This window comes from Salmo trutta, chromosome 5 (assembly GCF_901001165.1).
Source record: "Salmo trutta chromosome 5, fSalTru1.1, whole genome shotgun sequence".
In the NCBI taxonomy this organism is placed as follows: domain Eukaryota; kingdom Metazoa; phylum Chordata; class Actinopteri; order Salmoniformes; family Salmonidae; genus Salmo; species Salmo trutta.
In genome coordinates this window covers 34,088,915-34,161,003 of record NC_042961.1, presented here as the reverse complement: position 1 = coordinate 34,161,003, position 72,089 = coordinate 34,088,915, and the positions used below count along the sequence as shown (strand labels likewise).

The window sequence follows — 72,089 nt, the reverse complement described above, 5'->3', positions numbered from 1 at the left end:
GAAGATCATCAAAGGTAAGTTAATATTTATCATACTATTTCTGAGTTTTATTGACTCCAAAATGGCGGGTTTCTGTTTGGCTTGTTGTTGATGGCTGAGCTCTGCACTCAGAATATTGAAGAATGTGCTTTCGCCGTGAAGCTTTTTTGAAATCTGACATAGCGGTTGCCTTAAGGAGAAGTGTATCTATAATTCTGTGCATAACACCTGTATATTTTGTCAAAGTTTATGATAAGTATTTCTGTAAAATGATGTGGCTCTTTGCAAAATCACTGGTTTTGGAGGCAAAACATTACTGAATATTACACGCCAATGTAATTTTTTTTTTTTTTAATATAATTGTCAACTTTATCGAACAAAACATGCATGTATTGTGTAACATGAAGTCCTATGAGTGCCATCTGATGAAGATCATCAAAGGTTAGTGATTAATTTTAGCTGTATTTCTGTTTTTTTAGTGACGCCTCTCCTTGCTTGGAAAATGGCTGTGTGGGTTTGCTTCTTTAGGTGCTGTCCTAACATAATCTAATGCTATGCTTTCGCCGTAAAGCCTTTTTGAAATCGGAAACTGTGGTTGGATTAAGGAGAATCTTATCTTTAAAATGGTGTATAATACTTGTATGTGTGAGAAATTTGAATTATGAGATTTTTGTTGTTTTGACATTTGGCGCGCTGCTATTTCACTGGCTGTTGTCAAATCGATCCCGCTAACGGGATTCGCGTGTTATTAATAAGGGGTCACTAAGAGGTTAACCTGTTAGGGCTAGGGGGCAGTATTTACACGGCCGGATAAAAAACGTACCCGATTTAATCTGGTTACTACTCCTGCCCAGTAACTAGCATATGCATATAATTATTGGCTTTGTATAGAAAACGCACTAAAGTTTCTAAAACTGTTTGAATGGTGTCTGTGAGTATAACAGAACTCATATGGCAGGCAAAAACCTGAGAAGATTCCATACAGGAAGTGACCTGTCTGACAAGTTGTTGTTCATCTTGGCTCTTTTTATTGAAGACTGAGGATCTTTGCTATAACATGACACTTCCTACGGCTCCCATAGGCTCTCAGAACCCGGGAAAAAGCTAAATGATATCGAGGCAGCCCCAGGCTGAAACACATTAGCGCGTTTGAATAGTGGCCGATCAGACGGCCATTAGACTAAGGCTCGTGCATGAGTCGATCGCATGCTTTTACTTTCTCTCTCGTTGAATGTAAACAGGCTTTGCCGGTCGGAATATTATCGCTTTTTTACGAGAAAAATGGCATAAAAATTGATTTTAAACAGCGGTTGACATGCTTCGAAGTACGGTAATGGAATATTTAGACATATTTTGTCACGAAATGCGCCGTGCTCGTAACCCTTATTTACCCTTTCGGATAGTGTCTTGAACGCACGAACAAACGCCGCTATTTGGATATAACAATGGATTATTTGGGACCAAACCAACATTTGTTATTGAAGTAGAAGTCCTGGGAGTGCATTCTGATGAAGACAGCAAAGGTAATAACATTTTTCTTATAGTAAATCTGACTTTGGTGAATGCTAAACTTGCTGGGTGTCTAAATAGCTAGCCCTGTGATGCCGGGCTATCTACTTAGAATATTGCAAAATGTGCTTTCACCGAAAAGCTATTTTAAAATCGGACATATCGAGTGCATAAAGGAGTTCTGTATCTATAAATCTTTAAATAATTGTTATGTTTTTTGTGAACGTTTATCGTGAGTAATTTAGTAAATTCACCGGAAGTGTTCGGTGGGAATGCTAGTCACATGCTAGTCACATGCTAATGTAAAAAGCTGTTTTTTTATATAAATATGAACTTGATTGAACAAAACATGCATGTATTGTATAACATAATGTCCTAGGTGTGTCATCTGATGAAGATCATCAAAGGTTAGTGCTGCATTTAGCTGTGGTTTGGGTTTATGTGACATTATACGCTAGCTTGAAAAATGGGTGTCTGATTATTTCTGGCTGGGTACTCTGCTGACATAATTTAATGTTTTGTTTTCGTTGTAAAGCCTTTTTGAAATCGGACAGTGTGGTTAGATTAACGAGAGTCTTGTCTTTAAAATGGTGTAAAATAGTCATATGTTTGAGAAATTGAAGTAATAGCATTTCTAAGGTATTTGAATAACGCGCCACGGGATTCCACTGGCTGTTACGTAGGTGGGACGATTCCCACCTACCCTAGAGAGGATAACTGTATATGCATGGGCTTGGTCTCATGAGTAGGTGTTGACGTAGGCCGTTACATCACTAGGGGTTGACTGCAAGTATATTAAAGCAACTTTGACCTTTTTTATTTTACAGAACTTACTCTGAAACATACGTGCTGTGTTTCCGTTGTCAACTTCTGTCTGCAATTGCATTAATAAAGGTTTGATTGATTTACTTAACCAGACAGGTCCTACAGGCCCTAGTTTTGTCGCACCTGGACTACTGCTCAGCTGTGTGGTCATTTGCGGCAAAGAGGGACATACTGTCGGTAAATTGCAGATGGTCCAGAACAAAGCACAAATAATACAGTGTCCCTGCAATAGACCTCACTTAGATGTACACGGAGGGCCAGTGTCAGTAACTTGCATGTAAATCTCTCCTGGCTCAAAGTTTAAGAGAAATTGACTGCATCACTATTGATCTTTGTGTGTGGTATTGATGTGTTAAAGGTACCGAACTGTCTATTCAAGCAGATGGCTCACAGTTTGGACACTCATTGGTACAACACAAGACAGAGGTCTCTTCACAGTCCCCAGATCCAGAACACACTCTGCGAAATGCATCGTATTAAATACATCCATCACTACATGGAACTCTCTGCCACTCCAGGTAACTCAGCCTAGCTATAAAACCAGATAAAAAACTGATAAAATAACACATTACTGCACAAACGGAACTGTGATGAGACACAGCCATTTTATATATATTGTATTGTAATTTGCACTGTATTGTGTATTAGACCTAGATATTGTGTGTATGTACTGGCTATGTGGGACATTTTACATGTATGTATTTCCATCCTAGACTAATAATGTTCTGTATTACGTCATGTTTCATGTGGACCCCAAGAAGAGTACCTGCTGCTTTTGCAGCGGCTAATGGGGATCCTAATAAATACCAAGTGCTATAAATTCAAGACATGATTTGCATCTCTGGCAGATAGCCCCCACTCATGACCGTTAGGGAAAGGGGGATACCAAGTCAGTTGTCCAACAATGTAACCAAACTTCTCTGAATCAGAGAGGTGCGGGGGGCTGCCTTTATCAACATCTACATCTTCAGTGCCCGGGGAACAGTTGGTTAATGGAAGATTTTTTACCTTGTCAGGTTGGGGATTCGATCCAGCAACCTACTGGCCCAACGCTCTAACCACTAGGCTACCTGCCACTCATCTGGAGGTGCTGGGAACTGCCTGAAGGCATGAGGGGCCAGGGAAGTTACCATCAAACCTGTCTTTGATAGAAGTTAAGATTGAAGAATGGCAGATTTTGGATAACAAAATTCCACAGGCAGTAAAGAACAGTTTAATTGTTTGTGAAATACTGAATAATAGACAATAGACCTCATTAGCTAACTTACATGTAGTTTACATATTTTTTCAGACCAATGCGTTTGAAACATTTTCTAGTTTTTTGTTTCCTCATCTGTTCATGCACCAGATTGGAATGCAAAGTTTGTTTGCAACTACGTAACGTTACTGCTTTCCTTCATTTGGGTGTAGTTTTACTTTTGTAACCTCAACAAGGACAATAATGCAAGCTAGCTAGCCTAGCTAGTTCACATTCCTTGGTTAGCTAGCTAACAACATGAACTTGGCCATTGCTAGCTAGCTAAACTTACTTTTCAGTAAGTTCTTCAACTCATGTGTAATACCATGTGCAATTCAAATGTAACTCAATGTTATTTTTTGGTGCATATAGGAGCCATTTGTAAGAACCCTGCGACACGGGATGCCACGGATTAGGGCATCCGATTCAAGTCACCTGTTACCTGAAAGGTGCCTTGGATTGTGAATGCAGGAGAAGGAGACTCACAGCGGAGAGGGCTCTGCAGTGAGTGTCAACATCAAGTCTCGGAACACCTGTCTCAAAGCCAGCCTCTACTCCCAAACCACAAGACTATTCCAACAGCTGATTTACTGCCCCCTACCACACAATTACCATTTATTAATATTCTGTACACACTGAAATGACTTTAGTCTAACAGATCAATTAAATAGTTATGTCACCTTACTGCACTACTACTGTATATATTTTCATGTAATTATATGCTGCTACTGCACTGTACCTTATTCAACTCACTATGCACATGGGCAAACAATGTCCATACTCTTTCCCTATTTGCACATTTTTTTAAATCCTTATTTTCTTAACTGCATGCCTCTTGTACTTGATTTAGTTCATTTAGTCATTTTATATTTTTTGTAACTTATATATTTACATTGTAACTTATTTGATTGCTTTTTTATGTAATTTATTTGATTACTATGTAACTTGTGTCATTACTGCACTGTGTGAGAAGCCTGCAAGTACATGGACGATAAAATTAGATTCGACTGGATTTGATATGTCATGACCAGTGGATCCAGTTGACCAGGTCTGACCCTGGTTATCAGACATACTGTATTTTGCACACACATAATCAATTACAGTACTTTTCCACAAACCTTTTTCAAATGGACATGGCTTATATAATAAAAATAAGTGGTGATAAGTTGCCGCTGGTTTGATGCTGAAAAAGCGCCATGCCGGGAGAAGGGCGGCTGGGCTGTGTGAGGAAAACAGTAAGTGAACGTAGGAGCACGGCTTATTGCGGGCACTGTGAGTGAGGCCAATGTGGGAAAAAAACTGTCAGCACAGTACTCTGGCGGGACACATGCATGATGTTTGCTCATTGCTAACTGGGTTAGCATCTACATTCAAATTATTTTTGAGTATATTGCAGTTGATTGGTGACACTAACCAAGTTTCCATCCAACCTTTTTAAAAATGCCATGACAGGCCTGATGGAAACCAAAAACTTGTTGGGAAACTTTCCAAATGTTGAGAAAACAAAATATGCTAGACAAGGAACTTTTTCCGTCTGTAAAATGTATTATGCAAGAAATGTCGTTCGAAGCACTTTTATGTACAAATATTGATAAAGCCTAATAACCATCATATCGAAGTAGCTTACACTTGGAATCATGTGTTGACATGTTGTGTGGTCCTCAAGGGTCTTATTCGGGTGACATGATCATTGATACTTGGCTGCCGTTTGCAGAGCTACCAACTCTCACCCATTGGCTGTGAGACATGCATTTGACCCTCTTCTAACACTCACATGCCACCCCTTTTATATCTCACACATTGGAGAGTACTGCTTTTATTTTTCTAATTAGTCCATTGTATAGTGCATTAAGTTTTCAACTGTGCTCCAAATCATTTTGAAATCGGAGGATCTGCGACCGTAATTTAACATCACGCTGGAACCTCTATCATTGTCCTGTTTTGTAGCAGCACTGTGAACCGCAGATCAAGGGGATTGGATGCGCGTTTTAAAGAAACGCCCCTCAAGATTAGAGTGGAGCTGAATGGAGAGAGAGAACATTTTCTCCTCAGTTTATAAAACTGTAAAAAGAGCAGCAAGGTAGTGCTGTTTTGTGTACAATGTTCCTAAATCAAATTTTATTGGTTACATACACATGGTTAGCAGATGTTAACGCGAGTGTAGGGACCCAGCTAGCAATGAGGAGTCGGCCCAGAACCCCCTCTTCTGGGGGTCCAGAACTAATTGAATCAAGGGGTCGGACTTGGCCCGGAATCAAAATGAATGACTGCCCAGAATCGGCCCAAGTACATCGCGCCGTTTCCGTCTACCAGAATTCAGCCGACTTTGCCAGCATCTTACCAGAATCTTACCAGCGGCCCGATGCAAATTTAAATATATGTATACGAAATTAGCCGATTTAGTAATTTTAAATATTGCTATTATACATTTTATACATACAAATTATACCCATCCACAAAAAAAACATTTTGTATCGGAGGAAACACCATACACCTGGTGACCGTGTCAGCGTCCATGCGCCTAGCACGACACAGGAGTCGCTACAGCGCAATGGGACAAGGACATCCCGGCCGGCCAAACCCTCCCCTAACTCGGACAACGCTGGGCCAATTGTTCATCGCCTCATGGGTCTCCCAGTCGCGGCCGGCACAGGTCTTGAACCAGCATCTGTAAAAACACAGTTTGTACTGCAATGCAGTGTCTTAGACTGCTGCGCCACTCGAGAAGTTCCACCCTCTAAGTTTTTAATGCTTATCAATTGCCTTGCACAAAGTATCAAAATACTAAAATACTGCACAGGACTCTTAATTAAAGAATATCATTTAAATGTTAATGAGGTAAAATATGGAAAAATAAATGAATAATGAAATGTTAATTATATAAAGCCAGTGTAATCATCTGCGAAAGAGTAGCCCCAATCGGCCCGAGTCGCAAGTAATACATTTAGGCCAGATAACTCACATCGGAATCGGCCCGAGCTCAATCCCCGCATCCTAGCCATAAGTAATACTGCCGAAGGCGGCCCAGACTCGGGCCACAAGTAATCTAACAATTCCACAACAACCACCGTATACACACAAATGTAAAGGGATGCAATAGGAATATGTACATATAAATATATAGATGAGCGGCATAGGAAAGATGCAATAGATGGTATAAAATACAGTATATACACATATGAGATGAGTAATGTAAGATATGTAAACATTATTAAAGTTGCATTATTTAAAGTGACTAGTGATCAATTTATTAAAGTGGCCAATGATTTGAGTCTGTATGTAGGCAGCAGCCTCACTGTGTTAGTGATGGTTGTTTAACAGTCTGATGACCTTGAAAAATAAGCTGTTTTTCAGTCTCTCTGTCCCAGCTTTGATGCACCTGTACTGACCTCACCTTCTGGATGGTAGCGGGGTGAACAGGCAGTGGCTTGGGTGGTTGTTGTCCTTGATGATCTTTTTGGCCTTCCTGTGATATCGGGTGCTGTAGGTGTCCTGGAGGGTACAACCTGACAGGATGCTCTCAATTGTGCATCTGTAAAAGTTTGTGAGGGTTTTAGGTTTTTCTGTTGCGCCTTCTTCACCACACTGTCTGTGTGGGTGGACCATTTCAGTTTGTCTGTGATGTGTACGCCGAGGAACTTAAAAAAAGTTCCACCTTCACTACTGTCCCGTCGATGTGGATAGGGGGGTGCTCCTTCTGCTGTTTCCTGAAGTCCGGAATCATCTCCTTTGTTTTGTTGACGTTGATTGAGAGGTTGTTTTCCTGACACCACACTCCGAGGGCCCTCACTTCCTCCCTGTAGGCGGTCTCGTCATTGTTGGTAATCAAGGCCACTACTGTTGTGTCGTCTGCAAACTAGATGAACAGGGAGTACAAGAGTGGCTGAGCACGACCCTTGTGGGGCGATAGCACTTCATGATGACAGAAGTGCGTGCTACAGGGCGATAGTCATTTAGTTCAGTTACCTTTCCCTTCTTGGGTATAGGAACAATGGTGGCCATCTTGAAGCATGTGGGGACAGCAGACTGGGATAGGGAGCGATTACGGAATATGTCCGTAAACACACCAGCCAGCTGGTCAGCCAGCTGGTCTGCGCATGCTCTGAGGACGCGGCTAGGGATGCCTTCTGGGCCAGCAGCCTTGCAAGTGTTAACACGTTTAAATGTCTGACTCACGTCGGCCACGGAGAAGGAGAGGGGGGCCCGCAGTCCTTGGTAGAGGGCCGCATCGGTGGCACTGTATTATCCTCAAAAGATTGCTGTTACTCCGTCCCTATTTCAGAATGCAGCCTTTTGACAGCAAGCAATAATGTAAATTTAACCCACACTTGTATTAGTCCCCTCATGTGGACATTGTCACAGCCTAAAAGCCAACGACAAGGTAGCAGACATTTTATAAATATATTTGTGAATCAAAAATGCAGTGTTTTGATTCATCCTGAAAGTTGCCATATTGTTCAATCCAATTAATATTAGAAGGTTAGAAAAGTGTACAATAGTTGAACAGTAGTCCTATAAATCTACTCTAATATTCCTCACTAATCATGGAACTGTGATGACAACGGTCGAGTCGTCATGAACCATGCTCCAGGTTTAAACTGCTACATATGGTCTGCGTTCCATAATGATTCAAATAGGCTATATGTCCCAAATTAATGCACAACTTGTAATACATTAGCCTAATATCATCCACTAATGACGCTCATTAACAACCAGGCAAACACGGAGGAAATTAAGTTAAACTAATTATGCAATGGAATGATTCAAAATGCAAGGAAATTAAGACTAAAGTCAGTGACAGTTATGAACGTATGTGGGTATAACTGATGGTTGCTACCAATAGTGGCTAATATTTAACATGATACAAATTGTAAGAAATACATTGAAAAGTCCGGACATATAATTAAAACATTCTAGAAATCATAAATGATCTCGGGAAGGTTTGGCGCTATACTGTCATTATAATTAAAACATTCTAGAACTCATAAATGAACTCGTTAGGTTTGGCGCTATACTGTCATTTGTAAATGGCTACAGAAATCTATAGCTTGGGTCTCCAAATTTCATCCCAAATTATAAGGCCAGCATTTCATACACTTCACTGTGGAAAAGGTGTTACAGTATGTTAATATGCTTCAGTTTTCTGCCATATGACTGGTTTCACATTTGTCTCCAGTGATCATAAGGTAAAATATATCTGAAACAATTGTAATTTATATTTACAATCCTCTTATCCAAACGACTGAATCATTTACTCAGCTCTTATCAATAGCTCTTATCAATTTGTACATTTCAGTGCATGGAGAAAGGTGTTTTTAAGTAGATTTTCCACTTGGAACCAACAGGTTGCTCGACCTTATTCATCGTTTCATTGCGTGTAAAGGTGTTGGAATTATGAGGGAATTATGTCAAGGTCAGAATACGTTGTATCTGTACACACATCTCCGAAACACCTTAATTTCTTTGATCTCCACCCCCAATATATAGCGGATAAATAGCATGCTATTCTCATGCTTAAGTTCAAGGTCAGAATATGCATAGAGAGAAAAGTGCATAAAAATGGATTTACTTTCCATTTATGTGCGTTTTCTCTGGTCGGAATCGGCCCCTATAACATTCAGGCAACCATTATAATATATTTACAATCCAAAAATGATATGAAATGCACTCATAACTTATGACATAGGCAAAGTATTTAGACTAAGATGCATCTGGGCTTGATAGCAAGCTAGCTAAGCTAACTGCAGGCTAACTAGGCAAAGCATTGCATCATGGGAGACAAAATGCACCCTGGGAATTGTAGAATGCTGTAGATGAGGGCAATGCAGAAGCTTCAAAATAACAATAACTAGAAATCATGCAGTATGACTAACAAAAACGACAGAACATCACAATGTGTATAAAATCTTACAGTAGTGCATATATACCAACAGCATAATAAATGTTGATAAAGGGGCGGAATTGTCCTTTATCTATGATAAATGTATTTGAATGAAATACTCTGGGGCCTTGTTTGAGGGCTCATTTAAAACTAATAGTCCCCCAAATGTGTAAAAACTCATTACAATATTCAAATTCTCTGTTGAAATACTATACATTTCAGATGTAAAAAAAATATGAATAATTTAATGTCAGAACTCCTTTAAACTGATATTTCCATGATGGTGCATTGTCCAAGCGTCATCTGATAGAACACCCTATGTGGTGGAGCCCAACGTGGGTGGAGAGGTGGGAGAGAGTCCTGTGCCCTGTGTGAGTGTGTTTGTGGGCGGCTAAGGTGAGAGAAAGGGAGAGAACCAGATATGTGTGTGGGGCTACCGTAAGTGAAAGGGAGACAGCGAGGTGTGTGTGTGGGACTATGGTGAACCTCAGAGAGAGTGTGAGGTTTGTGTATGGGGCTGTGGTGATGATGAAATGTGTCTGTGGGACTTTGCTGAATTTGAGGTTGAGAGAAAGGATTAGGTGTGTGGGGACAAGGTTTGTGTGTGGGGCTATGGTGAGCACGAGGTGTATGTATGGGGCTGTGGTGAGCATGAGGCGTGTGCGTGGGGCTGTGATGAGAGTGAGGTGAGTGAGGATGAGACATGCGTGTGGGGCTATGATGTAGATGAGGTGTGTGTGTGGGGCTATGCTGTAGATGAGGTTTGTGTGTGGGGCTGTGTTGAGCCAGAGTGTGTGAGTGGGGGTGATAGCATGGGGAGGGAGCTGGAGCATGATGTCAGCAGAAGTACTCGTTGGGCTGTCCCTCTATCTTAGCCGTGGCCTCTGAGTCCAGACTGGAGCGGGCCGACAGCAGTCGGTTGGAATCCTCAGGGTTGAGTCTGGTCAGGTACTCACCATCCAACCCTTTAGCCTTGGTCCCGGGGGACAGCGTCTCAAAAGTCACGTACGAATCCTGGATGTCCTTGGACTTCTTGCCCCACATCTTCTGGATGCGCCTCTTGAGTGCGCCACAGCACACGATGACAGTGAGCGGCACGGCGATGACGCACGCCACCGTGATCACGATGACGTTGATGAGCTTCTGGGTGCCGGCTGCGCTGGCCGCCTCATCAGTTGAGAAGATGACGCACTGCTCCTTCTTGGGGATCAGGCCCCGGACGCAAACACAAGCAATGTACTTGGTCTTGGGCACCAGGCCCTCGATGAAGACGCGATTCTGGCCCGCCGCCACATTGATCTTGCGCATGTCCCGCTCGCCGAAGACAGCGTAGAGCACGCTGAAGGCTGTGGTGTTCTTGGCCTTGGGCGCCCGCCAGTTCAGGGTGATGGTGTTCTCTGTGTCGCCCAACACCTTGACAGAGCGAACTATCCGGTCCGGGTCATACTGGGCCTGGGCCAGGTTGCTCAGGTTGGTTTTCTCCAGCTCCAGGAGTCCATCTGGACTAGGCAAAGTGGTTGGTCCAGGGGTGGCTTTATCTGCCACACTCCCCACACCCTCAGGCGCAGGGCTGGAGTCCAACACAACAAGTGGGGGTGGAGGGCTGGTGGTGGGAACCCCTATTCTAGCCACCAGTTTCTCCTGGTATGCTGCTTTCCCTATCCCATTGGGTTTCTTGACTTTGTTTTTTTTTACGGCAGCAGCAACCACGCTGGTTAGGTTGTTGTTGTTGTCGGGTTTCGGGGGTGCTTCGGAGATAACTAGGGAGATGACAGCCTCGGCGTTGCCGGCGTAGTTATTGGCCTTGCAGACATACTTCCCTGAGTCACGGTAGGACACAGCCGGGACACTGAGGATTGACCAGATGATGCCTTCCTTGGAGTTCTCCTGCTGGACTGTAGCGCCAGAGAAGTGACATGGACACACTATTAGTCAGAGTATAACATTTAAATAAAATAATACAAAAAGTCATACAAAGAGAGAGATTCCCATTGAAGGTGTTTTTTAGTCCAGGAACATCCTTAATCAGCGTCCAGAAAAATGCCATCCAATATCGAAAAAATCCAATAATTTACCATTTTTTTCTGTAATGAATCCCGTCCTTTACATTAAAAGTAAAGTATCCAGTATTGGATGGAAAATTAGCTGTGTTGCTTTCACAGTGCATTCTCCCCACAAATGTCCTGGGGCTGACACCAAGGATATAGCTCTAGCTCTCTGTTTAATTACCAACATATTAACGCTACAGGGCAAACTGAATGAAAGTTTCTTAACCACCCGCGTCGCACGCGTGCAAACTCACACACACGTGTACAGACTCAGAGAGAGAGAAGGCTCTATTAAATCGGTATCGTAGACGATTAACGTTACATCGTGATTTCAATTTAAAGACAATGTTCCTGTGTTAGTGGAGATAAACTCTGCATATGTCAGCTCAATCAGAAATCACGCAATCTGTAACGCTTCAGTGATATAGATTGAATAGAGCCCAGAGAAAAAGAAGCGCAAACACACACACACACACGTACACAAATCTCTTGCTGACTTACCTGTCCCGTTCAGGGCTTTCCCATCCGCCCTCCGCCAGGCCAGATCCGGACTGGGAATGCCGATGGTCCCGCAGCGCAGCAGCACATTGTTTCCCAAGGCGCTGCGGACTCGCGCCACTGCTGTGTGAATGCGCGGCGCCTGGCACCTCCGCAACTCGGCGTCGCTGAACAGAACACCTGACAGGCTCTCGGGGGTGGAGCAGCGGAGACGCGTGTCGATTAATGCCACGGAGAGTGTTGGCGACTTCTGGAACTGGATCAGGTTGTACAGGCGGCAGTCGCACACCCAGGAGTTGTCATGGAGACCTGGATGGTTGAAGTTCAACTCATTCATTCACATGTCAGAATACAATTGAACTTTGAATTCTGTGATTAATAAAATAACACTAATGGGGGTTGGTGAGGTCAGAGAAGAGGGGAAAGCATAAGAGTAACTGTTTGAAGTGGGGGAGATGTTATAAGAAGGGCCCACAGTTTTTCCTGGTCAGGTCACGTGGTCAGGAAAAACTCCTGGCCCTGGTCACTTTATAAACACATTGTGAGAGTGTCTGTCTGGTTTCACAGCTTTACTGTGTGGCTACAGATGACTGCTGTGGATGTCTGTGTGAGGATTACTTACATGCTACGCTAAACTACAATGACGTGGTGGTGATTCTGACGATGACGATGGTTAAATTGGGATTAAGGCAGTGATCCCACAATAGTCAGATCATGTTGGCTTTTCCAGATGCTTTTGGAACACATCACACATTCTTCTGTATAGGGGGGTTCTACTAAGCTATATGGCATTTAAGACCCCTTTAAGTATCAAAAAAATATATAATTATTATTTATTGAAAAAATGTATTTGGCCTTACTGCTATTAGCATGCATTGCATAACAAATTCACTACATGGAACAACAGATAGTCCTCTCCCCAAAACTAATTTAAAGGAAGTTTGTTCTGAAGTGTCTGTCCTATATCTGAGAGATTTAAGAAAGATCAGGAAACATTTTTTAATTTTTAATTTACATGTATTTAACCCCTTATTTTTGGCATGAAACAGTCTCCACATATACTTCCATTCAGTTTTTCAACTGGTACCGAGGGACCTTCAGACTAGTATGGTAAAACAACTGACATGTACGTGTTCATCTCACCTTAGCACAGATGGGTCATGTTCTTGTGTAGCCTAAAGTGTTCGGACGCTACAGACAGAACTTTGCAGATTTGCTGTACCAACTTGACGAGTCCCAAGACATGTACGTGTTCGTGAGAGATTCATATTTCCAAAGAGGGATTATAATAGTTTGTAGGCCATACTGTTCGAAAGCTACAGATGATTTTGTGAGAGAACCGATTTTCGGGATGTCTCATGGTCTGACACCGCTCTAACTCCGTCAGCTTTCACAGAAGATGCAGAAGTGCGACATAGGTAAATAATGATTCATAAGATCATTAATAAATTGATCAATGCAGGTCCTTATAAACCATTTACGGTTGTGTCTCAATCCACTGCATCTGCCGGTGTCGGTCATTTGCACCAGTCTTCTTAGGAAAACATATGGTCTTCTCACTAAAGGTCTTCTCACGAAAACATATGAAAAGCCCGAACAGTTTGAGCTAGAAACTATTTGAACCCCACTATCGAAAGCTGAGATTTGCACGTTTGAGCAATTTATTTTTGGACTATCTTTTTTTGCCATGTATGAATACGTAATTCAATGTGCTTCTATGGGCTAATAGCAGTAAGACCAAATGCAAAGTTTCATCAGATAATTGTTTTAGATTTTTTTGATACCGCCAGGGGCTTATGACCATATAATTAAAAAAAATATATATTAGCATAGTAGATATCACCATCTAGAGGCTTAGATTCTTAGGGTTAAGGTCTCAAAATAGCCCCTAGAACATATCAATGGTTAAAGAAGTCAACAGCAAACATCATCCCCCACGAATGATGCAGCGTCCCTCCTTGGGCCAATTAGAGACAAGTCAAGTTCAAACGGGTCAGGAGAGATGCTTGTTCAAAGTTTGGAATTTCTATTGATTACTATAGCGCTCCACTTGGGTCAATCAGTGTAATTTGGTAAATGATGGCTCTCTATGTCAAGACGCATCATCAAAATTGTGTGAGTGGTGTCTGAGATATCATCATGGGGGACAACAGCAAGCACACTATTCAGAGGATGTTTTAGAAAATATAGTCAACATTTTAATCCAAAACAGTTATGCTGTTGTAACAGTGTGATATGTACAGTGCCTTGCAAAAGTATTCATCCCCCTTGGCGTTTTTCCTAATGTGTTGCATTACAACCTGTCATTTAAAATGATTTTTATTTGGATTTCATGTAATGAACATACACAAAATAGTCCAAATTGGTGAAGTGAAATTTAAAAAATAACTTGTTTAAAAAAAACATTAAAAAAAGGAAAAGTGGTGCGTGCATATGTATTCACCCCCTTTGCTATATATTGTATTCACCCCTAAATAAGATCTGGTGCAACCAATTACCTTCATAAGTCACATAATTAGTTAAATAAAGTGTGCAATCTAAGTGTCACATGATCTGTCACATGATCTCAGTATATATATATATATAATATATATATATATCATATATATATATAATATATATATATATATATGATATATATATATATATATATATATATATATATATATATATTCTGAAAGGCCCCAGAATCTGCAACACCACTAAGCAAGGGGCACCACCAGCAAGGGGCACCATGAAGACCAAGGAACTCTCCAAACAGGTCAGGGACAAAGTTGTGGAGATGTACAGATCAGGGTTGGGTTATAAAAAATATCCAAAACTTTGAACATCCCACTGAGCACCATTAAATCCATTATAAAAAGGTGGAAAGAATATGGCACCACAACAAACCCACAGCAAATCAACAAATCAGCAAAACAACAAATCAGAGAGGCAACAAAGAGACCAAAGATAACCCTGAAGGAGCGGCAAAGTGGAGATTGGAGTATCTGTCCATAGGACCACTTTAAGCCTTACACTCCACACAGCTGGTCTTTACGGAAGACTGGCCAGAAAAAAGCCATTGCTTAAAGAAAAAAATAAGCAAACACGTTTGATGTTCACCAAAAGGCATGTGAGAGACTCCCCAAACATATGGAAGAAGGTACTCTAGTCAGATGAGACTAAAATTTAGCTTTTTGCCCATCAAGGAGAACGCTATTTCTGGCACAAACCCAACACTTCACATCACCCCTAGAATGCCATCCCTGCATGGTGGTGGCAGCATCAAAGAAGAAATTCTTGATGGAAACCTGTTTCAGTCTTCCAGAGATTTGAGACTGGGACAAAGGTTCACCTTCCAGCAGGACAATGACCCTAAGCATACTGCTAAAGCAACACTCGAGTGGTTTAAGTGGAAACATTTAAATGTCTTGGAATGGCCTAGTCAAAGTCAGACCTCAATCCAATTGAGAATCTGTGGTATGACTTAAAGATTGCTGTACACCAGCGGAACCCATCCAATTTGAAAGACCTGGAGCAGTTTTGCATTGAAGAATATGCAAAAATCCCAGTGGTTAGATATGCCAATCTTATAGAGACATACCCCAAGAGACTTGCAGCTGTATTTGCTGCAAAAGGTGGCTCTGCAAAGTACTAACTTTAGGGGGGGTCAATAATTATGCACACCCAAGTTTTTTTTGTTGTTGTCTTATTTCTTGTTTGTTTCACAAGAAAAAATATCTTCAAAGTGGTAGGCATGTTGTGTTAATCAAATTATACAAACCCCCTCTAAAATCCATTTTAATTCCAGGTTGTAAGGCAACAAAATAGGAAAAATGCCAAGGGGGGTGAATACTTTTGCAAGCCACTGTAACTTCAGACACACTATGCTGAGTAAAGTAACGTTTTTCCTCTGAAAATGCTAATATTAGCATTTCATGGCAATAACCTTTCTTCAAAAACCAAAGTGTGGAGTGCAGTCACTCCTTAAAAGCAGCTGCAGTCCTGGGTTTCTACGAACCTAACATATGGAATTGTTTTAACCTCTGCGGGATCGGTGTCCCTATACTGGGACGGTTGAGCTAACGTGCGCTAATGTGATTAGCATGACAGTTGTAAGTAACAGCACACTTTCCAAGACATAGACATATCTTATATGGGCCGAAAGATTAAATTCTTGTTAATCTAACTGCACTGTCCAATTTACAGTAGCTATTACAGTGAAAAAATACCCTGCTATTGTTTGACAACAACAAAAAAACATATCACGGCAACTGGTTTGAAAGATTCACCCCTGAATGTACTTACATTCAGTAATCTTGCTCTGATTTGTCATCCTGAGGGTGCCAGAGATAAAATGTAGCATAGTTTTGCTTGATTCTACAGTTTGAACCCCTGCTTGTCTCTAGTGCCACACCCACCCCACCATCTAGATGTGAAAGTTAGTGTTTAAGCTAATGATCCATCATATATGACATTCCTGGGAGTGTGTAAACTTACATTTTGTATTACCATATATTTTCTGTATGTTCTCTATAGTTATGTACTTAAATGTATCAATTGACCAATTCGGCACATTTGGGCTTACTTGATGCAAAATATTGTCCAATGTCCAATTGTCAAATTGATCACTGGATCAATCTGAAATTTTGCATACAGACTGATGCACATCTAGTGGCCAAAATCGAAATTTCGCCTAAACTGCACTATTATATTATAGCCTCTCTCTTGCATTTCAAAGATCATGAAAAAAAAAAATTGAAAACACTTTTTTTGGTATTATCTTTTACCAGATCTAATGTCTTATATTCTCCTACATTAATGTCACATTTCCACAAACCTCAAAGTGTTTCCTTTCATATGGTATCAAAAATATGCATATTCTTGCTTCAGGTCCTGAGCTACATGCAGTTAGATTTAGGTATGTCATTTTAGGTGAAAATTGAAAAAAAGGGTACAATCCTTACTAAGGATCATTTAGATAATTGATTTTACATTTTAGGATCCCTGTAAGTATTCAATACATACATACATACATACATACATACATACAGTTGAATTTGGCATTACTGCTATTAGCCTATAGAAATGCATTGAATAACAGATTCACACATAGAAAAACAGTCAAGAAATGCATCAAAAGGAAATATGTTTTGAAGTGTCTGTCCTATATCTGAGAGACATAAGAAAGCTCAGAATATTTTGTTGTTGGAGTGGAGTGATCTGTATACCTTCCTATTCACTGCCATTTGTTTTTCAGCCTGGTACCGGTTTACCTTCAGACGAGTCCCGTGACACTTGTGGTGGTTATAGAGCAAAACAGAGAACACCATAGTGTTTGTGAGAGTCAAATCTTTCCATTGAGGGGTCATATTAGTGTGTAAGCCAAACTGCTCGGACGCTACAGACAGAAGTTGGCACATCGGCTGTTCCTACTTCAGACAAGTCCTGTGATGCTTCTAGGGGTCGTAAATCCGTTCCAACTCTACAGTCGTTTTTGTGAGAAGACCGATTTTTGGGAAGTCTCGTGGTCTGACAAACACAGCTGTATCTCTGCCACCTTCCACCGCAGATGTGGAAGGCCGACATCGGCGGATGCGGTGGATTGAGACGCAGGATATGCATAAAAACATATCTATAGCTTAAACAGGCAGATTTTGATGGGAATATTAGTATTATGCTAATTAGATAATATAATATATGCCATTTAGCAGACACTTTTATCCAAAGCAACTTACAGCCATAATGTTCAGCCCTGGCGCAGACATCAACTCTAGGGGCCAAAACATTTATAAAGTATTCATAAATAGGCCTCACTTTACAATAGGCCACGCAAAGACTTAACTAATGATTAGTAAATGGTTTACAAGGACCTATATTAAACGTCTTTTGAATTATCTTATTAATCATTATTAAATACTTAAAATTAGCTAGTTATTCACACACATAAACAACTTAAGTATTTAATAATACTAACATTTACAAATGGGGGAGTAATGATAAATAAATGAATTAACGAATTACTAATCCATTATAAATGCTTAATTACAAGGTGTTATTACAAAGTGATAGGGCATTGATGTCCTGTGGTTTTATATTAGAGCTGCCTTCTAGCCACATCTCACTTGTAAATGAGATTGTACCTCAATGGTACATGTGATCACCTGTTTAATTCGGTTAGATAAATAGAAGGAAAAATAAAAGGTAAAAATCGCTCTGCCTTACCAAGTATCATTTTGGAGCTATCTGGGCCATGCGGAGATTTAACTGTTAGCCAGGTGGCTAGCACCTCGGCCGGGACAGTCAGAAGGTTGTTGCTGGACAGATCCAGGTAGGTCAGGTTTGTCATATACATTGTGGCGTCTGCGGGAACTGAGGTCAACCGGTTGTTGTGCAAGTCCAGCAGCCTGAGGCTGGACATATCCATAAGAGACTCCCAGGGGAACGCAGTGAGGGCATTCCCATCCAGTCGCAGCTCCTCCAGATCTAGCAGCCCACGGAAACTGTCCGGGTTGAGAGCGGACAGCACGTTAAAGGACATCCAAAGGAACTCCAGATTGGGGAGGTAGTTGAAGGCTTCACTTGGGATCCGTTGGATGGCTGTTTTCTCGATACGCAGCTTGGACGTGTCCACGGGGATACTGGCAGGCACAAGGGAGATCTCGGGGTCGTTGCAAATGACACTCCTTAGGAAACATAACGGGATGTGTTTAATTTAGGCTTATATTATTTCAATTAAAATGTGTGAGGAAAGAAACAAAGTGATTCTTATTTGAACTGTATTGTTGTAAAAAAAAAAAGAAGATTGCTGTGAATTATTTATGTGAAATTCATAAATTAATTTATATTGGCTATATGTCCATTAATATTATTATTATTTGCATCATAATTATAGTCAATCAATAACACTCTCACGAAAAACTCAACTCCGAGAGATTGTGAGAGATGGAGAGTTGGTCGACGTGCCATGGCAAAATAATCCTACATTAAATACAATTGGACATCATGCACTCTCCTAATTGAATTTTTCCACGTGCTGATTGCACAGTTTGCGGCAAACATATGTGATCACGGGAGAAAAGTATCTTCAATTAGAGAGAATGCATGTGCACATGAGTGCGCAAACAAATACATTGTGAGCATAAAGCAATTATTTGTTTGGCATTGTCATTAATTTCTTCTACTCACCTGGCCTTAGATCCATCACTTAGGTTGTGAAAAAAACAGCTGCACTGCGACGGGCACGCACTCACCGAGGAGGGAAACGCACATGTCGCCAGGTAGAGTCCCAGGAAGAACACAAGGAACATTTTGGCCCACATTTATCTGCAGACTGCACAGCTAGTCTGCATGCATCCAGGCAGCGCCCACTGAAGCCAAAGAGACCTGAATATATAATTTACCGGAATATCATCTGCATGGTTTTGTCCCACCGCTTCGCTGTCCCATAGTGATCAGACTGCTATGAGTCCCAAGATAAAAAGGATAGACAAGGATTAGCGAAAGGACTGTAGTTCTTTTCATCTGGATGCGCATTGCATCCCGGAATCCACAGAGATGTCCCTATTTATTATCACCGAAAATACTTCCGAAATTGTCATAATCCACTGATGTTTATTTTTTTTTCTCCCCCACAAATTCAGTGTGTTCATTTAAGCCCTGCCGTGACTGCTAATCTGTTGTAGGGCTGCGTTGGTTTTGCCACAAGGTGGCCCAAATACAGCACAAATGCCGTATCCAACGGGACTGCTATTGTCAGCTGTGAGCTCCGGAGATTCACTGCATTCATTTTCACATGTGCATTCAGGAAATGTCCTTTGGTATTTGAATACCTACTCAATTACCAATTCAGTATTTCAATCAGAGTAATTTAAATGAACAGTGTTATACTAAATGCTTAAACATGCAATGTTTATATGTGGGTTAAAGTAACATTGCTCGGAATGAACTGAAGAAAAGAGAATCTGAGAATACTTTAAGTGGATTTTGCATTTGAGAAAGAAAATGTCCATACAGTGCAGCACCCCTGGAGCAGTTTAGGGGTTAAATTACTTGTTCAAGGGCACAATGGCAGAATATTGGTGACTAGGACACTGATGTCAGCAATTCTCCGGTTGGCAACCCACTCCCCACCAGATGTTTCCCGTCAGAGCTTGACAATAGTAGTTATGATGACCCACTCAGAACCTTGCAATAGGGTTTTCATTTTCACAATCTAATAGCACAACCAAATGACCTGAATTGCAGTTAAGATTGCATTAATAAAAAAGTACATGGTACAAGTGATCAATGCTTATCAAGATTCTGCACAGATTATTAAAGCAATTGTGAAGATCTCTACAAACCTGTGACTATCTTCAAAATGCACACTTTCTATGATTACATACAAGATTGTATAGTTACAGTACACCAAAATGTGGCCATGGATGTTTTACTCATTTTAAATCGTGTTTGGTCTTCTACACAGCCAAAAATCTACATAAAAAAAAGCTGGACAGTGCATTCGTATAGTATTCAGACCCCTTGACTTTTTTCAAATGTTGTTACTTTACAGCCTTATTTTAAAATGTATTTTTCCCCCATCATCAAACTACACAAAATACCCCATAATGACAAAGCAAAAATGTTTGCATATTTTATACAAAAATAAAACAGATATGACATTTACATAAGTATTCAGACCCTTTACTCAGTACTTTGTTGAAGAACCTCTGGCAGTGATTACAGCCTTGAGTCTTCTTGGGTATGACGCTACAAGCTTGGCACACAAGTATTTGGGGAGTTTCTCCCATTTTTCTCTGTGGATCCTCTTAAGCACTGTCAGGTTGAATGGGGAGCGTTGCTGCACAGCTATTTTCAGGTCTCTCCAGAGATGTTTGATCGGGTTGAAGTCCGGGATCTGGCTGGGCCACTCAAGGACATTCAGAGACCTGTCCTGAAGCCACTCCTGTGTTGTCTTGGCTATGGTTCCTCAACCACGAGACACTTGCATTCAGTCTGTATGGTTAATGCAGCATATGCAACACTGTTGATGACAACGATGCAGTTGTCACTTTTCTTCTTAATATAAATCTACTAGCATTCTATAATTACACTATCAGCTCGTGTTTCTTACATCTGCGAACAGCTAGTTTGTATTTTCTTAGCAAGTTGTTCCTAAATCTTGTTAGCCACTAATGCTAATCGCTAGCTAGCTAATAAATGTACTGAGTAAGAGCAAGAGTAATTAGTGATTGTGTAGACCTAAATCAGCATGTTGTTTGTGCAACAGTGTCTTCTAAATTAACCTGTCTGGGCTAGGGGGCAGTATTTTCACGGCAGGATAAAAAACGTACCCGATTTAAACTGGTTTCTACTCTTTCCCAGAAACGAGAATATGCCTATTATTAGTAGATTTGTATAGAAAACACTCTGAAGTTTCTAAAACTGTTTGAATGGTGTCTGTGAGTATAACAAAACTCATATGGCAGGCAAAAACCTGAGAAAATTCCAAGCAGGAAGTGGCCTGTCTGAGAATTTGTAGTTCTTCTTTAGATTCTCTATCGAAACTACAGTATCTCTGGGGTTACGTAGCACTTTCTAAGGCTTCCATTGGCTCTCTAAAGCCTTCAGAATGCGGATTGAGGCATCTCCTGTCTCTGGTCAGAGTATGGTAGCTCAGTTTGTCAGTGGTCTGCCTGGTGACAAAGAGATTGGATATGCACGGTCCCGCGACCATGCTGTTTTTTATTTTTTCCTCTTTGAATGAATACACTATTGTCCGGTTGGAATATTATCTCTATTTTACGAGAAAAATACCATAAAAATTGATTTTAAACAGCGTTTGACATGCTTCTAAGTACGGTAAAGGAACATTTAGATTTTTTTTGTCTCGAAATGCGCTCGCGCGTTACCCTTTGGATAGTGACCTGAACGCACGAACAAAACGAAGGTATTTGGACATAACTATGGATTATTTGGGAAAAAACAACATTTCTTGTGGAAGTAGCAGTCCTGGGAGTGCATTCTGACGAAGATCAGCAAAGGTAATACCATTTTTCTAATACTAATTCTGAGTTTAGTGTGCGCCGAAGTTGGCGGGTGTCAAAATAGCTAGCCGTGATGGCTTAGCTATGTACTCAGAATATTGCAAAATGTTCTTTCGCCAAAAAGCTATTTTAAAATCTGACACCGCGGTTGCATAAAGGAGTTCTGTATCTATAATTCTTAAAATAATTGTTATGGATTTTGTCAACGTTTATGATGAGTAATTTAGTAAATTCACCGGAAGTTTTGGGTGGGGATGCATTTTCTGAACATCACACGCCAATGTAAAAAGCTGTTTTTTGATATAAATATGAACTTGATTGAACAAAACATGCATGTATTGTATAACATAATGTCCTAGGAGTGTCATCTGATGAAGATCATCAAAGGTTAGTGCTTCATTTAGCTGTGTTTTGGGTTTCTGTGACATATATGCTTGCTTGGAAAATGGCTGTGTGATTATTTTGGGCTATGTACTCTCCTAACATAATCTAATGTTTTGCTTTCGCTGTAAAGCCTTTTTTTTATCGGACAATGTGGTTAGATTAACGAGAGTCTTGTCTTTAAAATGGTGTAAAATAGTCATATGTTTGTACCCAAAAACCCCGGAACACTCTAAACAAACACCCCTCTACATAAACACATAGCCCAACAAACCCCGAACCACATAAAACAAACACACCCTGCCACGTCCTGACCAAACTATAATAACAAATAACCCCTTTACTGGTCAGAACGTGACATAGACATTCTATTTCCATGATTCCAACAGTTAACCCAAGTGTTAACGCAAGTCGAATTGCAACATTTGGTTAAAAATATGGCTCAGATTACTTGCCCAGATCGTGCAGCCCTATATGGCAGTGTGGAAATGATCTCAAATGCAGACATTGATGAAAATTATGACTTTTGGGGGGTTGAAGTTGAATTGAACAGTATAAAACAATCAGAATGGAGAAAGACCCATTGAAATCACTTAGAATGTATGTGTTGCCATCCTAGGGTCATGCACTACTCAAAGCAAATGTAGAACTTTTATTATTAAAAAACATAAAATACCGTAATATACCGTCAATCTTTTTTAAAATATCGCCCAGCCCTATGTCCAATCAATTGAATTCACCACCGATGGACTCCAATCAAGTTGTAGAAATATCTCAAGGGTGATCAATGGAAACAGGACACACCTGAGCTCAATTTTCGAGTCTCATAGCAAAGGGTCTGAAAACGTATGTAAATAAGGTCTGTTTTTTTTTATACATTTGCAAACATTTCTAAAAGCCTGTTTTAATTTTGTCATTATAGGGTATTGTGTGTAGATTGATGAGGACAATTTATTTAATCCTTTTAGAATAAGGCTGTAAAGTAACAAAATGTGGAAAAAGGGAAGGGGTCTGAATACTTTCCAAATGCACTGTATATACTGCTTGGATAGTTCCATCTATGCCGCTGGCTTAGTCCTATTCTTTAACTTAGAGTTCCTTTTTTTAGGATCCACACCTTTTTTTCAATTTTCACCTAAAATGACATCCCCAAATCTAACTGCCTGTAACTCAGGCACTGAAGCAAGGATATGCATATTCATGGCACCATTTGAAAATAAACACTTTGAAGTTTGTGGATATGTGAAAGGAATGTAGGAGAATATAACACAATAGATCTGGTAAAAGATAATACAAAGAAAAAAAAACTTGTTTTGTGTATTTTTGTTGTACCATCATCTTTGAAGTGCAAGAGAAAGGCCATAATGTATTATTCCAGGCCAGCTGCAATTTAGATTTTGGACACTAGATGGCAGCAGTGTATGTGCAAAGTTTTCGACTGATCCAATGGACCAATGCATTTCTGTTCAAGATGTTGTATCAAGAATGCCAAAATGTGCCTAATATGTTTATTAATAACATGTTCAAAACTGTGCACTCTCCTCAAACAATAGCATCGTATTATTTCACTGTAATAGCTACTGTAAATTGGACAGTGCATTTAGATTAACAAGAATTTAAGCTTTCTGCCAATATCAGATATGTCTATTTCCTGGGAAATGTTCTTGTTACTTACAAGCTCATGCTAATCGCATTAGCCTACATTAGCGCAACCGTCCCGTGGATGGGACACCGATCCCAAAGAATCAATTATTAACTTGTCAACAAACTGGAATCAAATGTGAAATCAATCAAAGCTTGAAATCCTACAATATTAGCCCCTTTTTTTTCTATCTAAAATTGTTCTTCGGCTGTCCCCATAAGAGAATCCTTTGAAGAGCCCTTTTAAGTTCCATGTACAGTAGGGACTTTTCCACAGAGAGTTCTACATGCAACCCAAAAGGGTTCTACATGGAACCAAAAAGGGTGTTCCTATGGGAACAGCCAAAGAACCCCTTTTGGAACCATGTTTTCTAAGAATTGAGGCCTATATCTATTGTCTTTTTTTTGTTTAATCTTGGGTTAAATTGAACCAATTGCTGCTGCTGATTTTTTGCAAATACAATAGGCCTAGATAGTATTATTGATGAAATATGATTATATTGATAAAGTTTGATTACATTTCATTAGCTCTATTAAAACTCCCCTTTGGAACGACTTATGGAAAATACTATTTAGTTTTAAAGTGGAGATCTCTCAACAATCAACAATCTCACAATAGCCCATTGGTAATAGTCAGTGATAAATGCTTGGTCAAAACTCTGGATGGGACCCGGAATTGGATAGCTGTAGATAGATTTGATATGCCATTTAGCAGACACTTTTATCCATAGCGACTTACAGTCATGCGTTCATACATTTTACATGCGGGTGGTCCCAGGAATCGAACCCACTAAGTGCCATGCTTAACCAACTAACCTACAGGAGATCAACTTGCCAGTAGGAGGTGCTGTCCAGCCTATAGTTTTTCCTGATAGTGGACATAACGTTGAAGATCTGACATTGTTAAACTAGGTACAAAGGAGATTGGAGTGCCATTTTAATATGATGACATAATCCTGTGGTTTAAATGTCACCCTCAAAACAAAAGTTTGATGACTTTTTGCATATCTAATGTATTTACACTTAGATTCCACGTCACAATACGTTGACAAATTACATTGAAACAACATTGACTCAACCAGTTTATACCCAGTGGGTAGGGTGTTATCCGAGAGCCTGTAATATCTGTAAAATGTATTTCTGTAGAAAGTCTATCAAGAGTGACAGGCTACTCCTGTACCTATGGGCCACAACTATTGCTACTGTATGTATGAATGAGAAGCATCAAATCATGGAAAAAGACACGTACAATCACCATTTCATCAGCGTTGCCATGGTGATATATACTCTAGGCCATGGGTGTCATTGCTGTTCTACAGCTATTCTGATCTTACATTTTTTGGTGTTGGATGACAAAGAAATAAACTTAAAAAGGCGGTGTGTGTACATAAGAGCGCACGCATGTGTCTGCCTGTCTATCAGTCTGTCTTTCTGTCGTGTGTGAGTGTGAGTGAGTGAGAGTGAGAGAATCTCTGTCTGTCCATCGTTGTGTCTTTTTGTTGTGTGAAGTTGTGTGTATTACCTGTCTCCCTTGCTGTAGTCTGTGTGTGTACATGTGTGTGCGCACTCATGTTCTCTTTAAATATACAGTTTTTAACCGTCATTACCTGAGTAAACCCTCTCAAATCATCTTAAATTATAGTCTCATAGTCTTATGGGGCATATTTTTGGCAGATACAATTTATAGTCCAGAGACATTTGGCATATATTTTTTTAAGAAATGGAAAATATTGAAAGGTTATCAACACTAACTTGCATAGGTTAAAAATATTGAAATTATAGATATTGACAAAGTAAAATGTTGTAAATAAATTGTACTGTGTGGGTCAGATATAATTACTGAAAAAATATTTGTATGTTGTATTTATTTTTAGTGAGAAATATGTTTTTCATGAAGGCCAAAAAGCCCATGTAGAGATTGCAATTCCCCTGTCCCCTAAAGCCAGCCGTATTGAGGTCAGCCAAGGACAGACAGATGTGTGTGCTTGGCTCCATATCAGAAAAAACTAAGAGCTACGCTATAAACAGGTCAGTTTATAATGACACAAATCTGTATCAGACGAGTCATGTTAGAGACTCATACAGGACAGATAACTAAAATACATAGCCTAGTTTTTATCACATTAAAAAGACAAATATTTTATAGCCTCAGATCTGAATAAGCATGGGTTGAAACATGTATTTATTTTGGTCACAGACCAAAACAGAAACCGAAAGCACACGTATCTGAATCAGATTATTAAAATATGCAATACGCAAAACATTACAGAATCCCCAATGACCTCATTTAGTAATGATGATTTGTATCGTCATATGACTTTGCACTTTTTAAAACATTGTTCAGGTTTTCAATTACATTTCCCATGGTTTCCCAATCTGATAATCCAGATTTGTAGCCAGACAATATGACCCTCATTCTCCCCTCTAACCCTATGGTACGAAAAGTTGCCAATTGGGATGTTGCAATTATAGCATGCTCCACTAAAGAATATATGATATAATTTATGCCAAGTGGTGGCTTTTGTATCTCTCACCACTTTGTCAGAAAACCTCTAGTCTTTATGATTGTTCAACAGAACATCCTTTTGTATTATGGAACTATAGCAATGTTTACAGGGTTGACTTTCAATTAGATTTGTTTACTCATTATAGTTATTAATATAGATCTCACAACTTGAATTATGTAATTTTGTATTTATCCTTTATTTAACTAGGCAAGTCAGTTAAGAACAAATTCTTATTTACAATGACGGCCTACACCGGCCAAACCCAGACAATGCTGGGACAATTGTGCACCACCCTATGGGACCAATCACAGCCAGTTGTGATACAGCCTGGATATGAACCAGCATGTTTGTAGTGACCCTCTAACACTGAGATGCAGTGCCTTAGAACGCTGCGCCACTCGGGAATATGTGTGTTTATTTATTATGTTTATAGCTAAGAAGATACTCATCCAATGAAAAGTGTATTCTTTCATCACTGGCTGACTTTGAAGAAGGCAAACTGACAGCAGCTGATATTGTAGATGATCTACAGGCCTTCATGTTATACTGTTTATAGGCCTATACATGTAATGTAGCATATAGGGCTGTAAATGGTGCTCTATAATATATTACTGCCATGCAAGCTCTTCAGTAGCCTACAATAAGCATGAATGAATGGATGTAGGCTGTATGGCTAGGTGCTGTACATCCTTTCAATGAGCTGGACACCTGTTGACTCGCGTCAGCGACAAAGAGCTGTAGTTTACATCAAACGCGTGCATTTGACATCACAGGCATCCTTCTCCAGACGGTGGTTGCACACAGACACAAAGGCTTGTTGTGCACAACTAATTCAGCGCTTTAGAGTAGCGGTGTGTAAATACGTGGTAGGGGGCAGCGGATAGTGTTATGTTCAGTAAGACATTCTTATGCGGATTGGTGCAAGAGAGAGAGCTTTACATAATTACGTGCATGCTTTTTTCACGTGAAATGCTCCTTTAGAAGCGGGTTCCGTTAGGTTAGAGGCACATCGTTAAGCGAGCGGACAGTAAAGACTAAGTAGGTCAGTGATATTTGCACTTTATTTGCATGAAAAATCGCATTCAAGATGGTGTCTTCCTACCCTTTACCGGATGGCTTCTCGGAAATTGATGTATTCTCTTTAGGATCTTGTCTGCTCGTGGAGGGTGAGTGTCACGTTTTCTGATGGAATTCTGCCATAAATGTGGTAACTACAGTATGCTATGTTAGATCTGATGCTCCTTGGTCAGGAGGTGGTGGCCTGTTATGCTCTTTAACAGTGCCAGCGGTGTTATGTGACTTAATACAATATAGATGAAATGCTGATGTTGGCCAGGAAATTACATGATATATCGTAGAATGTCACCTTCAACAATTAGGAATAACACAATATTTTGGTTTAGAAGCACTTAAAAATGTGCCTGCTTTCATTTTTCAGGGAATTTGCCGCTTGGCTTTGCGCACTGTAGCCAAGTACCTCAACTCCAGGATGATTTCATCCACGGAGCTGAGGATTTGAGCGCAGACTGGAGTTGTTTTAAATTAGCCTCCTACTCCTTCCAGTCACTGCAGTGAATACTTAAATAATGTAAATTATTATACCCTCACATGCTGACCACACTGATGCAAGCGTTGCAAAATAAATATACACACACGTTATTCAATCATTGCACCCACACTGCTCGCGCGCCTACAAGAAAATAGAAGTTGCTTAAAAAAAACTTATTTGGGATAGGTGGGACATTAGTGTCCCACCTGGCCAACATCCGGAAAATTGCAGAGTGCGAAATTCAAATTAAATTACTATAAATATTAAACTTTCATAAAATCACAAGTGCAATACATCAAACTATAGCTTAACTTGTTGTTAATCCAGCCAAGGTGTCAGATTTCAAAAAGGCTTTACTGTGAAAGCAAACCATGCAATTATCTGAGGACAGCGTCCAGCACTCAAATGCATAACAAATCATTTTCAACCAGGGAGTTGCGACACGAAAGTCAGAAATAGCGATATAATATATGCCTTACCTTTGAAGATCTTCTTCTGTTGGCACTCCAAAATGTCCCAGTTACATTACAAATGGTCCTTTTGTTCGATAAAATCCTTCTTTATATCCATAAAAACTCAGTTTAGCTGGCGTGCTTCAGTCAATAATCCACTCGGTTTCCCTCTTTCAAAATGCATACAAAATGAATCCCAAACGTTACCAATAAACTTATCCAAACAAGTCAATCAATGTTTATAATCAATCCTTAGGTACCCTAATATGCAAATAAACAATAACATTTTAGATGGAGAATCGTTATTGTGTTTACCGGAGATAAACAAAAAGAACGCACCATGCGCTTGGAAACTACAGCCAAAATGGGAGCCACTTAAAAAAACTACAACTTCTCCCTCATTTTTCCAAAAACCAGCCTGAAACTCTTTCTAAAGACTGTTGACATCTATGGGAAGCCCTAGGAACTGCAATCGGGGACGATTGCGCCCTATTATAAAAGTGCCAGGCATTGAAATCAGTGGTATGCTGAATTATTTTTATTTTTTGATGGTTTGTCCTCGGGGTTTCGCCTGCCATATACTCACAGACATTATTTTAACGGTTATAGAAACTTTAGAGTGTTTTCTATACAAATCTACCAATATATGCATATCCTAGCTTCTGGGCCTGAGTAACAGCCAGTTTAATTTGGGCCAGCTATTCATCCGGACGTCAAAATACCGCCCCCTATCCCAAAGAAGTTATTAACACCACCCGGAATGGATGCGCTTGTGCGCCATCATGCGCAAATTGATTTTGTCCCCCCACACCAAATGCGATCATGACAAGCAGGTTGAAATATCAAAACAAACTCTCTACCAATTATATTAATTTGGGGACAGGTCGAAAAGCATTAAACATTTATGGCAATTTAGCTAGCTAGCTTGCAGTTGCTAGCTAACTTAATTTGTCATGGGATATAAAACATTGAGTTGTCATTTTAACTGAAATACACAAGGTCCTCTACTCTGACAATTAATCCACACATAAAATGGTCAACCAAATAGTTTCTAGTCATCTCTCCTTCCAGGCTTTTTATAAAGTCCAAAGAAGAACAAGACTGGAAGGGGGAGAGATGACTAGAAACAATTTGGTTGACCGTTTTATATGTGGATTAATTGTCGGAGTAGAGGACCTTGTGCATTTCAGGTAAAATAACAACTCAACGTTTATGTCCCAGGACAAATTAGCTAGCAACAGCAAGTTAGCCAAATAGAACAAATAAGCTAGCTAGCTAAATTGCCATAAATGTTTAATGCTTTTAAACCTGTACCCAAATTAATATAACTGGTAGAGAGTATGTTTTGATATTTCAACCTGCGTGTCGTGATCGCGTTTGGTGTAGGGGGACAAAATCAATTTGTGCACGCCTGGTTTCGGTATGGTGTTACTGTGTACCCATGTTTGCCCTCTGTTATTGCATGCCTTTGTTTGCTGAAAGCCATACTTTTTAATAAAACATTATCCAAAAGTGACTTGTTTCAGGAAAGATGGCTTATGTTGTGTGTCACTACAACACAGCAGAGGCAATTGAATGTAAACATTCGTTTTTTTTTTATCAAAATGCGTTTTTCTCACATGGAATAGCCTTCATTTCTCAGAACAAGAATAGGTTGACGAGTTTCAGAAGAAAGTTCTTTGTTTCTGGCCATTTGAAGCCTGTAATCGAACCCACAAATGCTGATGCTCCAGATACACAACTAGTCTAAAGAAGGCCAGCTTTCAAGCTTCTTTAATCAGAACAGTTTTCAGCTGTGCTAACATAATTGCAAAAGGGTTTTCTAATGACCAATTAGCCTTTTAAAATTATAAACTTGGATTAGCTAACACAACGTGCCATTGGAACACAGGAGTGATGGTTGCTGATAATGGGCCTCTGTACGCGTATGTAGATATTCCATAAAAAAGCTGTCGTTTCCAGCTACAATAGTCATTTATAACATTAACAATGTCTACACTGTATTTCTGATCAATCTGATGTTATTTTAATGGACAATTTTTTTTGCTTTTCTTTCAAAAACAAGGACATTTCTAAGTGACCCCAAACTTTTGAATGGTAGTGTACATTTTCAGATATATGTTTCTAATTTTATTTTATTTTGTCACACTCACAACCGTGAACAATATTTTGTAATTACATCGCCATTCATTTATAAATAATGATCTTGTGTGAGTTTATTTTCCTGTAATAGTGAATACAAATAAGCTAAAGTGAAGACGTTGTCAGCTATATGATATGATCATTATTTCAACTGGCTAGCCAGCTAATTTAACGTTAGCTAGTAAGCTAACAAGCTAGAAACTAACATTGACATTTACATTTACGTCATTTAGCAGACGCTCTTATCCAGAGCAACTTACAAATTGGTGCATTCACCTTATGATATCCAGTAGTACATCTATATCTTTTTGGGGGGGAGGGTAGGGGGGGGATAGAAGGATTACTTAATCCTATCCCAGGTATTCCTTAAAGAGGTGGGGTTTCAGGTGTCCTGGCGTCGTAAGGGCCACGTGAGACCAAAACGTCATGAGACCAAAACATTGTTTAGAAAAGTTGCTTTTAGTTGCCTGGTTTGCTAGATTGACATATGCTAAATTCATTTCTAAGCGGATGGGTTTATTGGTGTAAAAATACACCAGCTATGCTATTTTGGACCATCAGTCTGCTGATGTCATGCAGCCTGTAGTTTTTGTGTTAATACTTTTTAATAACGACAATGTCAAGTTTAATGTCGGACGACAATAGAATGTTCATGATGTTATTGCGACAACCGTCTACAGACATGTCGATAGACGTAGTATAAACCAGCCTTTAGTCTTGAAATCTTTGGTTGTTTAGTACACTATTGTTCTCACTCTGTTTAACACATGTTCTCACATGTGAATCCTTAAAGAGGATGGGTGGGGCTAAGACTTAAGAGGATGTGAATGATGCTGAATGAGTGTAGACAATGAATAGCTCTCCAGTAGGTGTACCAAAATATTCAAAATTGTATCAACTTTCAAAGCAGAATTACTTTCCCATTGTTCCTCAACTGTAGTGTATGATATACCATTTGCTAGCACTGAGTCCCTACCAATGTTCCCACTAAGCTGCGCGTGTGCATGGTCGCGCACCTCCTCTAGGACTGCCTCGCTGAAGAAATGCCAGGCCGTGCAGAGAAGCAAGAGATTGAACTTCATGAGTTTGCCCTATATAGATCAATGTTTTTTCTGTGATCGAATCAACGTTATATATCAGACCCTTATCAATGGAACAAACCAAAACAAATCTAACTTTGCGAGATTGAGTGTGATTTTGTTGGAGGCAGAGCTAGAGCACAACAGAGTACAATTGTATTGGAGGTGGTAGCCCATGAGCGGTGTTTCAATCAACCACGAATGAATGTGCTTTTCAGATCAGTTTAGAGCGCAGAGCCGCCCGAGCGTGTGCACATTTGTTGATATTCTTTGCTAGTTAGCAAGTTATTAGCCCAGTTATAGATAAGTAAAGGTCAGCAATGGGGAGTTACAGCTGCCTACAAGAGCACAAATTGTGTAGGCTACATTTCAAGCTCATTGAAAAGCCAGTTAGGTAAAAAGCTTAGTCGTAGTTAAAGGGCCAGTGTTGTATTTTGAGACAGGCTTGAATATGCAAATAAGCCAATAGGCCAATAGGCATTGTCTAATTCTCTGTATTGTAATAATTACTTTTATTTTGTAAAGTGGTTTCTTGCACCTTACAGTTCTCTCCAATGCAATTTGCAGTCACCTATTTGGCTCATGGTGTTACAGACCAAGTAAAACATTTTTTTAATGTAAAAACGTTTTTAAAAGTCTCATGCAATGAACACCTCATAAAGCCTATCTCCTAGAAATCAAAAGCTATTTCCATGTGAAAATGTTATTGGATTTGCTCCATTAGTTTTGTTAGTAGGTCTACATTATGCTCAAATAGCCACAATAGCCCATTGGCTAACTGCCTACAAATGTAACAGTACAGCCTCAGTGTTCACTGTAAAAAAACAAAAACATTAGAGGGAACATTGGTCTCTACTTTTATCCAATGCACAGTACCAGTCAAAAGTTGACACCTACTCATTCAAGGGATGTTCTTTATTTGTATTATTTTCTACATTGTAGAATAATAGAGAAGACATCAAAACTATGAAACAACACATGAAATCATGTAGGATCAAAAAAAGTGTTAAACAAATCAAAATAAATTTGATTTGAGATTCTTCAAAGTAGCCACCCTTTGCCTTGATGACACCTTTGCACACTCTTGGCATTCTCTCAACCAGCTTCATCTGGAATGCTTTTCCAACAGTCTTGAAGGAGTTCCCACATATGCTGAGCAGAGCACTTGTTGGCTGCTTTTCCTTCACTCTGAGGTCCAAATCATCCCAAACCATCTCAATTGGGTTGTGGTTGGGTGATTGTGGAGGCCAGTTCATCTGATGAAGCACTCCATCACTCTCCTTCTTGGTCAAATAGCCCTTACACAGCCTGGAGGTGTGTTGGGTCATTGTCCTGTTGAAAAACAAATGATAGTCCCACTAAGCCCAAACCAGATGGGATGGTGTATCACTGCAGAATGCTGTGGCAGCCATGCTGGTTAAGTGTGCATTGAATTCTAAATAAATCACAGACAGTGTCACCAGCAAAGCACCCCCACACCATCACACCTCCTCCTCCATGCTTCACGGTGGGAACCACACATGTGGAGATTATCCGTTCACCTACTCTTCGTCTCACAAAGACATCTCGGTTGGAACCAATAATCTCAAATTTGGACTCAGCCGAACAAGGATAGATTTCCCCCGGTCTAATGTCCATTGCTTGTGTTTCTTGGTCCAAGCAAGTCTCTTCATCTTATTGGTGTCCTTTAGTAGTGGTTTCTTTGCAGCAATTCGACCATGAAGGCCTGATTCCTCTGAACTGCTGATGTTGAGATGGGTCTGTTACTTGAACTCTGAAACATTTATCTGTGCTGCAATTTCTGAGGCTGGTAAACCTAATGAAATTATCTTCTGCAGCAGAAGTAACTCTGGGTCTTCCATTCCTGTGGCGGTCCTCATGAGGGCCAGTTTCATCATAGCACTTGATGGTTTTTGTGACTGCACTTGAAGAAATGTTCCCGTATTGACTGACTTTCATGTTTTAAAGTAATGGACTGTCGTTTCTCTTTGCTTATTTGAGCGGTTCTTGCAATAATATGGACTTGGTCTTTTACCAAATAGGGCTATCTTCTGTAAACCACCTCTACTCTGTCACAAAACAACTGTTAATTGAAATGCATTCCAGGTGACTACCTCATGAAGCTGGTTGAGAGAATGCCAAGAGTGTGCAAAGCTGTCATCAGGGCAAAGGGTGGCTACTTTGAAGAATCTCAAGTATAAAATATATTTTGATTTGTTTAACACTTTTGTGTTATTTCATAATTGTGATGTCTACACTGTTGTTCTACAATGTAGAAAATAGTAAAAATAAAGAGAAACCCTCGAATGAGTAGGTGTGTCCAAACTTTTGACTCGTACTGTATGAAACAACATTTCAAAAATTGCTACAGAAGACCTAATCGAGCAGGTAGTTCACAAATACAACTGCCGACTGTTTCCTCATTGCTGTTGCTCTAAGATGGCAACTCAGCACAAATCCGCATGTGCCAATTGAATCTCAACAAGGAAACAGTTGATGGTTGTATTTGATTAACATTTTATTAAAAAGTATGGATTTCAGCAAACAAAGGTTCTCTACAGAGGACAAACTTAAGGGTTTAAGTATTAAAAGTCTGCTCTCAACTCCATGGGTGAAATCATTTTGGAGTACTTTGCTATGCGCACTGCCACTGTGTTTATAGCCTATTCTGTTTTATGTTCCCTAAAGGTCTTCTGGGATTCTTCCTGAATGCCGTGACAGTCGCTGCTTTCATAAAAATAAGAGAACTGAGAACCCCCAGCAATTTCCTAGTCTTTAGCTTGGCATTAGCTGATATGGGCATCTCTGCGAACGCAACCATTGCCGCTTTCTCCAGCTTTCTGAGGTGAGTGACGTAGTATAACCTACTAATCCCCCCCCCCCTTAAAAGATTTAGATGCACTATTGTAAAGTGGTTGTTCCACTGGATATCATAAGGTGAATGCACCAATTTGTAAGTCGCTCTGGATAAGAGCGTCTGCTAAATGACTTAAATGTAATGTAAATGTAATCCTTTCCATCACCTAATTTACTTTCTACTTACACTGACTCATTGTTACAATGTTCTTTCACTGTGAAATACCATGAATTGAATGGAATATGGAATATTATATACCAGGGTTCTCCAACTGGCAGCCCGCAGGATGAATTTGGCTCACAAGTGGTTTTATTTTGCCCCCCCCAAGTTGTTTTAATTCAAACAATCAATCACATTTATTTATATAGCCCTTCTTACATCAGCTGATGTCATAAATTGCTGTACAGAAACCCAGCCTAAAACCCCAAACAGCAAGCAATGCAGGTGTAGAAGCACGGTGGCTAGGAAAAAAATCCCTAGAAAGGCCAGAACCTAGGAAGAAACCTAGAGAGGAACCAGGCTATGAGGGGTGGCCAGTCCTCTTCTGGCTGTGCTGGGTGGAGATTATAACAGAACATGGCCAAGATATTCAAATGTTCATAGATGACCCACAGGGTCAAATAATAATAATCACAGTGGTTGTCAAGGGTGCAACAGGTCAGCACCTCAGGAGTAAATGTCAGTTGGCTTTTCATAGCCGATCATTCAGAGTATCTCTACCGCTCCTGCTGTCTCTAGAGAGTTGAAACAGCAGGTCTGGGACAGGTAGCACGTCCGGTGAACAGGTCAGGGTTCCATAGCCGCAGGCAGAACAGTTGAAACTGGAGCAGCAGCACGGCCAGGTGGACTGGGGACAGCAAGGAGTCATTAGGCCAGGTAGTCCTGAGGCATAGTCGTAGGGCTCAGGTCCTCTGAGAGAGAGAAAGAAAGAGAGAAAGAATTTGAGGGAACATACTTACATTCACACAGGACACCGGATAAGACAGAAGAAATACTCCAGATATAACAGACTGACCCTAGCCCCCCGACACAAACTACTGCAGCATAAATACTGGAGGCTGAGTCAGGAGGGATCGGGAGACACTTTGGCCCCATCCAACAATACCCCCGGACAGGGCCAAACAGGCAGGATATAACCCCACCCACTTTGCCAAAGCACAACCCCCACACCACTAGAGTTAATTGTTGGACATGGAGTTAAATTCCTGGTGTTTTTAAGTCTAAGTGATTTTTATTTAAGAAATCTGTTCCCAAGTATGCCCATGCATAATAGAGAGACACGTGATCATTTACAAATGTAAGCAAGGTTTGAAATTATTATGTTTTAGTCAAACAATATATCTGTTTTGGCTTCTTGCAGTCAATTTGCAGTCTACAAATTATTTGAATTATGTTCCTTCCCCTCGACCATCCGCTCAATAAAAACTTGGCCCGCGGCTGAATCTAGTTGATGATCCCTGTTCTATACTATTCCTACAATAGTCTATAGTGGATCAACGCAAAGGAGGTTGTCGCTCTCTCTCGCTCTCTCTGACATATTCCAGTCAATTGGCTCATCAATATCTCTGCGTAGTGTTAGAGTAGTAGATCGATAAGGCCGGGGCAAAGACCAACAGGGTTTAGGGCATACAGTACATGTAACAGACCTCCCGGGGATTGTGCTGTGTAAAGGCGGAGGATTAAGAACTCTGTAATCAGGGAGTTGAACGATGACGTTGCCGTCTAGCTGATTTAGGATGAAAACAGGCACCGGATTCACTTCACATTCAAAATGGTTATTAATAGATGACCGTGGTCAATACAAAAGATCAGAAACAAGACACTGACCTTCCCTACAGTCTAGTTCTATGCTCTACCAGTCTAACCATTGGTTGTTGAGCATTGTAAAAGTCATTCACAACCAGCTGAACAAATAGACTATGTTAACCTCTATGGGCTATGTGGGACGCAAGCGTCCCACCCCTGGTACACCCTATCAACAACAGGTGAAATATCAAGAGCGCCAAATTTGAAAACAATTAAATGTCATAATTCAAATTTCTCAAACATACAACTATCTTACACCCTTTGAAAGATAAACATCTCCTTAATCTAACCACGTTGTCCGATTTCAAAAAGGCTTTACGGCGAAAGCATAAAGTTAGATTATGTTAGGACAGTACATTGAAAATAGCTGTGTGTAATGTTTTGTACATGCAAAGACACGCGTCACCAAAAGCAGAAAACCAGCTCAAATTATGCACTAACCTTTGACAATCTCCATCTGATGACACTCCTAGGACATTATGTTAGACAATACATGCATTTTCTGTTCTATCAAGTTCATATTTATATCCAAAAACAGCGTTTTACTATATCGTTGATGTTGAGGAAATCTTTTCCCTCCAATACCGCCAGTCAAATCAGCACAACAAATTAAATAATTACTATTCGAAAACCTTGGTAAATATCATATTGTCATTCAAATAATTATAGATTTACATCTCTTGAACGCAACCGGATTGCCAGATTTAAAAATAACCTTACTGGGAAATCACTCTTTGCAATAATCTGAGCACTGCGCCCAGAAAAATACGCTTTGCGATACAGACTAACCGCCATGTTGGAGAGATCTAAAATCGAAAATACTATGTAAATAATCCATTACCTTTGATTCTCTTCATCAGATGTCACTTCCAGGAATCCCAGGTCCATAACGAATGTAGTTTTGTTCGAAAAAGCTCATAATTTATGTCCAAAAAGCTCCGTGTTGTTAGCACATGATCTAAGCCCGCCGGACTTCTCTTCATGAAAGAGGGGAGAAAAAATATTTACGTTCGTTCAAACATGTCAAACGTTGTATAGCATAAATCATTAGTGCCTTTTTCAACCAGAACATGAATAATATTCAAGGCGGACGATTGCATTCTCTTTTAAAACGTATTGGAACGAGAGTACCCAACATGAACTCGCGCGCCAGAGTCTTGTCGGCCACCACCGTTCCAAGGCTCTTGTTCGTTCAGTTCTCACAGTAGAAGACTCAAACAACTTTGTAAAGACTGGTGACATCTAGTGGAAGCCATAGGAAGTGCTCAACGATTAATAAGCCCCTGTGTGTTTCAATGGCATAGGCTTAAAGGTAATTCAACACATCAGGTATCCACTTCCTGTCAGAATTTGTCTCAGGGTTTTGACTGCCATATGAGTTCTGTTATACTTACAGACACCATTCAAACAGTTTTAGAAAATTCAGAGTGTTTTCTATCCAAACCTGAACAATAATATGCATATTCTAGCTTCTGAGTTGATGTAGGAGGCAGTTAAAAATGGGCACATATTTTTTTCAAAATTCTCAATACTGCCCCCTATCCCCAACAGGTTTTAAGGCCTAATGTATTGTCTTTCCCCCTCTTTACTATGTCCTTCTCCAGGTACTGGCCCTATGGCTCTGATGGCTGCCAGACTCATGGCTTCCAGGGTTTTGTGACAGCTCTCGCCAGCATCCACTTCATTGCTGCCATCGCATGGGACAGATACCACCAGTACTGCACAAGTAAGTGGAATGAGTTTCATAGGTCTCTTAAGTCTCATACATATCCACATACACTCATCCCCAACAACAAATGCACACTAGATAGGAGTAATTGAATAGTCATCATTTAGGTGAATAAAATAACTCAATCACTGTTTGGAAAAAAGACTTCAATGCATGGCTGAGCGCATATAGTGTAGAGGCATAGACTATATCAGATACTACACTTTATATCAATCAAATTGATTTATAAAGCCCTTTTTACATCAGCAGATGTCACAAAGTGCTATACAGAAACCCAGCCTAAAACCCCAAACAGCAAGTAATGCAGATGTAGAAGCATGGTGACTAGGAAAAACTCCCTAGAAAGGCAGGAACCTAGGAAGAAACCTAGAGAGGAACCAGGCTCTGATGGGTGGCCAGTCCTCTTCTGGCTGTACCGGGTGGAGAATATGAGTACATGGCCATTTAAGGCCAGATTGTTCTTCAAGATGTTCAAACGTTCATAGATTACCAGCATGGTCAAATAATAATCACAGTGGTTGTAGAAGGTGCAACAGGTCAGTATCTCAGGAGTAAATGTCAGTTGGCTTTCATAGCCAAGCATTCAGAGGTCGAGACAGCAGGTCCGGGACAAGGTAGCACATCCGGCGAACAGGTCAGTGTTCCCTGCCACAGGCAGAACAGTTGAAACTGGAGCAGCATCACAACCAGGTGGATTGGGGAACACCAGGAGTCATCAGGCCAGGTAGTCCTGAGGCATGATCCTGGTGCTCAAGTTCTCCCGGATGGGAGAGAGGGAGAGAGAGAATTGAGGGAGCATACAGTACTTACATTTACACAGGACAGCAGATAAGACAGGAGAATTACACCAGATATAACAGTCTGACCCTAGCTCCCCGGCACATAGACTATTGCAGCATAGATACTGGAGACTGAGACATGGGTGGGTCAGGGGACACGGTGGGTCGGGGGACACTGTGGCCCCGTCCGACAATATACCCGGACAGGGCAAACCAGGCAGGATATAAGATGACGCCGGAGAAGATGACATGGCTCCAGCCGATTTTGTTTTTTGTTTGCTTATTTGCGTGATTTGTAACTTATTTTGTATATAATGTTGCCGTTATTGTCTCTTATGACCGAAAATAACTTAAAATAACAGGACTGAGATTACTCACGACGAACGAGCAGAATCCTCTTTTTTTCCTTTCACGACTCTGACGAGCCCGATGGAACAGGCCCCGATCTGTGTGAAGAGGAGGCGGAGAAAGAGGGGCCGAAGGTCCGCTGCCCTCAGAGTTGGCAGGCGATCGAATAAACCCCCACTTCCCTCCATTCTGCTAGCAAACGTGCAATCTTTGGACAATAAAGTCGACAAGGTACGCAGAAGATTAAACTACCAACGGGACATTAAAAACGGTAACATCTTATGCTTCACGGAATCGTGGCTGAATGACGACAACATCAACATATAGCTGGCTGATTATACGATGTACCGGCAGGATAGAACAGAGGCGTCTGGTAAGACAAGGGGTGGCGGTCTAGGTTTTTTTAAACAACAGCTGGTGCAGGATATCTAAGGAAGTCTTGAGCTATTGCTCGCCTGAGGTATAGTTTCTCATGATAAGCTGTAGACCTCACTACCTACTGAGAGTTTTCATCTGTATTCTTTGTAGCTGTTTACATATCACCACAGTCAGAGGCTGGCACTAAGACAACATTGAATGAGCTGTATTCCGCCATAAGCCAACAAGAAAATGCTCACCCAGAGGTGGCGCTCCTGGTAGCTGCGGACTTTAATGCAGGGAAACTTAAATCCGTTTTTACCAAATTTCTATAAGCATGTTAAATGTGCAACCAGAGGAAAAATAACTCTGGACCACCTATACTCCACACACAGAGACACATACAAAGCTCTCCCTCGCTTTCCATTTGGCAAATCTGACCATAATTCTATCCTCCTGATTCCCTCTTACAAGCTAAAATTAAAGCAGGAAGCACCAGTGACTAGATCAATAAAGTGGTCTGATGAAGCAGATGCTAAGCTACAGGACTGTTTTGCTAGCACAGACTGGAATATGTTCCGGAACTCCTCCGATGGCATTGAGGAGTACACCACATCAGTCATTGGCTTCATCAATAAGTGCATCGATGACATTGTCCCCACAGTGACCGTACGTACATACCCCAACCAGAAGCCGTGGATTACAGACAGCATCCGCACTGAGCTTAAGGCTAGGGCTGCCGCTTTCAAGGAGTGGGACTCTAACCCGGAAGCTTGTAAGAAATCCCGCTATGACCTCCGACAAACCATCAAACAGGCAAAGCATCAATACAGGACTAAGATCGAATAGACCTACACTGGCTCTGATGCTCGTCGGATGTGGCAGGGCTTGCAAACCATTACAGACTACAAGGGGAAGCACAGCCGAGAGCTGCCCAGTGACACGAGCCTACCAGACGAGCTAAACTACTTCTATGCTCGCTTCGAGGCAAAAACACTGAAACATGCATAAGAGCACCAGCTGTTCCGGACGACTGTGATCACTCTCTCTGCAGCCAATGTGAGCCAACCTTTAAACAGGTCAGCATTCACAAGGCTGCAGGGCCAGACGAATTACCAGGACGTGTACTGCGAGCATGCGCTGACCAACTGGGAAGTGTCTTCACTGACATTTTCAACCTCTCCCTCTCCGAGTCTGTAATACCAACATGTTTTAAGCAGACCACCATATTACCTGTCCCCAAGAACACTAAGGTAACCTGCCTAAATGACTACCAATCCGTAGCACTCAAAGGCTGGTCATGGCTCACATCAACACCATCATCTCAGAAACCCTAGACCCACTCCAATTTACATACCACCCTATCAGATCCACAGATGATGCGATCTCTATTGCACTCACACTGCCCTTTCCCACCTGGACAAAAAGAACACTTATGTGAGAATGCTTTTCATTGACTACAGCTCAGCGTTCAACACCATAGTGCCCTCAAAGCTCATCAATAAGCTAAGGACCCTGGGACTTAACACCTCCCTCTGCAACTGGATCCTAGACTTCCTGACGGGCCAACCCCAGGTGGTAAGGGTAGGTAACAACACATCCGCCACACTGACCCTCAACACAGGGCCCCTCAGGACTGTGTGCTCAGTTTCCTCCTGTACTCCCCGTTCACTCATGACTGCACGGCCAGACACGACTCCAACACCATCATTACGTTTGCAGATGACACAACAGTGGTAGGCCTGATCACCGACAACGTCGAGACAGCCTATAGATAGGAGGTCAGAGACCTGGTCGTGTGGTGCCAGGACAACAACCTCTCCCTCAACGTGATCAAGACAAAGGAGATGATTGTGGAATACAGGAAAAAGAGGCCCGAGCACTCCCCCATTCTCATCGACGGGGCTGCAGTGGAGCAAATTGAGAGCTTCAAGTTCCTTGGTGTCCACATCACCAACAAACTAACATGGTCCAAGAACACCAAGACAGTTGTGAAGAGGGCACGACAAAACCTATTCTCCCTCAAGAGACTAAAAAGATTTGGCATGGGTCCTCAGATCCTCAAAATGTTCTACAGCTTTACCATCGAGAGCATCCTGAGTGGTTACATCACTGACTGGTATGGCAACTGCTCGGCGTCCGAGGCACTACAGAGGGTAGTGCGAACCGCCCAGTACATCACTGGGGCCAAGCTTCCTGCCATCCAGGACCTCTATACCAGGCAGTGTCAAAGGAAGGCCCTAAAAATTGTCAAAGACTCCAGCCACCCTTGTCATAAACTGTTCTCTCTGCTATCGCACGTCCAAGAGGATTTCTAAACAGCTTCTACCCCCAAGTCAAAATAGCTAGCCGTGATGGCCGAGCTATGTACTCAGAATATTGCAAAATGTGCTTTCGCCGAAAAGCTATTTTAAAATCGGACATAGCAATTGCATAAAGGAGTTCTGTATCTATAATTCTTAAAATGATTGTTATGTATTTTGTCAACGTTTATCGTGAGTAACTTAGTAAATTCACTGGAAGTTTTCGGTGGGTATGCTAGTTCTGAACATCACATGCTAATGTAAAAAGCTGTTTTTTGATATAAATATGAACTTGATTGAACAAAACATGCATGTATTGTATAACATAATGTCCTAGGAGTGTCATCTGATGAAGATCATCAAAGGTTAGTGCTGCATTTATGTCATGTCTTGACCAGTAATAGGGGTTATTTGTTATTGTAGTTTGGTCAGGACGTGGCAGGAGGTATTTGTTTTATGTGGTTCGGGGTGGTTGTGTGTTTAGTGGTGTGTTTGATTTATTATTCCGGGGTTTTGGGCACAGTTCTATGTTAATGTATTTCTATGTTTAGTCTAGTTCTTTGTATTTCTATGTTTAGTTTATTGGGGGTTGAACCCTCAATTGGAGGCAGGTGTTTTCTCGTTGCCTCTGATTGAGGGTTCTATAAATAGGTATGTGTTTGTTTTAGTATTTGTGGGAGATTGTGCTGTGTATAGCTTGTGCCTTACCGGCCTGTTAGTAGTCGTTGTGGTTTTTTTTGTGTACGTGTTGTTTTGGTTCACCTTCTTATCCATTTAATAAAAAGAAGATGAGTGCACATTTCCCCACTGCGTCTTGGTCCACTACGACAACCGTGACAATTTAGCCATGTTTCGGGTATTTGTGATCCATGCTAGTTGCTTGGAAATGGCTGTGTGGTTTTTTGTGTCTATGTACTCTCCTAACGTAATCTAATGTTTTACTTTCGCTGTAAAGCCTTTTGGAAATCGGACAACGTGGTTCGATTCAGGAGAATTGTATCTATACAATGGTGTAAAATAGTCCTATGTATGAGAACTTTGAATTATGACATTTTGTGGTTTTAAATTTGGCGCTCTGATTTGTCACTGGCTGTTGAATAGTGTGGGACGATTGAGGTTAAAGGCACAGTCAACTTATTGTATGTAAACGTCTGACCCACTGGAATTGTGATACAGTGAATTATAAGTGAAATAATATGTCTGTAAACAATTGTTGGAAAAATTACTTGTGTCATGCACACAGTAGATGTCCTAACCAACTTTCCAAAACTGTTGTTTGTTAACAACAAATTTGTGGATTGGTTGAAAAACGAGTTTTAATGACTCCAACCTAAGTGTATGTAAACTTCCGACTTCAACTGTAATCTCGCTCTTGTTATTTCACTGCTTAATTGCATTTTACTTTTATCTCTTATTCTTATCTGTATTTTTTGAAACTGTATTGTTGGTTAGGGGCTCATAAGTAAGCATTTCACTATAAGGTCTACACCTGTTGTATTCGGCGCGTGTGACTAATAAAATTTGATTTGATTTAACCCCACCTACTTTGCCAAAGCACAGCCCCCACACCACTAGAGGGATATTAACAGACCACCAACTTATAGCCCACGAAGATCTCCACCGCACGAGCCCGAGGGGGCACAAAACTGGACAGGAAGATCACGTCTGTGACTCAACCCACTGAAGTGACGCACCCCTCCTAGGAACGGCATGGAAGAGCACTAGTAAGCCAGTGACTCAGCCCCCGTAATAGGGTCAGAGGCAGAGAATCCCAGTGGAGAGAGGGGAGCCGGTCAGGATTCAAGCAGCCGTGTTTAGCATTAACTGAAGTTTATTTAATGTTTATCCAGGTATCTGGAGAGTAGAGCATTGCAGTAGTCTAATCTAGAAGTGACAAAAGCATGGATGAGCTTTTCTGCATCATTTTTGGACAAAAAGTTTCAGATTTTTGCAATTTTCTGAAGATGAAAAAAAGCTGTCCTTGAAATATTCTTGATATGTTCATCAAAAGAGAGATCAGGGTCCAGGGGTAATGCAGAGGTCCTTCTGTTTTATTTTAGACGACTGTACAACCATCAAGATTAATTGTCAGATCCAACAGCAGATCTTTGTTTCTTGGGACCTAGAACTAGCATCTTTATTTTGTCCGAGTTTAGAAGTAAAACATTTGCCGCCATCCACTTCCTTATGTCTGAAACATAGGCTTCCAAGGTAGGCAATTTTGGGGCTTCACCATGTTTCATTGAAATGTACAGCTGTATCATCCCCATTGGAGTGAAAGTTGACATTGTGTTTCCGAATGACATCACCAAGAGGTAGAATATATAGTGAAAAGAATAGTGGTCCTAATACGGAACCTTGAGGAATGCCAAAAGTTACAAATTATTTTTCAGAGGACAAACCATCCACAGAGATGGACTGTTGTCTTTCCGACAGATAAGATCTAAACCAGGCAAGAACTTGTCCGTGTAGACCAATTAGGGTGTATAATCCCTCGAAAAGAATGTGGTGATCGATGGAGTCAAGACTAAGCACTAAGGTCTAGGAGCACGAGGACAGATGCAGAACCTTGGTCTGACGCTATTAAAAGTTAATTTACCACCTTCACGAGGGCAGTCTCGGTGCTATGATGGGGTCTAAAACCAGACTGAAGCATTTCGTATACATTATTTGTCTTCAGGAAGGCAGTGAGTTTCTGTGCAACAGCTTTTTCATTTTTTTTGATGAATGGGAGATTCGATATAGGCCAATAGTTTTTTTTTCAAGAGAGGCTTTATTACTGCCACTTTGTGAATTTGGTAAACATCCGGTGGATAGGGAGTCATTTATTATGTTCAACATAGGAGGGCCAAGCACAGGAAGTAGCTCTTTCAGTAGTTTATTTGGAATAGGGTCCAGTATGCTGCTTGACGGTTTAGAGGCCATGACTATTTTCATGAATGTGCGATACAGGACCGGAGGCAAAAGCATAATCTTTTTTAATATGACAAACTACGGGTAGCCTACTTTGCTGACATTGACAAACATATCAATAAAAACAACACTGTCCACATAATAGGCATACAATAAGGTGAGACACAAATACAATGAGGTTCATCTAAACTGGAGGAAATTATTGTCCATAAAAAAACTTAGTGGCACTGACCCAACAATGATAAAGAGTGAATATGCACAGTACGTGCTCACTCACCGGAGATATGGCTGATGCTCTCCGCTAGTGCCAATAAGGTAGGCTATTCTGTTGTCTGCGCAATTAAATTGAGAATTTTATTTTGATAAAAGACAGAATAGAGTCTTTTCATTGCCTTCTATTTATATCAGAACTTAGGATATGACCCAGATGCAGACAGCTACAGTCAGTTGTTTTTTTACCCAAACCGGGCAGGTAAAAGACGGGTCAAAGGCAGGCAGAGATCTGTAGTCCAGGGCAGAGTCAATAAGGTAAAGAACGGCAGGCAGGCTCGGGGTCAGGGCAGGCAGAATGGTCAGAACTGGGGAAACAGAACTTGAGAAAGCAGGGAGACGGGAAAACACGCTGGTAAGACCTGACAAGATAAGACGAACTGGCAACAGACAAACAGAGAACACAGGTATAAGTACACAGGAGATAATGAGGAAGATGGGCAACACCTGGAGGGGGATGGAGACAAGCACAAATATAGGTGAAACAGATCAGGGTGTGACAATTTACAGCCATAATCATTTGCTTTCCAAACTATGTTTTCCCGCTGTTTTTTTTAAATATGTACCTGGCTGGGCATCTACTTTTCACTGACAGTCGCAACTCAACAATACTCTGCCCATATTGCGCACTGCCTTTCCTTCTGACTGAAAGCAATGTGATAAAATAAAATTGGGGAAGAAGATAATGATCCTCTGTGGCCAAATCATAGTTTAGGAGCCTATTTTGATAGATTTTACTTATTTCTGTAAAGACTAATAGGCTAATTAGGCTATATAATTTGGTAATTTAATTCGATTTAGTTTACCCTAGCCTTATGGACTTGTCACCTATGCATGGGATTATAGGCGTGTGTGTCTTCTCGAAATAAACAAATGAAATAGGGCCTAGGCTAAAATACAGCATAATCTAAAACCGTAGAACAACATCTATCCGGTAAAGTCCACAAAGCATATATATAAACAGTACCAGTCAAAAGTTTGGACACACATACTCATTCAAGGGTTTTTCTTGATTTTTACTATTTTCTAAATTGTAGAATAATAGGGAAGACAAAACTATGAAATAACACATGGAATCATGTAGTAAACAAATCAAAGTATATTTCAGATTCTTCAAAGTAGCCACCCTTTGTCTTGATGACAGCTTTGCACACTCTTGGCACTATCTCAACCAGCTTCAAGAGGTAATCACCTGGAATGCTCTTCCAACTGTCTTGAAAGAGTTCCCACATATGCTGAGCACTTGCATCACTTTCCTTCTTGTTCAAATAGCACTTACACAGCCTGGAGGTGTGTTTTGGGTCATTGTCCAGTTGAAAAACAAATGATAGTCCCACTAAGCGCAAACCAGATGTGATGACGTATCGCTGCAGAATGCTGTGGTAGCCATGCTGGTTAAGTGTGCCTTGAATTCCAAATAAATCACAGACAGTTATCAAAATAAAATTCTCAACTTAATTGAGCAGACAAAAGAATAGCCTGTCTTATTGGCACCAGCGGAGAACATCGGCAATATCCCCGGTGAGTGAGCACGCACTGCGCATATTCACTCTTTATCATTGTTGGGTCAGGGGCAGAACGACACATTTTTTACTTGTCAGCTCAGGGTTTTGTTCTAGCAACCTTTCGGTTACAGCCCCAATGCTCTAACCACTAGGCTACCTGCCGCCCCACACTTAACCAGCATGGCTACCACAGCATTCTGCAAAACACCCCCAAACCATCACACCTCCTCCTCCATGTTTCACGGTGGGAACCACACATGCGGAGATCATCCATTCACCTACTCTGCATCTCACAAAGACATGGCGGTTGGAACCAAAGATCTCAAATTTGGACTCATCAGACCAAAGGACAGATTTCCACTGTTCTAATGTTCATTGCTCGTGTTACTTGGCCCAAGCAAGTCTCATATGGTTGTCCTTTGGTAGTGGTTTCTTTGCAGCAATACGACCATGAAGGCCTGATTCATGCAGTCTTCTCTGAACAGTTAATGTTGATGTGTGTGTTACTTGAACTCTGTGAAGCATTTATTTGGGCTGCAATCTGAGGTGCAGTTAATTGCAGATTTCTGAGGCTGGTAACTCTAATTAACTTTTCCTCTGCAGCAGAGGTAACTCTGGGTCTTCCTTTCCTGTGGCTGTCCTCATGGAGTCAGTTTCATCATAGTTCTTGATGGTTTTTGTGACTGCACTTGAAGAAACGTTCAAAGTTTTTGACATTTCCCGAATTGACTGACCTTCATGTCTTAGAAACTCTACGGGATCGGTGTCCTCCCGTGGGACGGTTGATCTAACGTAGGCTAATGTGATTAGCATGAGGTTGTAACTAACACAATTTTTTCCCAGGACTTAGTCATATCTGATATGGGCAGAAATCTTAAATTGTTGTTAATCTAACTGCACTGTCCAGTTTACAGTAGCTATTACAGTGAAATAATACCATTCTATTGTTTGAGGAGAGTGCACAATTATGAACTTGAAAATGTATTAATAAACCAAATAGGCACATTTGGGCAGTCTTGATAAAACATTTTGAAGAGATATGCAATGGTTCATTTGATCAGTCTAAACGTTGCACATACACTGCTGCCATCTGGTGGCCAAAATGTATATTTTGTCTGGGCTGGAATAATACATTATGGCCTTTCTCTTCATTTCAAAGATAATGGTACCAAAAAATATCCAAAAAATCTGTGGATTATCTTTTACCTGGTCTGATGTGTTATATTCTCCTACATTAATTTCACATTTCCACAAACTTCAAAGTGTTTCCTTTCAAATGGTATCAAGAATATGCATATCCTGGCTTCGGGTCCTGAGCTACAGGTAGATTTGGGTATGTCATTTTAGGCGAAAATTGAAAAAAGGGTCTGATCCTTAAGAAGTTTTGATGGACTGTCATTTCTCTTTGCTTATTTGAGCTGTTCTTGCCATAATATGGTCTTGGCTTTTACCAAATAGGGCTATCTTCTGTGTACCTTGTCACAACACAACTACTGACTCAAATGCATTAAGAAGTGAAGTGTCACATCTGCTCCTGCCAAACCCCCTAGTGGTCATCCGGTGTCCACTGGTATTTTTGGACGCCGATTTGGCCTATTTGTTTTCTTTCTTTTTTTTATAGACCTTTATTTGACTAGGCAAGTCAGTTAAGAACACATTCTTATTTTCAATGACGGCCTAGGAACGGTGGGTTAACTGCCTTGTTCAGGGGCAGAATGACAGATTTTTACCTTGTCAGCTCGGGGATTCAAGCTTGCAACCTTACGGTTAACTAGTCCAACGCTCTAACCACCTGCTTTACATTGCACTCCACGAGGAGCCTGCCTGTTACGTGAATGCAGTAAGAAGCCAAGGTAAGTTGCTAGCTAGCATTAAACTTATCTTAGAAAAAACAATCAATCAATCATAATCACTAGTTAACTACACATGGTTGATGATATTACTAGTTTATCTAGCCTGTCCTGAGTTGCATATAATCGCTTAGGTACACATTGCTCCAACCATAAACATCAATGCCTTTCTTAAAATCAATACACAAGTATATATTTTTAAACCTGCATGTTTAGTTAATATTGCCTGTTAACATGAATTTCTTTTAACTAGGGAAAATGTGTCACTTCTCTTGCAAACAGAGTCGGGGTATATGCAGCAGTTTGTGCCACCTGGTTCATTGCGAACTGTGCGAACTATTTCTTCCTAACAAAGACAGCCGACTTCACCAAATGGGGGATGATTTAACAAAAGCACATTTGCGAAAAAAGCACAATCGTTGCATGACTGTACCTAATCATAAACATCAATGCATTTCTTAAAATCAATACACAGATGTATATATTTTTTAACCTCCATATTTAGCTAAAATAAATCCAGGTTAGCAGGCAATATTAACCCGGTGTTTTTTATTTTGCGTTCATTGCACGCAGAGTTAGGGTATATGCAACAGTTTGGGCCTCCTGGCTCGTTGCGAACTAATTTGCCAGAATATTACGTAATTATGACATAACATTGAAGGTTGTGCAATGTAACAGGAATATTTAGACGTAGGGATGCCACCCGTTAGATAACATACGGAACGGTTCCGTATTTCACTGACAGGAAAAACTTTTTGTTTTCGAGATGATAGTTTCCGGATTCAACCATATTAATGACCTAAGGCTCGTATTTCTGTGTGTTATTATGTTATAATTAAGTCTATGATTTGATAGAGCAGTCTGACTGAGCGATGGTAGGCAGCAGCAGGCTCGTAAGCGTTCATTCAAACAGAACTTTCATGTGTTTGCCAGCAGGCCTTAGCAATGCATTGCGCTGTTTATGACTTCAAGCCTGTCAACTCCCAAGATTAGGCTGGTGTAACCGATGTGAAATGGCTAGCTAGTTAGCCGGGTGCGCACTAATAGCGTTTCAAATGTCACCCACTCTGAGACTTGGAGTAATTTTTCCCCTTGCTCTACATGGGTAACGCTGCTTCGAGGGTGGCTGTTGTCGATGTGTTCCTGGTTTGAGCCCAGGTAGGAGCGAGGAGAGGGACGGAAGCTATACTGTTACACTGGCAATACTAAAGTGCCTATAAGAACATCCAATAGTCAAAGGTATATGGAATACAAATCGTATAGAGAGAAATAGTCCTATAATTTCTATAATAACTACAACCTAAAACGTCTTACCTGGGAATATTGAAGACTCATGTTAAAAGGAACCACCAGCTTTCATATGTTCTCATGTTCTGAGCAAGGAACTTAAACGTTAGCTTTCTTACATGGCACATATTGCACTTTTACTTTCTTCTCCAAAACTTTGTTTTTGCATTATTTAAACCAAATTGAACATGTTTCATTATATATTTGAGGCTAAATTGATTTTATTGATGTATTATATTAAGTTAAAATAAGTGTTCATTCAGTATTGTTGTAATTGTCATTATTACAAATAAATAAACAAAGAAAATTGTCAGATTAATCGGCATCGGCTTTTTTGGCCCTCCAATAATCGGCATCGGTATTGGCGTTGAAAAAGCATAATCGGTCGACCTCTACCTCACACCCTGACAAGACGAGTTGTGCACCAGGTGGCGCCTGTAGAGGGAGGGGTACTGTCACATCTGCTCCTGCCACACCCCCTAGTGGTCATCTGGTGTCTGCTTTACCTGCAGCCATTCTCTCTCTCTCGACGTTGAGACTGATGTTTTGTGGGTACTATTTAATGAAGCTGCCAGTTGAGGACTTGTGAGGTGTCTGTTTCTCAAACTAGACACTCTAATGTATTTGTCCTCTTGCTCAGTTGTGCACCGGGGCCTCCCACTCCTCCTTCTATTCTGGATAAAGCCAGTTTGCACTGTTATGTGAAGGGAGTAGTACACAGCGTTGTACGAGATCTTCAGTTTCTTGGCCATTTTGAGCCTGTAATGGAACCCACAAATGCTGATGCTCCAGATACTCAACTAGTCTAAAGAAAGCCAGTTTTATTGCTTCTTTAATCAGAACAACAGTTTTCAGCTGTGGTAACATAATTGCAAAAGGGTTTTCTAATGATCAATTAAAATGAATTAGCTAACACAACATGCCATTGGAACACAGGAGTGATGGTTACTGATAATGGGCCTCTGTACGCCTATGTAGATATTCCATAAATTATCAGCCGTTTCCAGCTACAATAGTCATACATTGTATTTCTGATCAATTTGATGTTATTTTAATTGACAAAAAATGTGCTTTTCTTTCGAAAACAAGGACATTTCTAAATGACCCCAAACTTTTGAACTGTAATGTATGTATGTTTGTGTGTGTATGTATGTATATGTGTGTGTATGTAAATATATATATATATACACAGTATATAAATATATATATTGTTCTTATATTTGTTTTACTTTCATCCCCGGTAAGTACCTGCATTAATTAGGCCCTGTATGTGGCCAAAAACTGGCCAATGGGAAGCATTTTGTTTTGTTGTATTTCAAGCAAATAGTAAACCAATATTAACCATGTTGAGCTTAGACCTAATTCAAGACAAGGATCAACATGAATTGTATTATATTACCCTTATCTCTTCTCATTCTTTGGGTATGTCGCAGATGGAATTTGTGATTTGAAACCATAAAATCTGTGGAATTACCTCCAATGAAACGAAATACAGCAACAATTGAGGAAATATGAAGACAACCCTTTAAAGGTTTTATTATGAACACTTTGTAACGCCCTGGCCATAGAGAGGGTTTTTTTGTTCTTTATTTTGGTTAGGCCAGGGTGTTACATTGGGTGGGCGTTCTATGTTCTTTTTCTATGTTTTTGTATTTCTTTGTTTTGGGCCGTGTGTGGCTCCCAATCAGGCACAGCTGAAGTTCGGTGTGGTTGATTGGGAGTCACACATAAGTGCATGTTTTTCCGTTGGGGTTTTGTGGGTAATTGTTTCTGTCATTTTGTTTCACCTGACAGGACTGTTTGGCTGTCGGTTTTTCTTGTTTTGTTTGTAGAGTGTTCTTCCTTAATTAAATATGATGAACACTAACTCCGCTGCGTTTTGGTCCACTCTCTCTCACGACAGTCGTTACAGAATTACCCACCATACCAGGACCAAGCAGCGGAGGATATCTGGCGAGGACCGGGGAACACGGCTGGTAAGGGAACCCGAGAGGCAGCCCCAATACATTTTTGGGGGGGGCACAAGGGCAGTTTGGCGGGGTGAGGATGGAGCCCCAGGCCAGCTCCCCGCACTAGCCCTGAGGTGCGTCAGCCCAGTCTGACTCGGCCTGTTCCCGTTCCCCGCACTAGCCCTAAGGTGCGTGTGCCCAGACTGGCAATCCTGTACCAGCCCCACGCATCAGGCATCTAGTGCGTCAACCCAGCCTTGCCAGTCCGGAGCCGCCAGAGCCCCCCGCCAGTCAGGAGCCGCCAGAGCCACCCGCCAGTCGGGAGCCGCCAGAGCCGCCAGCCAGTCGGGAGCCGCCAGAGCCGCCCGCCAGTCGGGAGCCGCCATAGCCGCCCCCCAGTCGGGAGCCGCCAGAGCCGCCCGCCAGTTGGGAGCCGCTAGATCCGCCCGCCAGTCAGAAGCCGCCAGATCCGCCCGCCAGTCGGGAGCCACCAGAGCGGCCCGCCGGTCCGGATCTGCCAGAGTGGCCCGCCGTGCCGGATCTGCCAGAGTGGCCTGCCAGCCGGGCGCTGCCATCGCCGCCCGCCAGCCGGGCGCAGCCAGGGTCGTCAGCCAGCCGGGCGCAGTCATCGGCGCCCACCAGCCGGGCGCAGCCATCGCCGCCCGCCAGCCGGGTGCAGCAAGGGACACCCGCCAGCCGGGCGCAGCCAGGGTCGTCCGCCAGCCGGGCGCAACCAGGGTCGCCCGCCAGCCGGGCGAAGTCAGGGTCGCCCACCAGGCCTTCGGCACGGCCAGGTGCGCCACCTAAGAGGGCTACGCCAAGGGTGGGGCAGAGGCCACGTCCCGCACCTGAGCCGCCGCCGTAAGAAGGCCCACCCAGACCCTCCCCTTCAGTGTCAGGTTTTGCGGCCGGAGTCCGCACCTTGGGGGGGGGGGGGTACTGTAACGCCCTGGCCATAGAGAGGGGTTTTTTGTTCTTTGTTTTGGTTAGGCCAGGTTGTTACATTGGGTGGGCGTTCTATGTTCTTTTTCTATGTTTTTGTATTTCTTTGTTTTGGGCCGTGTGTGGCTCCCAATCAGGCACAGCTGAAGTTCGTTGTGGTTGATCGGGAGTCACACATAAGTGCATGTTTTTCCGTTGGGGTTTTGTGGGTAATTGTTTCTGTCATTGTGTTTCACCTGACAGGACTGTTTGGCTGTCGGTTTTTCTTGTTTTGTTTGTAGTGTTCTTCCTTAATTAAATATGATGAACACTAACGCTGCGTTTTGGTCCACTCTCTCTCACGACAGTCGTTACACACTTCTTCAGAGATTCCCTCTTGTCCTGCCCTACCAAAAATGTACATGTTAAAATCACAGTAATACAATAATTACACAATAACACATTTTATTGTAACACTTAAAACATGCATTCCACTGGTCTGTGCGTTCACATCTAGTTTGAAGTACATTTTTAGTTCCTAAATACATGTAAAATGTGACATGACATTTGTTTATTTTATGAATGTGGTCCTGGAAAGCAATGGGGGTGAGGGGATATTTCATATTTACATTGGAATGGTGGAGAGTAACGGTGTGTGTTGTGCTCATAGAAATCCAATAATAAGAATTTATTTCTCAGAGCACAGCACACACTCTCCCTCTCCATTCAAATGGGAAAAATACATTATTGAAATAGAATCTATTCTAATCATTGTATTTCTATGGTTGTGCTTCTCATCAGGGACAAAGCTACAGTGGAGCAGTGCCATCACTCTGACTATCTTCATCTGGCTGTTCACCGCCTTCTGGTCCGCCATGCCCCTCATCGGCTGGGGAGAGTATGACTACGAACCCCTCAGAACCTGCTGTACTCTGGACTACAGCAAAGGAGACAGGTAACGAACACACCCACATACCTGCACACGCACATGGACTACAGCAAGGGAGACAGATAACACACACACATCTTCACAAATGGCAAAAAGACAGATTGATGGGCAGACAGACATACGCGCGTACACACACACAAATACACAAAAACATGGCCTACAACAAGGGAGACAGGTCATACACACATACAAATCAGAAATACATTACTGTTCAAAAGTTTGGGGTCACTTAGAAATGTCCTTGTTTTTGAAAGAAAAACACATTTTCTGTCCATTAAAATAACATCAAATTGATCAGAAATACAGTGTATTTATCGTTAATGTTGTAAATGACAATTGTAGCTGGAAACGGCAGATTCTTTTTATGGAATATCTACATAGGCACGCCCTCCAGCAGGTATATCTCACTGGTCACCCCCAAAGCTAATTCTTCCTTTGGCCGCCTCTCCTTCCAGTTCTCTGCTGCCAATGACTGGAACGAACTACAAAAATCTCTGAAGCTGGAGACTCTTACCTCCCTCACTAGCTTTAACTTCTTGGGGCTATGTGGGACGTTAGCGTGCCCCCCGTGGCGCACCCTATCAACAGCAGGTGCATTTCAAGAGCGGCAAATTTGAAACCAAATAAATGTCAAAATTCAAATTTCTCAAACATACAACTAACTTACAGCCTTTGAAAGATAAACATCTCCTTAATCTAACCACGTTTTCCGATTTCAAAAAGGTTTTACGGGGAAAGCATAAAGTTAGGTTATGTTAGGAGAGTACATTGACAATAGCTGTGTGTAGTGTATTGTCGATTCAAAGACAGGCGTCACCAAAACCATAAAATCAGCTAAAATTATGCACTAACCTTTTACAATCTCCATCAGATGACACTCCTAGGACATTATGTTAGACAATGCATGCATTTTTAGTTCTATCAAGTTCATATTTATATCTAAAAACAGCGTTTTACTATGGCGTTGATGTTCAGGAAATCGTTTCCCTCCAATACCGGCAGTCAAGTCATGACAACAAAATAATTAATTAATATTAGAAAACATTGGTAAAATATTATATTGTCATTCAAAGAATTATAGATTTACATCTCTTGAACGCAATGGACTTGCCAGATTTAAAATTAACCTTACTGGGAAATCACACTTTGCAATAATCTGAGCACTGCGCCCAGAAAAATACGCATTGCGATACAGACTAACCGCCATGTTGGAGAGATCTAAAATCGAAAATACTATGTAAATAATCCATTACCTTTGATTCTCTTCATCAGATGTCACTTCCAAAGAATCCCAGGTCCATAACGAATGTAGTTTTGTTCAAAAAAGCTCATCATTTATGTCCAAAAACCTCTGTGTTGTAGCACATGATCTAAGCCAGCCGGACTTCACTTCACATCACGAACGGAAAAAATATATTTACGTTCGTTCAAACATGTCAAACGTTGTATCGCATAAATCATTAGGGCCTTTTTTAACCAGAACATGAATAAAATTCAAGGCGGACCATTGGGTTCTCTTTTAAAACGTTTCGGAATGAGAGTACCCACCATCAAATCGCGCGCCAGGTGTCTAATGGGCCATCGCCGTTCCAAAGCTCTTCTTCAGTCAGATCTCACTGTAGAAGACTCAAAACACTTTGTAAAGGCTGGGGACATCTTGTGGAAGCAATAGGAAGTGCCAAAACATTCCTCACCCCCTTTGTTTTTCAATGGTATAGGCTTAAAGTCAATTCAACACATCAGGTATCCACTTCCTGTCAGAATCTGTCTCAGGGTTTTGCCTGCCAAATGAGTTCTGTTATACTCACAGACACCATTCAAACAGTTTTAGAAACTTTAGGGTGTTTTCTATCCAAACCTGAACAATAATATGCATATTCTAGCTTCTGAGTTGGTGTAATAGGCAGTTAAAAATGGGCACATATTTTTTCAAAAAATTCTCAATACTGCCCCCTATACCCTAACAGGTTAAGCAGCAGCTGTCTGTAATGCCCTGGCCATAGAGAGGGGTTTTTGTTCTCTATTTTGGTTAGGCCAGGGTGTTACATGGGTGGGCGTTCTATGTTTATTTTTCTATGTTGGTTTGTTTCTTTGGTTGGCCGTGTGTGGCTCCCAATCAGGAACAGCTGTAGTTCGTTGTTGCTGATTGGGAGTCATACATAGGCAGCCTGTTTTTCCTTTGGGGTTTGTGGGTGATTGTTTTCTGTTGAGAGTTTTTCCTGACAGGACTGTTTTGCTGTCGTCTTTGGTTTATTTTTGTAAAGTGTTCTTTTTTCTATTACATTTCTAAGATGAACACACATCCTCCGCTGCACCTTGGTCTCATTATGACGACGGCCATTACAGAATCACCCACCAAGAAACAGACCAAGCAGCGGAGGAAGGAGAAGCACCAGGAGAGGGGCAGTATGGACTCGTGGAGATGAGAGGAATTACTGGACGGTAAAGGACCATGGGCTCAAGCTGGGGAGTATCGCCGCCCGCAGGGGGAGATCGAGGCAGCGATAGCTGAGAGGCGCTGGTATGAGGCCAGGGAGCGTAACAGGCACGAGAGGCAGCCCCAAACATTTTTTTGGGGGGGGGCACACGGGGAGTGTGGCAGAGTCAGGTTGGAGACCTGAGCCAACTCCCCGTGCTTACAGGAGGCAGCGCAGTACTGGTCAGGCACTGTGTTATGCGGTAACTGGCATGGTGTCCCCAGTATGCGTTGATAGCCCGGAGCGCTACATGCCAGACCCCCGCAAGTGCCATGCGAGAGTGGGCATCGAGCCAGGTCGGAGTGTTCCAGCTCAGCGCATCTGGTCTCCGGTGCGCTGACTCGGTCCAGGCTATCATGCACCGGCGCTGCGCACTGTGTCTTAGGGGCACTGGGAGGGCTCAGTTCGGCCTAAGCCTGCGCTCAGCCCGTGCCGGGCAAAAGTGGGCATTCAGCCTGGAGTTTGGGTGGCAAGCCTACGCACCAGAACTCCAGTGCTCCCCCACAGCCCGGTTTATCCTGTGCCTCCTCCTTGGACCAGGCCTCCAGTGGGTCGCTCCAGCCTGGTTTATCCTGTGCCTCCTCCCAGGACCAGGCCTCCAGTGGGTCTCCCCATCCTGGTACATCCTATGCCTCCTCCCAGGACCAGGCCTCCTGCATGTCTCCCCAGCCTGGTGAATCCTGGGCCAGAGCCGCCAGAGCTGCCCGCCAGTCCGGAGCCGCCGGAGCAGCCCGCCAGTCTGGAGCCGCCCGTCTGTCCGGAGCCGCCGTAGCCGCCCGCCTGTCCGGAGCCGCCCGCCTGTCCGGAGCCGCCGGAGCCGCCCGCCTGCAGGAAGCAGCCGGGGTCGCCCGCCCGCCGGGCGCATCTTAATATTTTATTTTTATTTGCCAGTCTGAGATATGGCTTTATCTTTCCAACTCTGCCTAGAAGGCCAGCATCCCGGAGTCTCCTCTTCACTGTTGACGTTGAGACTGGTGTTTTGCGGGTACTATTTAATGAAGCTGCCAGTTGAGGACTTGTGAGGTGTCTGTTTCTCAAACTAGACACTCTAATGTACTTGTCCTCTTTCTCAGTTGTGCACCGGGGCCTCCCATTCCTCTTTCTATTCTGGTTAGAGCCAGTTTGCACTGTTCTGTGAAGGGAGTAGTACACAGCATTGTACGAGATCTTCAGTGTCTTGGCAATTTCTCTCATTGGAATAGCCTTCATTTCTCAGAACAAGAATAGACTGACGAATTTCAGAAGAAAGTTCTTTGTTTCTGGTCATTTTGAGCCTGTAATTGAACCCACAAATGCTGATGCTCCAGATACTCAACTAGTCTAAAGAAGGCCAGATTTATTGGTTCTTGAATCAGGACAACAGTTTTCAGCTGTGCTAACAGAATTGCAAAAGGGTTTTCTAATGATCAATTAGCCTTTTAAAATGATAAACTTGGATTAGCTAACACAACGTGCCATTGGAACACAGGAGTGATGGATGCTGACATTGGGCCTCTGTACACCTATGTAGATATTCCATTAAAAATCTGCTGTTTCCAGCTACAATAGTCAATTAAAACATTAACAATGTCTACACTGTATTTCTGATCAATTTGATGTTATTTTACTGCACAAAAAATGTATTTTTCTTTCGAAAACAAGGACATTTCTAAGTGACCCCAAACTTTTGAACGGTTGTGTACATCATTGCCAAAACCTTCAGCCCTACCATGTCTATCAACCTTAGTACAGTACATGGTTTTCAGAGTATTGTTTCTTTCTGTAGTGTAAAACATCCATATTGGCTCCCCAGATACACTTGTTTCATAACATCCTCTGTTCTCTCTTCTCCTAAACAGGAACTATGTGTCCTACCTCATCCCCATGGCCATTTTCAACATGGCCGTACAGACCTTTGTTGTCATTACCTCCTACAAGTCCATCGGCCAGAAATTCAAGAAGACCGGAAACCCCAGGGTAAGAAGTGTTAACTCGAAATAACACAACGACAAGGTTCCAGTTTAACAACGTTTACTAAACCGTATTAGCACACTACATGGTTGCCATTGCACTCAGGCCAGGTTCATCAACAACGAGACTGCTGCGCAGGCCCACTAATAACAGAGTGACAGCCTGTAATAACAGAAATATAGGGAAACTTAAAACTTAAGAATTATAGATACAGAACTCCTCTATGCACTCGATATGTCCGATTTTAAAATAGCTTTTCGGTGAAAGCACATTTTACAATATTCTCAGTAGATAGCCCGGCATCACAGGGCTAGCTATTTAGACACCCACCAAGTTTAGCACTCACCAAAATCAGATTTACTATTAGAAAAGTTTCATTACCTTTGATGTTCTTTGTCAGAATGCACTCCCAGGACTTCTACTTCAATAACAAATGTAGGTTTGGTCCAAAATAATCCATAGTTATGTTCCATCAGCGACGTTTTGTTCGTGCGTTCTAGACACTATCCCAATGGTAAATAAGGGTCGTGCGCATGGCACATTTCGTGACAAAAGATTTCTAAATATTTCATTACCGTACTTCGAAGCATGTCAACCGCTGTTTAAAATCAATTTTTATGCCATTTTTCTCGTAAAAAAGCGATAATATTCCGACCGGGAATCTGCAATTAGGTAAACAGCCGAAAGAAAATACATCACGGGGTCGACTCGGGCACGCGCCTAAGCCTTTTGTCTGCTGATAGACCACTTAGCAAAAGCGCTCGTGTGTTTCAGCCAGGGCTTTGAATTACGTCATTCAGCTTTTTCCCGGGCTCTGAGGGCCCATGGAAGCCGTAGGAAGTGTCACGTAACAGCAGAGATCCTTTGTAATGGATAGAGAGAATCAACAAGGGGAAGAAATGGTCAGACAGGGTACTTCCTGAACAGAATCTTCTCATGTTTTGGCCTGCCAAATGAGTTCTGTTATACTCACAGACACCATTCAAACAGTTTTAGAAACTTTGGAGGGTTTTCTATCCAAAGCTAATAATTATATGCATATTCTAGTTTCTGGGCAGGGGTAATAATCAGATTAAATCGGGTACGTTTTTTATCCAGCCGTGAAAATACTGCTCCCTATCCATAACAGGTTAATATAGCTTACACTATCACAAATCCATTATTTAATTTAGACAGATCTAAAGAAACATGATATGAAGAAAATGTTGTCTATTTCAGAAGAACAGAATAGCAAACTGCTGTCCTTATGTTAGGTCCTGATTTTTTTGAACTTTTTTTATTTCACCTTTATTTAACCAGGTAGGCAAGTTGAGAACAAGTTCTCATTTACAATTGCGACCTTGCCAAGATAAAGCAAAGCAGTTTGACACATACAACAACACAGAGTTACACATGGAGTAAAACAAACATACAGTCAATAAAACAGTAGGAAAATAAGTCTATATACAATATGAGCAAATGAGGTGAGATAAGGGAGGTAAAGGCAAAAAAAGGCCATGGTTGGGAAGTCCATACAATATAGCAAGTAAAACACTTGAATGGTAGATTTGCAGTGGAAGAAAGTGCAAAGTAGAAATAAAAATAATGGGGTGCAAAGGAGCAAAATAAATAAATACAGTAGGGGAAGAGGTAGTTGTTTGGGATAAATTATAGATGGGCTATGTACAGGTGCAGTGATCTGTGAACTGCTCTGACAGCTGGTGCTTAAAGCTAGTGAGGGAGATAAGTGTTTCCAGTTTCAGAGATTTTTGTAGTTCGTTCCAGTCATTGGCAGCAGAGAACTGGAAGGAGAGGCGGCCGAAGGAGGAATTGGCTTTGGGGGTGTCCAGTGAAATATACCTGCTGGAGCGCGTGCTACAGGTGGGTGCTGCTATGGTGACCAGCGAGCTGAGATAAGGGGGGACTTTACCTAGCAGGGTCTTGTAGATGACCTGGAGCCAGTGGGTTTGGCGACGAGTATGAAGCGAGGGCCAGCCAACGAGAGAGTACAGGTCGCAGTGGTGGGTAGCATATGGGGCTTTGGTGACAAAACGGATGGCACTGTGATAGACTGCATCCAAGAGGCTATTTTGTAAATGACATCGCCGAAGTCGAGGATCGGTAGGATGGTCAGTTTTACGAGGGTATGTTTGGCAGCATAAGTGAAGGATGCTTTGTTGTGAAATAGGAAGCCAATTCTAGATTTAACTTTGGATTGGAGATGTTTGATGTGAGTCTGGAAGGAGAGTTTACAGTCTAACCAGACAGCTAGGTATTTGTGGTTGTCCACATATTCTAATTCAGAACCGTCCATAGTAGTGATGCTGGACGGACAGGCAGGTGCAGGTAGCGATCGGTTGAAGAGCATGCATTTAGTTTTACTTGTATTTAAAAGCAGTTGGAGGCCACGGAAGGAGAGTTGTATGGCATTGAAGCTCGTCTGGTGGTCTTCCTAAGCCAGGATTCAGACATGGCTAGGACATCCGGGTTGGCAGAGTGTGCTAAAGCAGTGAATAAAACAAACTTAGGGAGAAGGCTTCTAATGTTAACATGCATGAAACCAAGGCTATTACGGTTACATAAGTCATCAAAAGAGAGCGCCTGGGGAATAGGAGTGGAGCTAGGCACTGCAGGGCCTGGATTCACCTCTACATCGCCAGAGGAGTTGGATAAGGGTACGGCTAAAAGCTATGAGAATTGGTCGTCTAGGACGTCCGTAACAGAGAGTAAAAGGAGCAGGTTTCTTGGGGCGATAAAATAGCTTCAAGGTATAATGTACAGACAAAGGTATGGTAGGATGTGAATACAGTGGAGGTAAACCTAGGCATTGAGTGATGATGAGAGAGATATTGTCTCTAGAAACATCATTGAATCCAGGTGATGTCATCGCATGTGTGGGTGGTGGAACTGAGAGGTTGGATAAGGTATAATGAGCAGGGCTAGAGGCTCTACAGTGAAATAAGCCAATAAACACTAACCAAAACAGCAATGGACAAGGCATATTGACATGGAGGAGAGGCATGTTTAGCCGAGTCATCATAAGGGTCCAGTGAGTAGTGCGGTTGGTTGGGGTCACGGCGATTCAGACAGCTAGCTGGTCCATGGGTAGCAAGCTGGCAGAAGATGGTCTGTTTTTAGCCACCTCGTGCATTTCCGTCGGTAGATTAGTGGGGTTCCGTGTGGTAGAGGGGACCAAAATAGTTATAGTGGCCCAAGAAAATTGTCCGATAGACCTATTCAGATAGCAGCCGATAAGACAGCTTACATTTTAGTCATTTAGCAGACGCTCTTATCCAGAGCGACTTGCAGTAGTGAATGCATACATTTCATACAATTTCATACATATCATACTTTTTTTTTTCTGTGCTGGCCCCCCGTGGGAATCTAACCCACAACCCTGGTGTTGTAAACACCATGCTCTACCAACTGAGCTACAGGGAAGGCTATAACGTCGGTAGTCCAGTCGTGAAGGCCCGGTGGGGCTCGGCATCGGCAGTAAAACGGGTCCGGATAGGTGATTGTAGCCCAGGAGTGGCTGATGGAACTCTTCAGCTGGCTAGCTCCGGAATAATTGATGTTTGCTCCGGGACCGACATTAGCCAATAGTCACTTGGATAGCAGCTAGCTTAGCTGCAAGATCCAGGTGTAAATGTGGGATGCGATAGATCCCAGATGAATATAACCACTCGCATCAAAAAACCTTTTAAAAGCAATGAGGCTGATGCAACAGATCAGAACTTAAAATGTTGATAAACTCTTAGGCTATTTCTTCACATTATAAGTGCAGCAATACAGACACGGCAGTAGGCTATAAGCGCGAATGTTCCAAAATGCAATAAATTAGTAGGAAAACACCATTCTCGAGGTTGACCGCAAATGCGATTATGCATGCAATGCTTTATTATAAAGGTCATTTTATGGTGAAAATTATCTCCCCCAACCTTGACACTCACACACTGCCTATGTATGCCAGTTAGACTCTACACCGGTTGTAAAGCGGATTAATGTGCTTGTAAGAAATTTGGCCACTTTATTTATGATACAAACATAAATATATTGGCCTCTATGGGCTAGGATACTCCTGTGTGACTACAATTTGAAAAAGTAGAGAAAAATAGGCATGCACTGTTTCTTGCCATCAAATCAAACTTTATTTGTCACATGCGCCGAATACAACAAGTGTAGACTTTACTGTGAAATGCTTACTTACAAGCCCTTAACCCAACAGTACAGTTCAAGAAGAGTTAAGAAAATATTTACCAAGTAGACTAAAATAAAAAGCGATAATAAACAGTAACACAATAAGAATAACGAGGCTATATACAGGGGACACCGGTACTGAGTCAGTGTGCAGGGGTACAGGTTAGTTGAGGTAATTTGTACATGTAGGTGGGTATGAAGTGACTATGCATAGATAATAAACAGCAAGTAGCAGCAGTGTACAAAAGGGAGGGGGGGTCAATGTAATTTGCCCAGTGGTGATTTTAGTAATTGTATAGCAGCCTTATGGCTTGGGGGTAGAAGCTGTTGAGGAGCGTTTTGGTCCTAGACTTGGCACTCCGGTAACGCTTGCCGTGTGGTAGCAGAGAAACACCACCTGGTGTATGGGTCCTGGATGGCAGGAAGCTTGGCCCCAGTGATGTACTGGGCCGTACGCACTACCCTCTGTAGCGCCTTATGGTCAGATGCTGAGCAGTTGCCATACCAGGCGGTGATGCAACCGGTCAGGATGCTTTCGATGGTGCTGTAGAATCTTTTGAGGATCTGGGGACCCATGCCAAATCTTTTCAGTCTCCTGAGGGGGAAAAGGTTTTGTCATGCCCTCTTCACAACTGTCTTGGTATGTTTGGACCATGATAGTCCGTTGGTGATGTGGACACCAAGGAACTTGAAACACTCAACCTGCTCCACTCCAGCCCCGTTGATGTTAATGGGGGACTGTTCGGCCCGCCTTTTCCTGTAGTCCACCATCAGCTCCTTTGTCTTGCTCACATTGAGGGAGAGGTTGTTGTCCTGGCACCACACTGGCAGTTTTCTGACCTCCTCCCTATAGGCCGTCTCATCGTTGTCGGTGATCAGGCCTACCACTGTTGTCGTCACCAAACCTAATGATGGTGTTGGAGTCGTGTTTGGCCACGCAGTCGTGGGTGAACAGGGAATACAGGAGGGACCTAAGTACACACCCCTGTGGGGCCCCAGTGTTAAGCATCAGCGTGGCAGACGTGTTGTTGCCTACTCTTACCACCTGGGGGCGGCCCCTCAGGAAGTCCAGGATCCAGTTGCAGAGGGAGGTGTTTAGTACCAGAGTCTTTAGCTTAGTGGGCACTATGGTGTTGAATGCTGAGCTGTAGTCAATGAACAACATTCTCACCTTTTGTCCAGGTGAGAGAGGGCAGCTTGGAGTGTGCTTGAGATTGCGTCATCTGTGGATCTGTTGGGGCGGTATGCGAATTGGAGTGGGTCTAGGGTGTCCGGGAGGATGCTGTTGATGTGAGCCATGACCAGCCTTTCAGTGCACTTCATGGCTACCGACGTGAGTGCCACGGGGCGGGAATCATTGAGGCAGGTTACCTTCCTTGGGCACAGGGACTATGGTGGTCTGCTTGAAACATGTAGGTATTATAGACTTGGTCAGGGAGAGGTTGAAAATGTCAGTGAAGACACTTGACAGTGTACACGATGGGTATCATTCAGTGATAATACATCATTCACAAGTGAATGACATGTTGTCTATGCCCTTAAATAGCGAATGGAGGACGCTTTTTCCATGATTCATTTTCATGCCAGCCAGGTAGGCTATACTCCTGTTGTAAAGTGAAGCAATGTGCTTAATATTAGCAAAGTTGAGGAATAAATATAGTAGGGCTAGATTATAGAAACCTGATGGGATCCTCCTCCTCTTTAATAAAGGCCATCAAAACTCTGAGTGAGAAAACAATGTCATAGCCTATAGAAATGTTGCGCAACATGAGCTCATGGGCTCTCATGAAGTGTTTAATTTGATTTTCGATTGCATTGGCATTGATGTCAGAGGGATTAGAGGGACAATAGAGTGCTGAGTACCAGGAGGTTAGCAAGTTTGGTAGGCTGCTAATGACCATCAGCAACATCAGAGCTTGACTAAACGATCACGTGGAATTTGACTGCGGTCATGAATCACGACTGCCCGGTGACCATAACATCCCTAGGTCCCACGAGACTGGAGGGACTGAATCAGGTTGCCTCTCCCTCTATATGTTACATAAGCCAATTACTCATGGTGGTGTAGCTAGGACTTACACTGTGCTAGCCGGAGCACAACGACGTCTATGCTGCAGGAAACAAAGCTCGTCTCACTAAGGCAGTACTGTTACTGTTATGTAACCTTCAAATAGCATCACACACACAGACATTCTCGCGCTCTCGCTCTCTCAGATAAGCTTTATTAGCATGAATGATAAAGCCACATCAACAATAACAGTAAAAAAATAAATAACAGTAATACTGATTACAGAAAGGGGAAAACATATATGTTCTCTCTTTGTCTCTCTCTGTCTCACGCTCTCTTGCTCTCTCTCATACATACACACACACACACAAGGCCACACTTTCAAAGAGTGTCCAATAACTCAAATGCACAAATCACGCCATTATTACTTTGGAAACACAAAACACAGAAAGCAACGCCCCCTCTCCTCTCAGATGCCCCAGTGTTGGGTTTCTGCTAGGAAGGTCTACAACACTGTAAACAACCACGTCATTAACATTCCTGTATGGATACAAAGGTTGTATACATGGTAAGTGGCATTGCAGTCTTTGCATCATTTGTACTCAAAAAGAACACATACCCTAAGTATAGTGTAGTATAAGTATGAAACATGGGATTACTCTGAATGGTCAGTGAACAACGTTTTACTGTGTACGTGTTTTGGTGCATTATGTCTTTGTTTACAAGCAGAACTCTGAGTTGAGTTGATTATGAAATGATGGTAAGCCAGATATTGTGTTTTTATCCCAGCCGTTATCCCAGGCTTATGACCAGGCCGTCACATGCATGTAAGCCCCATGACCCGAGACATTTTTTTGCTCTTTCTTCCAATATTCATTGTCGAACAGTAACAATCCTTTCTCTCTCCCTCCCTCTCCTCTTTTCTTTCACCCCTTTCCTCTCCTTCTACTTCCCCTTACACTGTTCTCCCTCTCCTCTCTCTCTCTCTAATTAATTCAAATGGCTTTATTTGAATGGAGAGTGTAACCACATACATTACCAAAGCAAACATAGAGGAACCTATTAAATCAATGGTGATGGAAATAAGTAATAACACTGCCCTCTCTCTACAGTTCAACACTGCCACTCCCCTGAAGACATTTTTGTTTTGCTGGGGACCCTATGGAGTCCTGGCCTTTTACGCTGCTGTTGAGAATGCCAACCTGGTCTCTCCCAAGATAAGGATGGTGAGGACAATACACACGTGCGCGCACACACACACACATGTGCACACACAAATGCTTGCACACACACACAAACATCTAATCTAACAGTGGACCACATATAGATTTCTCAAGGTCATATTACTTTGTGTATGCCAAAAGTCTTTTAAACCATTTACCAAATACACAAACACCCTAAAGCAAATACAATACTGTGGGTTTCTGTGTAATATAGTAGCCATTAATTGCACTGCTTGATGATCTAACTAATGGTACTTTGGTCCCCAAAGGGGCCATTACACTACTTGTGTAGTGCAATGGCCCATGCAGGAATCAAGCTCACAACTCTGGTGTGCCAAATATCATACTCCAACCGAGTCAATCAAGCCCTCTATATGTATCTATATTTTATCAAACTTGCTGTAAAGTACTTTGACACAAATATGTACCACCTTTTTGAACTTGCCAGTACTGAGACATTGACATTGCTCTGTTTGGCTTTGTGTTTGTAGCTGGCTCCTATTCTGGCAAAGACCTCTCCCACCTTCAACGTTTTCCTGTATGCCCTGGGCAATGAGAACTACAGAGGAGGCATCTGGCAGTTCCTTACTGGGGAAAAGATTGAAGTGCATCAAATTGACAACAAGTCCAAATAAACTAAGCATGCGACAATCACATACACATTTTTTTCATTTATTTAACCAGGCAAGTCAGTTAAGAACAAATTCTTATTTACAATGACAGCCTAGGAACAGTGGGTTAAACTGCCTTGTTCAGGGGTAGAACAACAGATTTTTACCTTGTCAGCTCGGGGAGTTGATCTAGCAACATTTCGGTTACTGGCCCAATGCTCTAACCACTAGGCTACCTGCCGCCCCAAACAATCTGTCCTTGTGGTTTTCTAACAGGTACGAACGTAGTCGTGGATTCATTCATGTCAATAGACCTGGACTTCACCTTATTGTATTTGTGTGTGTGTGTGTGACATTTTAGTCAGGGGTTAACGTGGAGTGATGTTGTGGTGTTTGTTGTGACATTGGGATGTATTTTATGTTCACATTGTCATGCCCTGATCTGTTTCACCTGTCCTTGTGATTGTCTCCACCCCCTCCAGGTGTCGCTTATTTTCCCCAGTGTATTTATCCCTTTGTTTCCTGTTTCTCTGTGCCAGTTCATCTTGTATGTTTGTCAAGTCAAACAGCGTGTTTTTCCCGTTCTCCTTTTCCTATTCTCTTTTTGATAGTCTTCCCAGTTTTGAACCCTGCCTGACTGGACTACTTTCCCGCCTTCCTGATCCTCCTGCCTGCCCTGACCTTGATTCTGCCTGCCCTTCGGTGCTTTTTGAACTCTGAACTGGTTTTGACCCTTTTGCCTGTCCATGACCATTCTCTTGCCTTACCCTATTGGATTATTAAATATTGTAAGACTCCAACCATCTGCCTCCTGTGTCTGCATCTGGGTCTCGCCTTGTGTCATGATACACACTCTAGTTTAGGATGGACTGTTTGCAGTAGATACATCATGCCCATGGCTCCTACGTTGTTCAATGTTGTGAAAATGTTAAGCTTTAAATGATAAGCAGTTGTTACAGTTATTACATTTCAAGCCTGTTGTTGACTTGGGCAAAAAATATATTATTCGAAATTAGATATTAATATTTTATATTATTATATAAATTATTAATTCCTGTCCAGCTAAAATAACCTACAACATATTTAATCTCCATGGACTAAAATAGATAATTTGGTAACACTTTACGTAAGTCTGCAGGTATAATGATTAATTCCCGTCCAGCTTAAATAGCCTAGAACATATTTCCTCTCCATGGAATAAATAGATCATTTTGTAACACTTTACTTTAGTCTGCTGCTTGTTATGTGCATGTACAAGCCTTTATGATGTCTTATTATAATACATTATGTCGCTGTTATTTAGTATTATGATATGGTAATAAGACATAATCAGTGCTTGACTTGGACTGAAATATGTGCCGGTGCTCATTTTGTTTGCCGGCACTGTTTATATTTTGGTGCAGAAACGCCACAATACTTTTGCCCTAATATTCTATAAGAATTGCAGGAACTCTAGCAGTAAAACATTTGAGGTGCCGGTACTTAACTCCAGTGAGCTCCTGCCCAAGCACGGATTATAATGGTTCATACTGTACATGCGTATAACAACTCTTGCTATAACAATACATTATAACCACATCAAAGAGCATCATACTTGCTGGCTTTAGCATAGTGTTATCGATATTTTCATTCATCAAACATGATACTACATTGCATTCCTTTGAAGCTGGATAAGTTAATGTAAAGAGTAGAAATTGCCAGACAGAAATCCCTTATTAGCTCTAGTCCCAATGTAGCTCTATAATGGTCATCCATAGATTGGGCATTCCAATCTTGCTTTGTAGGCTATAACGGGCAAAGGTCCTGGTTGAGCTACCAAGCAGTAAATCAGCAACACTCTGTAATCCTACCAACAATGGTGCTTTTCATGAAAAAAAATTCTACCAGCCACCTTGATATCATAAGAAAAAGTGATTTATTGTACGTGCTCTTCTCACCTCCAGGCTTAGTTTCAAAGCCAGAAATAACATAGAAGTTATTCAGTCTTTGTTTTGTTATCACATCATTCATTTTAGAAAGTAAACTACTAATATAGAAATACAGATTTTAATTGTTGATATGTTATAACTGTTCACACAAGTTATAACTGGTCAGTGAAAGTAAGCAATCACATTGATTATGATGTGCCAAATGTGGCATTAGACAATCACACATGGCATTGATTAAGGTGATGTTACTGAGATGATGTTCCTTGACATTAACTGATTATAATTAAAGAGCAAAAGTTAGTGTTTGGGACCCATTCATTCCACCCAACTCCTAGATTTGTACTGTATGTATGATTCAGGTTACGTGGAGAGTACAGTACAGTAAAGTTTAGCAACCAGCTTCGGTTAATATGTGTTGCCTCTTCAACATTATTACCTCAATACTGTAGTAAAATGGCACAGTAGTTTTCAGTGTTACTTAGGTGTCATTGTGAGATCATGTTGGACAATAGGTCGAAGAAACATATAACAAAACTGATTATCAGATAATCAATATACCGTTACTGATGGTTGATGCTCGGAAAAGTAAGAATGCACACAATACTTTCATGGGAAAGATAAAATAGTATGGGGGATCAGATAGCTACAATAAAGAATAACAATGATGAGGTAATAAGTTGATTGGTGGCCATACACTATGGACCAGTGAGAAATTGACCAGTAGTTAACATAAACATGTTTAGGATCTCCAGACTTTCAAGCATAAAGTGCATTTGGAAAATATTCAGACCCTTCGACTTTTTCCACATTTTGTTAACCTGTTGGGGATAGGGGGCAGTATTTGCACGGCCGGATAAAAAACGTACCCGATTTAATCTGGTTACTACTCCTGCCCAGTAATGAGAATATGCATATAATTGTTTGATTTGGATAGAAAACACCCTAAAGTTTCTAAAACTGTTTGAATGGTGTCTGTGAGTATAACAGAACTCATTTGGCAGGCCAAAACCTGAGAAGATTCCAAACAGGAAGTGCTCTCTCTGACTATTTCTTGGCCTTCTTGATCATCTCTAACCAAAACAGGGGATCTCTGGCATAACGTGACATTTTCTAACGCTCCCATAGGCTCTCAGAAGGCGCCAGAACGATGAATGGTGGCTTTGCAGGCCATGGCTGAAAAACATTAGCACATTTGGATAGTGGTCGATCTGAGGACAATGAGACTGGAGGCGCGTGCACGAGCCGACACCATGTTTACTTTCTCTCTCTTTGAAGAAAACAACGACTCCCGGTCGGAATACTATCGCTTTTTTACGAGATAAAAATATTTTAAAAAACAAGCATAAAAATTGATTTTAAACAGCGGTTGACATGCTTCGAAGTACGGTAATGGAATATTTTGACATTTTTTGTCACGAAAAGCGTCGGGTGCGTCACCCTTCTTTACCCTTTGGATAGTGTCTTGAACGCACGAACAAAACGCCGCTATTGGGATATAACTATGGATTATTTGTAACCAAACCAACATTTGTTATTGAAGTAGAAGTCCTGGGAGTGCATTCTGACGAAGAACAGCAAAGGTAATCAAACTTTTCTAATAGTAAATCGGAGTTTGGTGAGTACCACACTTGGTGGGTGTCAAAATAGCTAGCCTGTGATGGCCGGGCTATCTACTCAGAATATTGCAAAATGTGCTTTCACCGAAAAGCTATTTTAAAATCGGACATAGCGAGTGCATAAAGGAGTTCTGTATCTATAATTCTTAAAATAATTGTTATGTTTTTTGTGAACATTTATCGTGAGTAATTTAGTAAATTATCATCACGGTGCCAGCTCGTGATCTTTTACCATCACCATTTATATCACGTGTGTGGAAAGTGTGGACGAGTAACAGCAAGGGTCTTCAGTGAAACCTGTCGAGGGTATGTATTCTACCTATTATTATAAACTGGGTAGTTTGTGTCCTAGATTATTATTGGCTGAAAGCCATGGTATATCAGACATTATTAACCGGATAGTTATAAACCGAACCTTGTTGCTTAATTAATTTTGATGGATTACAAATCCACCCTTTCAAAATCAGTCTTCCACAAAATTAATCACATGCAAATAATGTTTTATATCCATATTTTCAAATATTCAGAACTTTTGAAATTATTGATGTGTCAGAGGTTTAATGAGTCAGCAATTTTTTTAAATATTTATTTTATTTAATATTTGAAACGATATACTTGCAGTGAAGCCACATCACGTTAATCATCTAACAGACTCACATCCAGAGCGATACACAGAAGCAACCAGGGTCAACGCCCTGCTCAAGGGCACATCGACAGATCTCCCACAAGGTCAAAAACCGGGACTGAACCAGCGATCCATCAGCCACCGGCCCAAGCACCCAACCGCCAGGACACCAGCCCTCCAAAATCCCCCCCACCCACAGTTCCACAAGAGCTGCTCCTTCAATTCCCCAGCCCCAAGACCCTCCCCCCCAATGCACCAACAACCAACAAAATGAACAAAAGACAAAGGAAAGAACACAACAATGCAAAAAACTAAAAACATCAAGGACAACAAAAATCATAACAGCAAGGCCAACTGAATATGTTTGAGTGCATGTATCTGTAAGGGTCGATGCTGGTAGACGAGAAGCAGGTACAGGGAGAACATTTAATGAACAACGGACATGAACCAGAACAGGAACAGTGTCTGAACAGGGGAAAAATAATGACATCAATGCTGACACAGGGATACACACGGGGGAGCAGACAGTTATAGATGGGCAATCAACAAAGGGAAGGAGTCCAATTTGAGTCCAATGAGCGCTGCTAAACGTAACAATGGTGACAAGTGTGCGTAATGAAGGGCAGCCTGGCGCCCTCAAGCACCAGAGAGGGAGAGCGGGAGCAGGTGGGACAGTACCCCCCCCCCCTCTAGGGGCGCCACCCTGCGTCCCACCTGGGCAAGCCTGACGGGCCGGCTGAGGCATGGGGACTGGACAAGCCGGCTGGGTTGTAGAAGCCCGACGAAACGGCAGAGGCGTGGGAGCCTGGCGAGCCGGCTCAGGCGTGGGAGCCTGACAATCCAGCTGAGGCATGGAAGTCTGATGAGCCGGCTGAAGCATGACTTGGGGTGGGCACTTGCCGAGCCCACCGAGGCAAGAACACCTCTCAAGCCAGCTAACGCGTGGAAGCCTGACGAGCTAGCTGAGGCTCCCTTGGCTTTGGCACCCGGGCCCGAGGTCACCAACCAAAAAACAAAAAACACAAACCTCCCTGATGCTTCGTATAGTGGTGTCAGCATTCTGTAAGGATCAGCGCTGGTAGATGAGAAGCAGGTACAGGGAGAACATTTAATGAACAACGGACATGAAACAGAACAGGAACAGCATCTGGACAGGGGAATAATAACGACATCAATATTGACACATGGAACAGACGGGAGAGCAGACAGTTATAGACGGGGTAATCAACAAAGGGAAGGAGTCCAGGTGAGTCCAATGAGCGCTGCTGCAAATAATGATGGTGACAGGTGTGCGTATTGAAAGGCAGCCTGGCATTGAAACTACTTGCCCATGAAATGGAAAAAGCTTTAAAGTTATCCATGGACCTCCGAGACAGTGTGGAAGAACAAGAGTAATTAATACAAGGCACCAAAAGTGGATTGGGCTGCTCCACTTAAGTGTCAACTTGAAGGTCAAACCCAACAATTGCTCTGCCATCCTCATATAATCACCTCCATTGGTCTTTGTCAGGGAAAAATGCAATGATAAAAGTGATGAGGACAATATGTAAAAAGCCCAGTAAATGGCAACAAACAAGGTCATTGTCTGCTGCCATCTAGTAAACATTTTACATTTTTAAATATTTTGTTATATTGATCATGCAATCACAAAGTCATTTTAATTAAAAAGAAGAATACCTTTGTCCAACTTTTTTTTGATAACCAATTAACCCTCTCGAAGAGCACCTTCTTCTACAAAGATGTACTTGTATATCCTTGAAGTCCTTCACTTTCATTAATTATTTTATGGAGTATTAGTCAATATTAGGCATGTTATTGGTAGCAGTTGATGTTATTCTTCACCAACACAGACCCTAATGCAAATCAGGGGGAGAAAAAAAATAAATTCAAAGAGGATGTGCGATTCTCTCT

At 41.7% G+C, this 72,089-nt stretch overlaps 2 protein-coding genes across 3 annotated transcripts in view; one reads left to right on the top strand and one right to left on the bottom strand.

Moving 5' to 3' along the window:
- The window catches only part of LOC115194086 (leucine-rich repeat, immunoglobulin-like domain and transmembrane domain-containing protein 1), a 22,682-nt gene extending 3,085 nt beyond the window's left edge, over positions 1-19,597 (bottom strand). The window contains exons 1-4 of one of the 2 annotated variants that reach the window (XM_029753437.1): positions 19,148-19,597; positions 18,185-18,645; positions 11,981-12,286; positions 10,388-11,326 (exon numbers count right to left, since the gene is read on the bottom strand). In XM_029753437.1, the coding sequence (XP_029609297.1) occupies positions 10,388-11,326; positions 11,981-12,286; positions 18,185-18,645; positions 19,148-19,281 (1,840 nt within the window). In that variant the 5' untranslated portion in view covers positions 19,282-19,597. Of the gene's footprint in view, positions 1-9,674; positions 11,327-11,980; positions 12,287-18,184; positions 18,646-19,147 lie in introns of those variants that run through there. The other variant, XM_029753436.1, reaches the window with a different exon arrangement.
- A 7,572-nt stretch (positions 19,598-27,169) lies between these two features.
- On the top strand, positions 27,170-66,124 carry LOC115194085 (RPE-retinal G protein-coupled receptor-like). The gene is made up of 7 exons (XM_029753435.1): positions 27,170-27,682; positions 34,427-34,583; positions 38,006-38,127; positions 53,414-53,567; positions 57,877-57,994; positions 65,288-65,401; positions 65,890-66,124. Exons 1-7 carry the CDS (start codon positions 27,604-27,606, stop codon positions 66,031-66,033), a joined length of 888 nt encoding a protein of 295 aa, XP_029609295.1. The 5' UTR covers positions 27,170-27,603; the 3' UTR covers positions 66,034-66,124.
- The last annotated feature ends 5,965 nt before the right edge of the window (positions 66,125-72,089 follow it).

Coding starts and splice junctions, on each gene's coding strand:
- LOC115194085 (XM_029753435.1), top strand. CDS start 27,604: ATGGTGTCTTCCTACCCTTTACCGGATGGCTTCTCGGAAATTGATGTA. Junction 34,584..38,005: donor GCTTTCTCCAGCTTTCTGAG/GTGAGTGACGTA, acceptor GTCCTTCTCCAG/GTACTGGCCCTATGGCTCTG. Junction 65,402..65,889: donor TCTCTCCCAAGATAAGGATG/GTGAGGACAATA, acceptor TTGTGTTTGTAG/CTGGCTCCTATTCTGGCAAA.